Here is a 52,500-nt window from a genome sequence, read left to right as displayed (position 1 = left end):
GCCTGGGTGGTTTCTGTGTGTGCCTGGGTGTGCCTGGGTGGTTTCTGGGTGGTTTCTGTGTGAGGCTGGGTGGTTTCTGTGTGAGCCTGGGTGGTTTCTGTGTGTGCCTGGGTGGTTTCTGTGTGAGGCTGGGTGGTTTCTGCCTGGGTGGTGTCTGTGGGGCTGGGTGGTTTCTGGCTGGGTGGTTTCTGTGTGAGGCTGGGTGGTTTCTGGGTGGTTTCTGTGTGTGCCTGGGTGGTTTCTGTGTGAGGCTGGGTGGTTTCTGGGTGGTTTCTGTGTGAGGCTGGGTGGTTTCTGGCTGGGTGGTGTCTGTGGGGCTGGGTGGTTTCTGGCTGGGTGGTTTCTGTGTGTGCCTGGGTGGTTTCTGTGTGAGGCTGGGTGGTTTCTGTGTGAGGCTGGGTGGTGTCTGTGGGGCTGGGTGGTTTCTGTGTGGGGCTGGGTGGTTTCTGTGTGGGGCTGGGTGGTGTCTGTGTGGGGCTGGGTGGTTTCTGGCTGGGTGATGTGTCTTTGCTCTTCCTTCCTCTATGACTGACGGAGGGGTAATGAAGCAATAAGGCCTGAGGGGGTGTGGTAGATGATAGCAGATTATAGGCTGTGAGGCTTTTAAAGCACCGTTCCCGCTCTGGGGGAGAAGGCATTCACGCTAAACGCTGCATGTCGGCTCAATCAGAAATCACATTTCTATGGTTGAATCTGTAACGCTTCAGCGATAACACATTAAATAGCGCCCTCAATCTAGGCCAAAGGCTTTGTCCTGTTAATGTTTAGCTACAGTAAGGGATACATAGACTACAATAGAAGCCATAAGGGATACATAGAGGCTACATTAGAAGCCATAAGGGATACATAGAGACCACATGACAAGTCATAAGGGATACATAGAGACTACATTAGAAGCCATAAGGGATACATAGAGGCTAAATTACAAGCCATAAGGGGTACATAGACTACATGACAAGTCATAAGGGATACAGTGCATTCAGAAAGTATTCAGACACCTTGACTTTTTCCACATTTTGTTAGTTACAACCTTATTCTAAAATGGATTAAATTGTTTTTTTTCCCCTCATCAATCTACACACAATACCCCATAATGACATCACAAACACCCCATAATGACGTCACAAACACCCCATAATGACAAAGCAAAACAGTTTAGAAATGTTAGAAAATGTAATAAAAAATAAAAACTGACATCACATTTGCATAAGTATTCAGACCCTTTACTCAGTACTTTGTTGATGGACCTTTGGCAGCGATTACAGTCTCAAGTCTTCTTGGGTATGACGCTACAAGCTCGGCACACCTGTATTTGGGGAGTTTCTCCCATTCTTCTCTGCAGATCCTCTCAAGCTCTGTCAGGTTGGATGGGGAGACTGGTAGACTGGATTACTGTAAAAGTACTATGAGACATTTTTAAAGGGGCTATAGAATAATTATCTTTAAACTAATGACTCGGGACGTCGGTTATAAGATTAAAGCGTATTTTAATAATACTTCACGTTACATTTGACCCCTTTAGATTCTATAAAACAAAAGAAAGTTGCTAGCAAAAGCCAGATTTATCACTTGCCACTTGCTCATAAGTGGAGCGTTTTCGTTCTCACTTCCACTTCCTGTCGCAAAGCATTTTGGTAATTGCAGTCTAAGACGCAGTATGCGGAAATAGCTCCATCATTACATGGCTGCTAAATTTCAGATGGTTCGTCTAAACAAGTCATGCATAGTGTAGAGAGAATCTGAACCACTGAAATATATTTTCAAGAACTCATTTTTAATTATATATTTGTTCAGCTGTTTGAAGCTGTTGTACAAAACCGAGAGTAAAAAAATATGCCTACATTTACGGACGGGAAGCAGAGAAATAGCACACATCAGACTTACTTTCAACCAGAAGACATATCTATAACTGACGTGAATTTTTGGTCGGGTCGCCCACAAAGTTACATATTTAGGGTGACCATACGTCCTCTTTTTCCCGGACATGTCCTCTTTTTGGACCTAAAAAAATGCGTCCAGCCGGGATTTCTAAATCGCCCAAAATGTCGGGGATTCGGCTTTTGCTTTCTACTGTCGCCATTCATTGTGTGCGTTTTGGGGTTTTTGCATTGCTTTGACCTTTCTCTTTAGGTCCCGCCTTCTCACACGCCACCATTGGTGGGTCATGTAGGCCTACGCAAACATTGGTCAAACTGCATCTCAATCATTACCTTCACCATGGCAACAGCCAAGAGCCATAGCAGCAGCTTGCTTGTCAACAGTGGCACATGGCTCCAGAACAGCGTAAAAATGCCCAAACGCAAATTTAAATTCACAGACGATTTACAGAGAAAATTCCCGTGTTTTCGTCTTGGTCGGGATCCGTGTGAAGCAGAATGCATGACCTGCAAAGCTGGCACGTACGTGTCAGTGTCAAATAAAGGTGCTAGCGACCTAGAAGCCCACATAAGCTCCGCAAAACACAATTTTCAGCTAAAGGAGAGAGTTCGTCAGGTAAATTTGACTGACTATTTTATGAGAGCAGGTAAAACAGAAGATGCTGTTACTGCTGCGGAGGGAGTTTTTGCCTTCCACAACACTAGGGTGACCATACTCTTTTTCCGGGACATGTCCTCTTTTTTGATAACTAAAATATGGTCACTCTATACATATTACACTTTTAATTAGTTCGTGAGGAAGAGAACTCCAGACCGACATTGAGAAATGAATTTGTCAAATGACCTGGGTGTCATGGATGTTGGAAATGTTAAAGGTACAGTTGGGTATCTAGTGGACTGGATTACTGTAAAGTTCCATGGCTGTGTCTACACAGGAAGCCCAATTCAAATATTTTTCTTTACTCATTGGTCTTTTGACCAATCAGATAAAATCTGATGTGAAAAGATCTGATGTGATTAGTCAAAAATACCAATTAGTGGTAAAAATATCAGAATTGGGCTGCCTGTGTAAACGCAGCCTAGAAAACATTTTGAATCACATTATTCTAGGTGAAATAGGCCCCCAGACACCACAGGAGGTTTTGTGAAGGGAGGAAGGACGATATACATTTCTGGAATGGTGTGAAAGGAATGGAAACCATATGTCTCATGTGTCTTGATACCATTTCATTCATTCTGTCCTCCCCAATTGAAGTGCCACCAGCCACCTGTGCCGCACACACTCAAGTTGTACAGCTGATGTAGGCCTAGAAAAGTGAACTAATTTGAATCACGTTATTCTAGATCAGCCTTTTTCAAACCTCTCCTCCGGGACTCCCAAGAGATCCGTGTTTTAGTTTTTGCCCTAGAATTAACACCTATTGCATCTTGCCTATGCCGCTCGGTCATCGCTCATCCATATCTTTATATGTATATATTCTTATTCCATCCCTTAGATTTGTGTGTGTTATTTATTATTATTCTTGTTGTGGAATTGTGAGATTAGATTAGCCCCCAGGTACCCATCTAATAATTTAATTTATATTACAGCTGTCCACCAATAAAGCATCAGAACCAGAGATTCTGATACCGCCTGTTTTAAATGGAAGAGTCTATCTGGTAAGAACACTTTTTATTTACCGGCGCTGTTGAGTGGAACAAACTACCACAGTAACTCCATGCCGAGCATAACTTCATTTAAATAATGTGTAAAGCTGACTAATGGTGGTTTATATTCCATGTCAGTATGTAAGGCTCTACGCTATGACAATGTCCTCCTGTCCTTTGTATTGTGTTGTGTGGAGCCGAGGCCTACTATGACTAGAAAAATATTAAAGAGGACCACAATGGAAATATGTTTTCAAACATATTTTTGTGTCATTCTCGATGATTGTAAATGCTTTATCAACGTGTGGTTGCATTGACAGGCATAATCACCAGTGCTACAATAACAGATCTCAAACATTGGGGTTTTTATCTTTCAGGCCTTACTAAGCTTTTAAATTGATCCTACATTCTAACACCATTCACCTGATAAGAACATATAAATACACCTCTTCTTCGACGAAACACTAAATATAACTCAAGCATTTTAAATCTAAATATTACTTTAACATCAAGATCAGGGGAGAGCGCGAACGCAGTCCCCCACTACCAGAAATTATGCAATCGAGATTTCCACATTTGGGAAATTCGCAGGGGTCAGCACAGCCGGAGTGCAATGGCTGAGCCTCGCCCTGGGTGAACCGCCTTCTTGATCACGGTGTCTCCCTTGCCAGGTAAGTATGAGTTATACACGTTGGTAGAGGGGCACTCATTCCAGGACAAAGGTGTTTGACTAACGGTTACCACTTGTACTACTGACAATACCACATCATATCGACCAGGGTTTAATAACGTTTACTACTACAGTTGCGGACAAAGCGGTGGAAAAGCGATGCACTTTGTTTTATTATATTATATCGCTGTCTGACTATTTTCCCATCATGCAACACGGTAGACATTCTATATACATTGAACTGTTTTTCTAAATGTCCGTCTGATTACACACAAGTAGGCGATGTACCAAAATGCTGAAATCACATTCGTGCTCACACAGCCAACCGAAAGACACCAACTATTTCTGGTGTTTTGTAGCGTTCCAGACATTGTAGGAATAGTTTCATCACGCTTGTTTTCTGCTCCTCAGTAAAATATGATTCCACCATCGACCACAGGGTGGCATACGACCCCAGATATGGAGGAGAAACAGTCGCCGACTACTTCATCAACAACAAGACATAGCAGCTACTCGGGGTGTGCTCACATGGACATACTCGTATTTGTAATTGTATCTGTAACTTGACAGTTGATAGTCGTTTTAATATGCCTAAATAGATGTTGGCTAAATAACTTCCTGCAAATTCTCACTGCAAAAACAAACCTGGGGATGATGAGCAGCGCGCTGAGGTGTGCGGCGTGTGTGTGTGTGTGTGTGTGTGTGTGCGTGGGGGGACAGCCACGTTTGCTGTCACTCAGTCAGAATACGCATTAGCATCTCAACTTTATTCCCTACCCTTTACCTGCTAGTGAGATATTATGCACCACAATATGCTGCTGAGAGGAGAACTGCTCATAAGATTAAAGGTTATCATGTCAAAGTGGGTTATCATGTCAAAGTGGGTAATCCTCTCTTGGGTAGGGGGCAGTATTTTGACATCCGGATGAAAAGCGTGACCAAAGTAAACTGCCTGTTACTCAGGCCCAGATGCTAGGATATGCATATAATTGGTAGATTTGGATAGACTCTAAAGTTTCTAATAATGTCTGTGAGTATAACAGAACAGATTTGGCAGGTGAAACCCCGAGGACAAACCATCCAGGGGGGAAAATAGTGAGGTCATAGGATTTTCCAATATTTTCTCTGGGATACCCTTATTATTAGGAACCTGGTTGCAGTTCCTATGGCTTCCACTAGACGTCAACAGTCTTTAGAAATTGTTCAATGTTTTTTTTTTGTCTTTATTTAACTAGGCAAGTCTGTTAAGAACAAATTCTTATTTAGGAACAGCGGGTTAACTGCCTTGTTCAGGGGCAGAATAACAGATTTGTACCTTGTCAGCTCAGGGATTTGAACTTGCAACCTTTCGGTTACTGGCCCAACTTTCTAACCACTAGGCTACCCTGCCGTCCCAGGCAGTGATACAGCCCGACATGATGCTTTCGATTGTGCATCTGTAAAAGTTTGAGGGTTTTAGGTGACAAGCCAATTTTCTTTAGCCTCCTGAGTTTGAAGAGGCTCTGTTGCGCCTTCTTCACCACGCTGGTAGCGAAACGAGTAGAGACCATCCCCCAGGCAGTGGCCATGGTAGCCACGGAACCCCGTTTTTCTTTTAAGAAATGAAGAAGTAGTCCTATTCATTGTAAGTGTCACTCCAGGTGGATTCCACTGTTTTGGTGCGTGTGAACAGGAGCGCACTCCACGTTGTTTTTATCCGGTATTAGAAACAGTTTATTCTGTCTTAAATTTTATCGATTATTTACGTTGTAGGGTACCTGAGGTTGGATTAGGAACGTTGTTTGAAATGTTTGACCCAAGTTTACAGGTAACTTATTAGATACTTTGTAGGCATGTTGGGCGAGTTGAAACCGGTGTATTTCTGAATCAAACGCGCCAAATAATTTGACTTTTTGGGACATAAAGAAGGACATTATCGAACGAAAGGACCATTTGTGATGTTTCTATCCAAATCTCCTAATAATTTGCAAATATTTGACTCTGGGCCCGAGTATTTGGCAGTTTACTCTGAGCACGCTTTTCATCCGAAAATGAAAATACTGCCCCCTATACCTTAAAAAGTAAATTATATCGCTATTTCTGACTTTTGTGTCGCACCTGCCTGGTTGAAAAATGATTTTCATGTGTTTGTATGCGTGGCACTGTCCTCAGATAATCGCATGGTGTGCTTTCGCCGTAAAGCCTTTTTGAAATCTGACACAGCGGCTGGATTAACAAGATAAACTTTATTTTGATGTATAACACATGTATTTTCAAGAATGTTAAATATTTGAATTTAGTATTTTTGAGTTTCGCGCTCTGCAATTTCACCGGATGTTGGCCAGGTGGGATGCTACTGCCCATAAGAAGTTAACAAAAGTAAAATATTTTTAAGACATGAAAACATGTTAAAAAGTAAACTGTTAAAAAGCTGTCTTCAGTCCTTTGTACAGGAACAGGGTGAGTCCTTATCAAGCTCGCCGCCTCCTGCTCTTCCGAATCAATAACCGTCCAGTCTTTCGGGGCCCAGAAGAGATCCCTCCCCGAGGCGCATCACCCTAGGTGCAGCAGCGCTGTCAGGCCGTGGCCGCCGGGACCTTGGGTGTTGTGGGGGACTCTTCGTTTGGGGTCGAGGCCCCCTTTCTTCTGTACCACCCCAGGGCTTCCGTGGCTACCTTGGCCACTGCCTGGGGGATGGTCTCTACTCATTTCACTACCAGCGTGGTGAAGAAGGCGCAACAGAGCCTCTTCAAACTCAGGAGGCTAAAGAAATTTGGCTTGTCACCTAAAACCCTCTAACTTTTACAGATGCACAATCGAAAGCATCATATCGGGCTGTTTCACTGCCTGGTATGGCAACTGCAGTGCCCGCAACAGCATGGCTCTTCAGAGGGTGGTGTTGTCTACCCAATGCCAGGGGGCAAACTACCCGCCCTCCAGGACACCTACAGCCCCCGATGTCACAGGAAGGCCAAAAAGATCATCAAGGACAACAACCACCCGAGCCACTGCCTGTTCACCCCGCTATCAGAAGACAAAATGTATCTATAAGGCCTTAGTTCACACTGGTTGATGCTTATTTATAAAACCCTTTTAGGCCTCACACCTCCCTATCTGAGATACCTACTGCAGCCCTCATTCTCCACATACAACATCCGTTCTGCCAGTCACATTCTGTTAAAGGTCCCCAAAGCACACACACAACCGTTCGGATCGCTGCAGCTAGTGACTGCAGAAACACTCTACAGAAACATTTAGACAACGGATATGATTTGACATGTGTTAACTTTTACAAAGAAATCAGGGGAGAGCGCGAACGCAGTCCCCCACTACCAGAAATTATGCAATCGAGATTTCCACATTTGGGAAATTCGCAGGGGTCAGCACAGCCGGAGTGCAATGGCTGAGCCTCGCCCTGGGTGAACCGCCTTCTTGATCACGGTGTCTCCCTTGCCAGGTAAGTATGAGTTGTACACGTTGGTAGAGGGGGACTCATTCCAGGACAAAGGTGTTTGACTAACGGTTACCACTTGTACTACTGACAATACCACATCATATCGACCAGGGTTTAATAACGTATACTAATACAGTTGCGGACAAAGCGGTGGAAAAGCGATGCACTTTGTTTTATTATATTATATCGCTGTCTGACTATTTTCCCATCATGCAACACGGTAGACATTCTATTTACATTGAACTTTTTGTCTAAATGTCCGTCTGATTACACACACGTAGGCGATGTACCAAAATGCTGAAATCACATTCGCGCTCACACAGCCAACCGAAAGACACCAACTATTTCTGGTGTTTTGTAGCGTTCCAGACATTGTAGGAATAGTTTCATCACGCTTGTTTTCTGCTCCTCAGTAAAATATGATTCCACCATCGACCACAGGGTGGCATACGACCCCAGATACGGAGGAGAAACAGTCGCCGACTACTGCAAATCAAATCTTATTGGTCACTTTCACGTGATTATCAGACGTTATTGCGGGTATAGCGAAGTGCTTCTAGCTCTGACAGTGCAGTAATATCTAACAAATTACACAACATTTACCCAATACATACAAATCTCAGTAGGAATGAATTTAGACTATATAAATATGGATGAGCGATGTCAGATCTGAACGGACTAAGATACAGTAGAAAAGTCCCACACAGCAAACTGTCCTTAAAAAGACGACTATGCCCGACGGCTAATATACATTCGGTTTTGGTTGAAAGTTGAAAAGACGTCCGTCTACGGCCCGTTTTGGTTGAAAGTGAAAGTTGAAATCATGTATTTTTCAGGTCGTTGTTTAAACGACTTGCAAATAACATAATTTCAGTGTACTTGTAACCTATACACGTGGAGGCAGTAACCACAAAATGGTCTGTCATTTTTTTAAATGAACAATCACACTACTCATTACATTACTCTAGTATTTGCACAAAACATTCAGTCAAAGAACACGATATAAAACAATGATAATAAACAAAATACAGTTAAGTTCAAATAAATATAATTAATTGAATAATTATCCATCAAAATGATAGATGTATTTCGCTGCGTTAGCAACAGCGCCGTTGTTGTGGAGACTTGGAAACCACCACTTCCGGCTCTACCAGGAGCTTGAGGTGGTCTGCCACAGCTCTCTGAACATCATGGTCAGTGGTCTTGCTGTTCCATTTCTAGACTGCAGCTCTTAACACCAAAATAAACACAGTAAGTTATAGAAAAGACTAATGGATATGGAGGATCTTACAGGTTCCCCACGACAATTAAATCAGCATTCAGGGCTCAAACCACAGGTTTATCACTAATCAATGGTGGATATTTTGTGTGGTCCAGTAATAATTATAATGTATTACATTTATTCAGAATAATTTACAAGTGGATAAATCTGTTTTGCTTTTCCGCGTCTATCAAAAAAGATAAAACAATATATTTACAAGATAAGTTGTTAAAGTTGTCCTTCTCAGGGGTTGACAATTGATTAGGGCCAGGCTCAAACTTGCACGCAGTGTAGAAAAGACGAGGGCCTGTTTGAATGGCGCCAGTTGTCTCCTTCACTCCTCCCTAATAGACTATTATAATCACATTCATTGGTGAACTCTGAACAACTGCAGCCTAATATATGTGCCAATATGCAGAGATCACAAGTAAACAATTCAGCTTAAATGGTGGAATATTTAGCGGACTGGTTGCTCAGGAGACAAAGGCAGATGATGTCAGACGTATAGAAGGCATGTGACTTGAGCTCATAGGAAGGAGCCAGCACTGCGGCGATGTGACAAACAAGTGCTGTAGGCTACTATATATAGATATGGTACCAATATATATATATTGTTCCTGATTGCTTGGTACAGTGTAAACAACACAAAATAAATGATAGGTGTACCAGAGAGTTGATCTGTACTGTTGATCTGTACACCTCTCCCTCCCTCCCCCCACCCCCCCTTCTCCTCCCTCTCTCTTCTTCTCCCTCCTTCCCTCCACCTCTCCCTTTCTCTCTTCCCTCTCTCCACCTATCCCTCTCTCCTCCCTCCACCTCTCTCCTCCCTCCAACCCCCCTTTCTCTCCTCCCTCTCTCCACCTATCCCTCTCTCCCTCCTCCCCTCTACCTCTCCCTCCTCCCCTCTCTCCACCCCCTCTCTCCTCCCTCCACCTCTCTCCTCCCTCCACCCCCCTTTCTCTCCTCCCTCTCTCCACCTATCCCTCTCTCCTTCCCTCCCTCTACCTCTCCCTCCTCCCCTCTACCTCTACCTCCTCCCCTCTATCTCTCCCTCCTCCCATCTATCTCTCCCTCCTCCCCTCTACCTCTCCCTCCTCCCCTCTACCTCTACCTCCTCCCCTCTACCTCTCCCTCCTCCCCTCTCTCCACCCCCTCTCTCCTCCCTCCACCTCTCTCCTCCCTCCACCCCCCTTTCTCTCCTCCCTCTCTCCACCTATCCCTCTCTCCTTCCCTCCCTCTATCTCTCCCTCCTCCCCTCTACCTCTCCCTCCTCCCCTCTACCTCTCCCTCCTCCCCTCTACCTCTCCCTCCTCCCCTCTCTCCACCCCCTCTCTCCTCCCTCCACCCCCCTTTCTCTCCTCCCTCTCTCCACCTATCCCTCTCTCCTTCCCTCCCTCTATCTCTCCCTCCTCCCCTCTACCTCTCCCTCCTCCCCTCTACCTCTCCCTCCTCCCCTCTACCTCTCCCTCCTCCCCTCTCTCCACCCCCTCTCTCCTCCCTCCACCTCTCTCCTCCCTCCACCCCCCTTTCTCTCCTCCCTCTCTCCACCTATCCCTCTCTCCTTCCCTCCCTCTATCTCTCCCTCCTCCCCTCTACCTCTCCCTCTCTCCACCTATCCCTCTCTCCTTCCCTCCCTCTATCTCTCCCTCCACCTCTCTCCTCCCTCCACCCCCCCTTTCGCTCCTCCCTCTCTCCACCTATCCCTCTCTCTATCTCTCCCTCCTCCGCTCTACCTCTACCTCCTCCCCTCTCCACTTCATGTCCCAACACAGAAAGTCCGTGTTTAAGGAACAAGAGGAAGAAATGGACTTTACAGGTAGAAGACAAAAACATCAGAGGTTTGTAACGTTCTTTATAATTTAATGTAGAAAAGTGTTGTGGAGAAGTTAGGCTTTCATAGAGAGACAGATGATTTAAGGGAAAGACATTGAAGAATTGTAAAGTTAATACAATACTGATTTCAACTTTCCAAAATGATAAGTTTAGTCTTATTTACATTGGTGTTGATTGATATTGATTAGCCTAATCAATATGATCCAATGTGATGTTATAGGCTACAGAGATATGAGGTAGAGTATTATTGGTAAAGGCGACTGACAGCACATTATCGTGATTATTATCCGCATGACGAAACTGCGTTAGAAGATGTGCATCGGAATTATGTAAAGCTGTCACTATAGAAACACTCTGTGTCGTCAAGTCAGTCAAGTAAATGTGACGAGCAACAATGGTCATAGAAACTATTTGAATGTAGGGCTAAATCAAAGTTGAAAATGCTTTCCTGCGACACGGATCAGGAAGGTGGTGGTCCGTTTTGCTCATTGCTGTGCGCTCGATATAAGTTGGCCGGCGCACCGTTGCGTAATGTTACCCACTGGTTTAATCGTTGTCAGAACACCTTTCTTCTGAATACAAGCCCCGGTACAACGGGCGAGAGAAACTGATCGCACCTCATGTTAACTCAAGCAGTGCATGGGTGTATTCACTAAGGGCACTATTCCAACTTATGAAATGACGCCTTTCGTATACACGCCTTTCGTATACACGCCTTTCCTACGTACTTGTCATCAGTTTATATTCAGACCTACCTTATTAAGTTGAATAACGGGTCTTTGCAGGCGTGGCTCCCTCGCGTGCGCTGAATAAATGTAATTTAACCGCTGAAAACACCCACTTGCTGGGCAACAGATTTTCTGGTGGAGTTTTCATTCAACAGCGTTTTCGCAGGAAATATATTGATAAATAATAAATACAGCGGTTTGATTCATCCTGAAAGTTGTCATATTCAAGTTGAATCCATGAAACATTGGAAGGTGTTAAAAAGTGTACAATAGAGGTTGAATAGGGAGGTGTCCTATACATCTACCCTAATTCTCACTAATCATGGAACTGTATAACAACGGTCCAGTCGTCGTGAACCGAGCACCGGGCTACAGGTTTAACCTGCTCCGTGGGGTCTGAGATCCATAACGATTCAAACAGGCCCACATTCTAATGCTAACGACACTCAGGAACAACTTACACTGACTTGACAGAGGAAAGAAAGGTGAACAGAATGGAATGATGCAAAATGTAAGATACAATTTGAAGAAAACGAAAACTCAAGTGACAGTTATAAATGTATGTCGGTATTACTGACCGTGGTTCTCGATAGTGGCTGGTATTTAATGACATTATACAAATTGTAAAATAAAACGGAGAAAAGCCCGGACATAGCCTATAATTAAAACATTCTGAAGCATACATCAACTTGGCATGTTAAAGTGCGGGTGTTAAAATTGCATCCACACCTATTATGAGGGCACACCAGTAGCGGTGGGGGGTAAAATCACTGTTAATTCACGTCTTTCAACCGTGAGATAGACTATGGGCCTAAAGGCCGAGACAATAAGAAGACACAGTGGCAGAATAAATTCAACCACCACAAAACCGGAAAGCAACATCTGTCCGGTTAAATCCACACAGCATATTACATGTAACAGACATGACCTACAGACCTACAGACCTACAGACATGACCTACAGCATGGTCAAGCAAGGTCGTGTGTCTGACATTTTCTGACTACTAAACAACTATTGATTTAGAACCACAGAGAGTTACTGCACTTTGCACAGAATGGTTCATGGTACTGATGTCTGTGCGTGTTCATACATGTAGAAAAAACATGTTGACTCACCCTACTTGTAGAGAAACACCAATGACATCCTCCTCTCTGTCATGTTGACAAAACGGTCTATCACTCTGTTATACAGTACACAGTCTATCACTCTGTTATACAGTACACTGTCTATCACTCTGTTATACAGTACACAGTCTATTACTCTGTTATACAGTACACAGTCTATCACTCTGTTATACAGTACACTGTTATACAGTACACGGTCTATCACTCTGTTATACAGTACACTGTCTATCACTGTTATACAGTACACAGTCTATCACTCTGTTATACAGTACACAGTCTATCACTCTGTTATACAGTACACTGTCTATCACTCTGTTATACAGTACACTGTCTATCACTCTGTTATACAGTACACTGTCTATCACTGTTATACAGTACACTGTCTATCACTGTTATACAGTACACAGTCTATCACTCTGTTATACAGTACACTGTTATACAGTACACGGTCTATCACTCTGTTATACAGTACACAGTCTATCACTGTTATACAGTACACTGTCTATCACTCTGTTATACAGTACACTGTCTATCACTGTTATACAGTACACAGTCTATCACTCTGTTATACAGTACACAGTCTATCACTCTGTTATACAGTACACAGTCTATCACTCTGTTATACAGTACACAGTCTATCACTGTTATACAGTACACAGTCTATCACTCTGTTATACAGTACACAGTCTATCACTCTGTTATACAGTACACAGTCTATCACTGTTATACAGTACACAGTCTATCACTCTGTTATACAGTACACAGTCTATCACTCTGTTATACAGTACACAGTCTATCACTGTTATACAGTACACAGTCTATCACTCTGTTATACAGTACACTGTCTATCACTGTTATACAGTACACAGTCTATCACTCTGTTATACAGTACACTGTCTATCACTCTGTTATACAGTACACAGTCTATCACTCTGTTATACAGTACACAGTCTATCACTCTGTTATACAGTACACTGTTATACAGTACACGGTCTATCACTCTGTTATACAGTACACTGTTATACAGTACACAGTCTATCACTCTGTTATACAGTACACTGTCTATCACTCTGTTATACAGTACACAGTCTATCACTCTGTTATACAGTACACAGTCTATCACTCTGTTATACAGTACACTGTCTATCACTCTGTTATACAGTACACAGTCTATCACTCTGTTATACAGTACACTGTCTATCACTCTGTTATACAGTACACAGTCTATCACTCTGTTATACAGTACACAGTCTATCACTCTGTTATACAGTACACAGTCTATCACTCTGTTATACAGTACACGGTCTATCACTCTGTTATACAGTACACTGTTATACAGTACACAGTCTATCACTCTGTTATACAGTACACAGTCTATCACTCTGTTATACAGTACACAGTCTATCACTCTGTTATACAGTACACTGTCTATCACTCTGTTATACAGTACACTGTCTATCACTCTGTTATACAGTACACAGTCTATCACTCTGTTATACAGTACACAGTCTATCACTCTGTTATACAGTACACTGTTATACAGTACACTGTCTATCACTGTCATACAGTACACAGTCTATCACTCTGTTATACAGTACACAGTCTATCACTCTGTTATACAGTACACAGTCTATCACTGTTATACAGTACACAGTCTATCACTCTGTTATACAGTACACAGTCTATCACTCTGTTATACAGTACACAGTCTATCACTCTGTCATACAGTACACTGTCTATCACTGTTATACAGTACACAGTCTATCACTCTGTTATACAGTACACAGTCTATCACTCTGTTATACAGTACACAGTCTATCACTCTGTCATACAGTACACAGTCTATCACTCTGTTATACAGTACACAGTCTATCACTCTGTTATACAGTACACAGTCTATCACTCTGTTATACAGTACACAGTCTATCACTCTGTTATACAGTACACTGTCTATCACTGTTATACAGTACACAGTCTATCACTCTGTTATACAGTACACTGTTATACAGTACACGGTCTATCACTCTGTTATACAGTACACAGTCTATCACTGTTATACAGTACACTGTCTATCACTCTGTTATACAGTACACTGTCTATCACTGTTATACAGTACACAGTCTATCACTCTGTTATACAGTACACAGTCTATCACTCTGTTATACAGTACACAGTCTATCACTCTGTCATACAGTACACAGTCTATCACTCTGTTATACAGTACACAGTCTACCACTGTTATACAGTACACAGTCTATCACTCTGTTATACAGTACACAGTCTATCACTGTTATACAGTACACAGTCTATCACTCTGTTATACAGTACACAGTCTATCACTCTGTTATACAGTACACAGTCTATCACTGTTATACAGTACACAGTCTATCACTCTGTTATACAGTACACAGTCTATCACTCTGTTATACAGTACACAGTCTATCACTGTTATACAGTACACAGTCTATCACTCTGTTATACAGTACACAGTCTATCACTCTGTTATACAGTACACAGTCTATCACTGTTATACAGTACACAGTCTATCACTCTGTTATACAGTACACTGTCTATCACTGTTATACAGTACACAGTCTATCACTCTGTTATACAGTACACTGTCTATCACTCTGTTATACAGTACACAGTCTATCACTCTGTTATACAGTACACAGTCTATCACTCTGTTATACAGTACACTGTTATACAGTACACGGTCTATCACTCTGTTATACAGTACACTGTCTATCACTCTGTTATACAGTACACAGTCTATCACTCTGTTATACAGTACACAGTCTATCACTCTGTTATACAGTACACTGTCTATCACTCTGTTATACAGTACACAGTCTATCACTCTGTTATACAGTACACAGTTTATCACTCTGTCATACAGTACACAGTTTATCACTGTTATACAGTACACTGTCTATCACTGTTATACAGTACACAGTCTATCACTGTTATACAGTACACAGTCTATCACTGTTATACAGTACACAGTCTATCACTCTGTTATACAGTACACAGTCTATCACTCTGTTATACAGTACACAGTCTATCACTGTTATACAGTACACAGTCTATCACTCTGTTATACAGTACACAGTCTATCACTCTGTTATACAGTACACAGTCTATCACTGTTATACAGTACACAGTCTATCACTCTGTTATACAGTACACTGTCTATCACTCTGTTATACAGTACACAGTCTATCACTCTGTTATACAGTACACAGTCTATCACTCTGTTATACAGTACACGGTCTATCACTCTGTTATACAGTACACTGTTATACAGTACACAGTCTATCACTCTGTTATACAGTACACAGTCTATCACTCTGTTATACAGTACACTGTCTATCACTCTGTTATACAGTACACTGTCTATCACTCTGTTATACAGTACACAGTCTATCACTCTGTTATACAGTACACAGTCTATCACTCTGTTATACAGTACACTGTTATACAGTACACTGTCTATCACTGTCATACAGTACACAGTCTATCACTCTGTTATACAGTACACAGTCTATCACTCTGTTATACAGTACACAGTCTATCACTGTTATACAGTACACAGTCTATCACTCTGTTATACAGTACACAGTCTATCACTCTGTTATACAGTACACAGTCTATCACTCTGTCATACAGTACACTGTCTATCACTGTTATACAGTACACAGTCTATCACTCTGTTATACAGTACACAGTCTATCACTCTGTTATACAGTACACAGTCTATCACTCTGTCATACAGTACACAGTCTATCACTCTGTTATACAGTACACAGTCTATCACTCTGTTATACAGTACACAGTCTATCACTCTGTTATACAGTACACAGTCTATCACTCTGTTATACAGTACACTGTCTATCACTGTTATACAGTACACAGTCTATCACTGTTATACAGTACACTGTCTATCACTCTGTTATACAGTACACAGTCTATCACTCTGTTATACAGTACACAGTCTATCACTGTTATACAGTACACAGTCTATCACTCTGTTATACAGTACACAGTCTATCACTCTGTTATACAGTACACAGTCTATCACTCTGTTATACAGTACACAGTCTATCACTCTGTTATACAGTACACAGTCTATCACTCTGTTATACAGTACACTGTCTATCACTCTGTTATACAGTACACGGTCTATCACTGTCATACAGTACATGCTTTTATTTTCTGTTGTCCTAAACTACGTGTCTAAAATGCTCGTTAGCCTAACTTCCATTCATGGGCAACGTTAGCTAGTAAACATTAGCCTTCTACATCTAGCTACATGTTGAACTTCCATCCTCTCAGGCCAGGAGCACAACAATGTATGAATTAATGGTTGGATCAGAATCACCGTTATAATCATTAGCCAGTATGGAGAATTAAATAAAACCACAAGTCCAAATCCCCATCTCCATCCATGTCTAATTTAGGAAAGGACCAGTTTACACTAGCTAGCCACCACAAGACAACGAGATAAAACAATTCAAGTTGTTTCTGTCAATGACGTATGAATAGGATTTGATAGGAGTGACGCCAAAATCCAAACGGGTCTACCTTGACACTTTTTTTGGTGCGCCAGGACCAATCACAGTTTAGCTCGCTCAGTTTAGCTCAACGATGATTGGCTAATTTCTAATACTTTTTTTTTAATCAAGGGACATATTCTCTCTGGCTTCCCTTTGCCTTCAATGCTACAGGCAACATTGTCATACTGGTTTGGACCAGACAGCATCAGATACATGGTCTACACATACTGAGACAGAGAGGAGCTGTTTCACTGTCCAGACAGCATCAGATACATGGTCTACACATACTGAGACAGAGAGGAGCTGTTTCACTGTCCAGACAGCATCAGATACATGGTCTACACATACTGAGACAGAGAGGTGCTGTTTCACTGACCAGACAGCATCAGAGACATGGTCTACACATACTGAGACAGAGAGGAGCTGTTTCACTGTCCAGACAGCATCAGATACATGGTCTACATGTAGAGAGACAGAGAGGTGCTGTTTCACTGACCAGACAGCATCAGATACATGGTCTACATGTAGAGAGACAGAGAGGTGCTGTTTCACTGTCCAGACAGCATCAGATACATGGTCTACACATACTGAGACAGAGAGGTGCTGTTTCACTGACCAGACAGCATCAGATACATGGTCTACACATACTGAGACAGAGAGGTGCTGTTTCACTGACCAGACAGCATCAGAGACATGGTCTACACATACTGAGACAGAGAGGTGCTGTTTCACTGACCAGACAGCATCAGATACATGGTCTACACATACTGAGACAGAGAGGTGCTGTTTCACTGTCCAGACAGCATCAGATACATGGTCTACACATACTGAGACAGAGAGGTGCTGTTTCACTGTCCAGACAGCATCAGATACATGGTCTACACATACTGAGACAGAGAGGTTCTGTTTCACTGACCAGACAGCATCAGATACATGGTCTACACATACTGAGACAGAGAGGTGCTGTTTCACTGACCAGACAGCATCAGATACATGGTCTACACATACTGAGACAGAGAGGTTCTGTTTCACTGACCAGACAGCATCAGATACATGGTCTACATGTAGAGAGACAGAGAGGTGCTGTTTCACTGACCAGACAGCATCAGATACATGGTCTACACATACTGAGACAGAGAGGTGCTGTTTCACTGACCAGACAGCATCAGATACATGGTCTACACATACTGAGACAGAGAGGTTCTGTTTCACTGACCAGACAGCATCAGATACATGGTCTACATGTAGAGAGACAGAGAGGTGCTGTTTCACTGACCAGACAGCATCAGAGACATGGTCTACACATACTGAGACAGAGAGGTGCTGTTTCACTGACCAGACAGCATCAGATACATGTCTACACATACTGAGACAGAGAGGTTCTGTTTCACTGACCAGACAGCATCAGATACATGGTCTACATGTAGAGAGACAGAGAGGTGCTGTTTCACTGTCCAGACAGCATCAGATACATGGTCTACACATACTGAGACAGAGAGGTTCTGTTTCACTGACCAGACAGCATCAGATACATGGTCTACACATACTGAGACAGAGGGGCGCTGTTTCACTGTCCAGACAGCATCAGAGACATGGTCTACACATACTGAGACAGAGAGGTTCTGTTTCACTGACCAGACAGCATCAGATACATGGTCTACATGTAGAGAGACAGAGAGGTTCTGTTTCACTGACCAGACAGCATCAGATACATGGTCTACATGTAGAGAGACAGAGAGGTGCTGTTTCACTGACCAGACAGCATCAGATACATGGTCTACACATACTGAGACAGAGAGGTGCTGTTTCACTGACCAGACAGCATCAGATACATGGTCTACACATACTGAGACAGAGAGGTTCTGTTTCACTGACCAGACAGCATCAGATACATGGTCTACATGTAGAGAGACAGAGAGGTGCTGTTTCACTGTCCAGACAGCATCAGATACATGGTCTACACATACTGAGACAGAGGGGGCGCTGTTTCACTGTCCAGACAGCATCAGATACATGGTCTACACATACTGAGACAGAGAGGTGCTGTTTCACTGACCAGACAGCATCAGATACATGGTCTACACATACTGAGACAGAGAGGTGCTGTTTCACTGACCAGACAGCATCAGATACATGGTCTACACATACTGAGACAGAGAGGTGCTGTTTCACTGACCAGACAGCATCAGATACATGGTCTACACATACTGAGACAGAGAGGAGCTGTTTCACTGACCAGACAGCATCAGATACATGGTCTACACATACTGAGACAGAGAGGTGCTGTTTCACTGACCAGACAGCATCAGATACATGGTCTACACATACTGAGACAGAGAGGTGCTGTTACACTGTCCAGACAGCATCAGATACATGGTCTACACATACTGAGACAGAGAGGTGCTGTTTCACTGTCCAGACAGCATCAGATACATGGTCTACACATACTGAGACAGAGAGGTGCTGTTTCACTGACCAGACAGCATCAGATACATGGTCTACACATACTGAGACAGAGAGGTGCTGTTTCACTGACCAGACAGCATCAGATACATGGTCTACACATACTGAGACAGAGAGGTTCTGTTTCACTGACCAGACAGCATCAGATACATGGTCTACATGTAGAGAGACAGAGGGGCGCTGTTTCGCTCGCTCGAATGCTTTCTCCTGTGAGATACATTCAGCCTCTTGTGAATTGAAGGACAATTATTAAGCACAGAGAGACGAAAGATACATTATTTTATGTTTTTTCCTTGGTCAATTTTTTTACGAAGCCTGGCTTCCCTTGGTATAGAATAAATACCTGTCAGCTATGTTAACTGTCTCTAATGTCTACTTGTTAAATGTTTATGTCTACTACCGTCTGTCAATCTAAACTGTAACATATTTTTAGTTGTGTGTAGACTAGCTGTTGTTATGACGTCAGCTAATGGGGATCCAAGTCAAATCAAATCAAATGAATAACATATTGGACTGTGTATGTTTAAATGCAACATGAAGTCTCTGTTTGAACTCTGACCTCAGACAGTAAATGTGTTGTTAATGGTTCTTCAACAATGTTCAGAAATATTGACTGTTCTGTTATTTATTATTGTAGCTGAGTGAGCTGTGACTTACATCTAAAATGAGTCTTTCTGGGGAGAGAGAGGAGGAGACCACTGCCTCTAAAATGAGCCTCTCTGGGGAGAGAGAGGAGGAGACCACTGCCTCTAAAATGAGCCTCTCTGGGGAGAGAGAGGAGGAGACCACTGTCTCTAAAATGAGTCTCTCTGGGGAAAGAGAGGAGACCTCTGCCTCCAAAATGACTCAAGACACCAGTTCTAAGAGGTAAGAGATGAATTGTAAAATATATAGTTCGCTTAAAAATATCAAACTAATGAAGAGAATAGTGTTCCCAAATTACAATAAATATAGGACTAAATCATTAATTTAAAAGGCCAAAAATGTATTTACGAATTGCAGACAGTAGCTTTAAAATAAACTTCAGGACTTCTATGAGTTCAGCTATACAGTTGTTGAAATGATGTAGATGAGGTATTGATGTGATATTGATGAGGTGATCTGTCTCCCTGTTTTGTTCAGTGTCCAGAAGCCCAGAGCAGAGTCCCCTACAACCAGCCTGCTATCAATGAAGAGTGATCAGCCACCTGCTTTCAGCCAGGAACCATTACCAGATGACAATAAGGAAGTGGAGAGTTTGGACAGTGAGGATGTATTAAAGATCACATACAACCTTCTGGTCAGCAGAAGTAAGACTGTGTTTCATACAATATCACAAAGTAAGGTACACACACACACACACACCCACACACACACACACACACACACACACACACACACACACACACACACACACACACACACACACACACACACACACACACACACACACACACACACACACACACACACACACTAACTGATGAGTCCCAACTCTCATTGTTTTCCTACAGGTCAAACTCTGCTGACAGTCCAACAAGACATTAAGGCTAAACTGAAACACAAGTATCAACACATATCTGAAGGAATTGGACACCATGGAAACCAAAGTCTGTTCAAGGACATCTACACAGAGCTCTACATCACAGAGGGTGGAAGTGGAGGGCTCAGTAATGAACATGAGGTTAGACAGATAGAGATGGCATCCAAGAAACAAACCACACAAGAGACACCAATCAAATGCAAAGACATCTTCAAGCCTTTACCTGGACAAGACAAACCTATCAGAACTGTGCTGACAAAAGGAATCGCTGGCATTGGAAAAACAGTCTCTGTGCAGAAGTTCCTCCTTGACTGGGCAGAGGGAAAAGCAAATCAGGACGTTCATTTCATGTTTCCTCTTCCTTTCCGTGATCTGAACCTGAAAAAGGACCAATACAGTCTGATGCAACTTCTTTCCCACTACTTCTCAGAGCTGAAAGAGATTGACAGCATTGAAGATGGTGAAACCAAAACTGTTTTCATTTTTGATGGTCTGGATGAGTGTCGACTTCCTCTAGACTTCAAAAACAATGAGAAGTGCTGTGATGTCACGAAGCCAACCTCAGTGGACGTTCTACTGACAAACCTCATCGAGGGGAATCTGCTTCCCTCTGCTCTCCTCTGGATAACCACACGACCTGCAGCAGCCAATCAGATCCCTCCTGAGTGTGTTGACCAGGTGACAGAGGTACGAGGGTTCAATGATCCACAGAAGGAGGAGTACTTCAGGAAGAAAATCACAGATCAGAATCTGGCCAATGATATCATCAAAAACATGAAGACATCAAGGAGCCTCCACATCATGTGCCACATACCAGTCTTCTGTTGGATATCAGCCACTGTCCTTGAGATGATACTGAAAGAGGCAGAGAAGGATGAAGTCCCCAAAACTCTGACACAGGTGTACTCACACTTCATTCTCATCCAAATCATTGTGAAGAACAGGAAGTACAACAAAGCCACAGAAACAAACCCAAAGGAACTTTCTCAGTCAGACAAAGAGATGATCCTGAAACTGGCCAAGCTGTCTTTCCAACAGCTGCAGAAGGGCAACCTGATCTTCTATGAGGAGGACCTGAGAGAGTGTGGCCTTGACGTCACAGAGGCATCAGAGTACTCAGCATTGTGTACAGAGATCTTTAAAGAAGAATCTGGGCTGTACCAAGAGAAGGTCTACAGCTTTGTGCATCTGAGCATTCAGGAGTTTCTAGCAGCAGTGCATGCTTTAGAATCATGTCTGGACAAGAAGGAAAATGTTTTCTCCCCCACTAGTGATGAAGAGAAGGAGTCAATCCGGTTGTCTGACTTACACAGGAGAGCAGTGGACCAGGCCTTGAAGAGTGAGAATGGACACCTGGACCTGTTCCTCCGCTTCCTTCTGGGTCTCTCACTGGAGTCCAATCAGAATCTGTTACGAGGCCTTCTGACACAGACAGGAAGTACAACACAGAGCAATAAGAAAACAGTGGAGAGAACAGTCAGGTACCTTTCAGACAAGATCGACAAGGAATCCTCACCAGAAAGGATCATCAACTTGTTCCACTGTCTGAATGAACTTGGTGCCAACTCTCTAGTTGAAGACATGCAGACCTCCCTGCGATCAGGAACTCTTTCAGAAACAAGACTAAAACCTGACCAATGTTCAGCCCTGGTCTACCTGTTACTGATGTCAGAGGAGGTGCTGGAGGAGTTTGACCTGAAGACATACAACACATCAGAGGAAGGTTATCAGAGGTTGCTGCCGGTAGTGAAAACCTGCAAGAGAGCACTGTAAGTTCTGTTATTGAGTTGATGTATACAGTATCATTATAATGAAGGATTTGTATATCTAACATATTATCTCCTCTCTGCAGACTGAATGGCCGTAAAGTCACATATAAATCCTGTGAGACTCTGGCCTCAGCTCTGCAGACACCAAACTCCCCCCTGAGAGAACTGGACCTCAGCTACAATGACCTGGGAGACAGAGGAGTGGAGCTGCTCTGTGTTGGACTAACCAGTCCACTCTGCAACATACAGACACTAGTGTGAGCTTACTATCTTCAGTATTAGTTATTATGTGGATGTTTTAAACATGTGTTAATCATGTGATCTTCTGCCCTCTAGTCTAGGTCAGTGTGGTCTGACAGAGGGTTGCTGTTCACATCTGGCCTCAGTCCTGAGTTCACCCAACTCACAACTGAAACAACTGGAGCTGAGAGACAATGATCTGCAGGACTCAGGAGTTACACTGCTGTCTGCTGGACTGGAGGATCCAGACTGTAAACTACACACACTGGGGTAAGTACAGCTGTTTCAGTCAGGTCTGTACTGAGCTGAGTTACACTGCTGTCTGCTGGACTGGAGGATCCAGACTGTAAACTACACACACTGGGGTAAGTACAGCTGTTTCAGTCAGGTCAGTACTGAGCTGAGTTACACTGCTCTCTGCTGGACTGGAGGATCCAGACTGTAAACTACACACACTGGGGTAAGTACAGCTGTTTCAGTCAGGTCTGTACTGAGCTGAGTTACACTGCTGTCTGCTGGACTGGAGGATCCAGACTGTAAACTACACACACTGGGGTAAGTACAGCTGTTTCAGTCAGGTCGGTACTGAGCTGAGTTACACTGCTGTCTGCTGGCCTGGAGGATCCAGACTGTAAACTACACACACTGGGGTAAGTACAGCTGTTTCAGTCAGGTCGGTACTGAGCTGAGTTACACTGCTGTCTGCTGGACTGGAGGATCCAGACTGTAAACTACACACACTGAGGTAAGTACAGCTGTTTCAGTCAGGTTGGTACTCAAATCCAATTTTATTTGTCATATGCGCCGAATACAACAGGTGTAGACCTTACAGTGAAATGCTTACTTACAAGCCCTTAACCAACAATGCAGTTCAATAAATAGTTAAGACAATATTTACGAAATAAAAAGTAAAACAATAAAATGACATAACAATAATGAGGCTATATACAGGGGATACTGGTACCTAGTCAATGTGTGGGGGTACAGGTTAGTAATGAGGCTATATACAGGGGTACCGGTACCGAGTCAATGTGTGGGGGTACAGGTTAGTAATGAGGCTATATACAGGGGTACCGGTACCTAGTCAATGTGTGGGGGTACAGGTTAGTAATGAGTCTATATACAGGGGGTACTGGTACCGAGTCAATGTGTGGGGGTACAGGTTAGTAATGAGGCTATATACAGGGGGTACTGGTACCTAGTCAATGTGTGGGGGTACAGGTTAGTAATGAGGCTATATACAGGGGGTACCGGTACCGAGTCAATGTGTGGAGGTACAGGTTAGTAATGAGGCTATATACAGGGGGTACTGGTACCGAGTCAATGTGTGGGGGTACAGGTTAGTAATGAGGCTATATACAGGGGTACCGGTACCGAGTCAATGTGTGGGGGTACAGGTTAGTAATGAGGCTATATACAGGGGTACCGGTACCGAGTCAATGTGTGGGGGTACAGGTTAGTAATGAGGCTATATACAGGGGGTACCGGTACCTAGTCAATGTGTGGGGGTACAGGTTAGTAATGAGGCTATATACAGGGGTACCGGTACCGAGTCAATGTGTGGGGGTACAGGTTAGTAATGAGGCTATATACAGGGGATACTGGTACCTAGTCAATGTGTGGGGGTACAGGTTAGTAATGAGGCTATATACAGGGGATACTGGTACCTAGTCAATGTGTGGGGGTACAGGTTAGTAATGAGGCTATATACAGGGGGTACCGGTACCTAGTCAATGTGTGGGGGTACAGGTTAGTCGAGGTAATTTGGGGGTAAAGTGATAAATAATAAACAGCGAGTAGCAGCAGTGTAAAAACAAAAGGGGGGGTGTGAATGTAAATAGTCCAGGTGGCCATTTGGCTAATTGTTCAGCAGTCTGATGGCTTGGGGGTAGAAGCTGTACTGAGCTTAGTAAAACAAATACTCTGAAAATCTGATGTTTCATGACATTGTTTGTGTCATGGACAAATGTATTGGTGTCCTACAAGATGATTGACACCAGTACATCAACCTAGACAGCTGTTGTGTGTCTCTCTGTAGGCTGTCTGGCTGTCTGGTCACAGAGGAGGGCTGTGCAGCTCTGTCTTCAGCTCTGAGGTCAAACCCCTCCCACCTGAAAGAGCTGGACCTGAGCTACAATCACCCAGGAGACTCTGCAGGGGGACTGCTTTCAGCTGCTCTGGTGGATCCCACATATAAACTGATGAAGCTGAAGTAAGTCACAATAGATGTCCTAATAGTGTGAGCAGTGGTTGTGTCATATGTAGTGTAGTAGGGTCAGTAACATGAGGACATGATGGTAGATTTAAGGGGAAGTTTATCCAGCAGGCTTAGCACTCCAACACAGCATACATCATCACCACATGAATACTCTTCTTCTGCATCTCTGATATCCTGGTGGAGCTGTACTCCGTTCTGAATGCAGTAGGTAGGATAGAATACCTGTATGTCTCTAATAATGAATTGTACTCTGTTCTGTATGCAGTAGGTAGGATAGAATACCTGTATGTCTCTAGTAATGAATTGTACTCTGTTCTGTATGCAGTAGGTAGGATAGAATACCTACATGTCTCTAGTAATGAATTGTACTCCGTTCTGTATGCAGTAGGTAGGATAGAATACCTGTATGTCTCTAGTAATGAATTGTACTCTGTTCTGTGTGCACTAGGTAGGATAGAATACCTGTATGTCTCTAGTAATGAATTGTACTCTGTTCTGTATGCAGTAGGTAGGATAGAATACCTGTATGTCTCTAGTCATGAACTTGGATAGTGCACCAGAACACAACAATGTGCTTTAAATGTTGACTGCTTTATTAGGTCTTTGTCAGTCAATAACCTGTTTCTCCTACAGTGTGGATCATGGTGGAGAGTGCAGGCTGAAATCAGGGCTGAAGAAATGTAAGTCTCTTCAATCCTAATTAACTGCATATTCAGAACTATAGTAACTAATCAATACTTGTTCTGTATCTACAAAACAACATTTTATATCAAGATGTGGTTTGATTAAACTCTCCTTTTGTCTACAGATGCCTGTCATCTCACCCTGGACCCAAATACAGCAAACCCAAACCTGATACTGTCTGAGGGGAACAGGAAGGTGACATGTGTGGAAGAGGAGCAGAATTATGAAGACCATCCAGACAGATTTGACTGTCTTTACCAAGTTCTCTGCAGAGAAGGCTTATCTGGATCTCGTTATTACTGGGAGGTGGAGAGGGATGGTAGCATGGCTGACATTGGTGTGGTGTACAAAGGAATGAAGAGGAAGGGATGGGAGGATGACAGTTGGATTGGAGGCAATAGGGAGTCCTGGTGTTTACTCTGCTCTCATAGTGGTTATTGCTTTTACCATCCTGGAGTCAGTAGATCCATCTCTGGTCCTGTTTCTAACAGAGTTGGAGTGTATCTGGACTGGCCAGCTGGTACTTTGTCCTTCTATAGTGTGTCCTCCTCTGGTACACTGACACACCTTTACACAGAACACACCACATTCACTGAACCCCTCTATCCTGGGTTTGGGATTTCCTTCTTCTCAGAGACCTCAGTGACCCTGTGTCAGATAGATGACCAACACATTCAGAGGTGAGTCATATAGCAATGTTTCATCATTTGTTTTCCTCTGGAATCATTTCTACAATTACATTAGTAGTGGTGTGTTTTCATGTGTTCTGTTGGACCTACAGACAGTTACATTAGTAGTAGTGGTGTGTTTTAATGTGTTCTGTTGGACCTACAGACAGTTAGATTAGTAGTAGTGGTGTGTTTTAATGTGTTCTGTTGGACCTACAGACAGTTAGATTAGTAGTAGTGGTGTGTTTTAATGTGTTCTGTTGGACCTACAGACAGTTAGATTAGTAGTAGTGGTGTGTTTTAATGTGTTCTGTTGGACCTACAGACAGTTAGATTAGTAGTGGTGTGTTTTAATGTGTTCTGTTGGACCTACAGACAGTTAGATTAGTAGTAGTGGTGTGTTTTAATGTGTTCTGTTGGACCTACAGACAGTTAGATTAGTAGTGGTGTGTTTTAATGTGTTCTGTTGGACCTACAGACAGTTAGATTAGTAGTAGTGGTGTGTTTTAATGTGTTCTGTTGGACCTACAGTTAGATTAGTAGTGGTGTGTTTTAATGTGTTCTGTTGGACCTACAGACAGTTAGATTAGTAGTAGTGGTGTGTTTTAATGTGTTCTGTTGGACCTACAGACAGTTAGATTAGTAGTAGTGGTGTGTTTTAATGTGTTCTGTTGGACCTACAGACAGTTAGATTAGTAGTAGTGGTGTGTTTTAATGTGTTCTGTTGGACCTACAGACAGTTAGATTAGTAGTAGTGGTGTGTTTTAATGTGTTCTGTTGGACCTACAGACAGTTAGATTAGTAGTAGTGGTGTGTTTTAATGTGTTCTGTTGGACCTACAGACAGTTAGATTAGTAGTAGTGGTGTGTTTTAATGTGTTCTGTTGGACCTACAGACAGTTAGATTAGTAGTAGTGGTGTGTTTTAATGTGTTCTGTTGGACCTACAGACAGTTAGATTAGTAGTGGTGGTGTGTTTTAATGCTTTCATTTAGATGTTTCCTCTAATGTCATTATCTCTCTAACCACTAGAGGGCATCAGAACCTGTTGAATAGGACAGCCTCACTGTCATGTCAGTCTCAATTTTGTGTCACAAGCGCAGTCCAGTGTTTTGAGGGGGGTAGAGTGTGTGTAACTCATGATACCTGGTGACTTCACATCTCTAGGGGGGTATGTAACTCATGATACCTGGTGACTTCACATCTCTAGGGGGGGTATGTAACTGATGATACCTGGTGACTTCACATCTCTAGGGGCTTTCCTCAAGATATGCAATGTCACATGTAATGTCACCATCAGTATTGATTTGATCAAAGTTGACATAGAGGGTTATGTCACATTTACATAATTTAGCATATGCTCTTCCCCGGTGGGAATCGAACCCTCAACCCTAACATTGCAAGCACCATGCTCTTCCCCGGTGGGAATCGAACCCACAACCCTAACATTGCAAGCACCATGCTCTTCCAACTGAGCTACACAGGACCACATTTTGAAGTTGACATAGTATGTTATGTCACATTTCACAATGCACCCTACATAGGGAGCTGTTCTGTCACCCTTTATGCACTTGTTGTATTGTTATGAAGACTGTATGTATGCTATATAAAGCCTTTATAAGTTGTATTTAGTTTACTAACAGTCTATCCTTCTGCTTTACCAACACCAGAGACCATGGTGGAGAGAGTTGGATCAAGCCTGGACCTGAGGACACCAGAGACCATGGTGGAGAGAGTTGGATCAAGCCTGGACCTGAGAAATGTGAGTGTTAACTGATAATTGTTTGTTAAATCAAAATACTTTTAAAGCATTCATTATAGTTGAGTCCCAGACAAAGAACACAATCCACAATCATGATCTATTGTCAAAACAAACTTAAAGGTAGAGCCAGCGATTATAACGTAGATGCACAAAGCAAACAGTTTAGAGGGTCAATTTCTACAACAACTAAGAGCGTTGTACCGCAAGGCTAGACCACTGTTTTGTTTCCGTGGCTACCACGCTGTAAGAGAGTGAAGAGAACCCTTCCACATGGGCAGATACTGTGTGTGAGAGAAGTCAGGCATCTTGCTCATCACAATATCTGTGGTGCTGCTCGTACATCATCATTTATCTGACTCTACCTTTAAGCTCTCATCCTAGGATCTACCAGAAATCAGACCCCCAACATCTACAAAACATGGACCAGAACGATGTTGTTTCCTGCTTCCACAAACATTAATTAATATAACACTAATGTCAGATTATGGTATGCTAATGAGTGTACATTCTGAGACTGTTGCTCACTTATATTCATTTTTATTAAAAGTCTACTTAATAATTATTAATTAATTATTCCATGAGATTGTCAATTTTAAATAACAACTACTTTTGACTTCAGGGATTCCTCAGAGCTGTAAGACTTGTGACCATGTTGAGGTAAGTCATAATGTCAATTCTTACTTTTACATACCTGCAGGAGTCAGGCACAGTCTCAAAGCCTGGTGTGTACTGACCAACCATTCATACTGTGATATAGACAGTCCTGTGTTCTGCTTTAGTAATATAAACACAGTCTCAAAGCCAGGTGTGTACTGACCAACCATTCATACTGGGATATAGACAGTCCTGTGTTCTGCTTTAGTAATATAAACACAGTCTCAAAGCCAGGTGTGTACTGACCAACCATTCATACTGGGATATAGACAGTCCTGTGTTCTGCTTTAGTAATATAAACACAGTCTCAAAGCCAGGTGTGTACTGACCAACCATTCATACTGGGATATAGACAGTCCTGTGTTCTGCTTGTAGGCATGCAGGATTTTAGATGTTGTCATATTTTGTCATTAGACAGTTGAATTGATAATTCACCAGCATTCCATGGAACATTGAATACATACATTAGATTAGTTACTTTTATTAATGGGCCAGTTTCCCGGACACAGATTAAGCCAAGTCCTGGACCTTAAAGAACTTTATATTGAAACTTCCATTGAGCATGCTTTAAATCCAGCACTAGACTCAATCTGTGTCCAGGAAGCTGGCCCCATATGTATTACTGACATGCTTGCTCTTGTTCAGGACTCCACACACTGGCTTCAGATTGAACCCTTGACTTCCACTGTCCAGGGAGTGACAATGTTCAGGTAAAATAACTACTTTTAACATTTCATTCCACCTGCTAGTGTATTTCCCCATTACCTTTGGGAATAGTCTTCTAATCCAACCTCTCCATTTGACCATTGACCCTCTCTACCATATCTTGTTGTTGCCCTCAGACACAGGACACCCAAAGGGAGTTATGAGTGCACAGTGTCTGGGCTCCGCTGGCTGTGTGAGAGAGATGTCATTCTGAAGTATCACTTCAGGAACTGGGATCCCTACAGTCATCTTCTGAAAGACATGCAGTACACACAAGGTGGTCCATTGCTGGACATCACTATGGAGTTAGGTGAACTGGAGGAAGTTCATCTGCCACACTTTGTCTGTTTAGGTAAAACCATATAGAAATAGTATTCAGAAAGACATTTCCATGTAACTGAGTTTCACTTCCTGAATGAATGAATGAGCTATTCTGGGAATTTGAGTTTACTGTGATCTGGTACTGCATATTCTTTGTGTTTTAGTTGGATGAATAATACAATATTTGTCTTTCTGCCTCCTTTTTATTGTGTTGTTCAGGGACCAAACCTTCCCTGAGGAATGAGATGAAGATTCTTCATGTAGAGGAACATGGAGTGTCTTTAGAGGAAGTGCATGAGGTCACCAGATTCCATGCTAAGATTCTCCATCCCAAGTTCTCAGCTATCTCTGTTATACTGAGATATATATTTTCTTGGAAAGTAGATGTCCACTGTGAGCTGATGCTCTATCTGACAGTGAAAAGGGAAACATTAATTTCTCGCCTATACCTGTTCCCCAGTAACCGCGGCCAAATACAGGTGAGGGACCATTATTTTAGAGATTACCTTAACTAACCAGTGGTGCAGTTTATGTTGACACTCATTAAATGAAGAGAATAGTGTGTTGCTAGTTTTCTGAATAATGTTTGAATTAGACTATATATTGACTGGCTGGGTATTCCATGCCTCGTGTCGCAGGCTGTGAAACAACAGGAAATGTCTGAAGGGTCTAAAAGGATTCTCATCACAAATCCAGAGCAGTCCTTCAAACTGAATAGTTCCTTCAGACTGAACATTCCCTGTTCTACCTCCATCAATCCACAGGTACAGTTTCAGTAGAATAAGAACATGAATCTGACATTTAAGTTACATCTCTCTGTCACATCTCTCTGTCTCTCTCTCTGTCACATCTCTCTCTCTCTGTCTCTCTCTCTGTCACATCTCTCTCTCTGTCTCGTTCTCTGTCACATCTCTCTCTATCTCTATGCTACTAGTAATGGGGTACAGGAGGGGGTTCAGGTGGGGCTAGTCTCCCAGGTAGTGGAGGAGATGTCCACTACTAGTAATGGGGTACAGGAGGGGGTTCAGGTGGGGCTAGTCTCCCAGGTAGTGGAGGAGATGTCCACTACTAGTAATGGGGTACAGGATGGGGTTCAGGTGGAGCTAGTCTACCAGTCAGTGGAGGAGATGTCCACTACTAGTAATGGGGTACAGGAGGGGGTTCAGGTGGGGCTAGTCTCCCAGGTAGTGGAGGAGATGTCCACTACTAGTAATGGGGTACAGGATGGGGTTCAGGTGGAGCTAGTCTACCAGTCAGTGGAGGAGATGTCCACTACTAGTAATGGGGTACAGGAGGGGGTTCAGGTGGGGCTAGTCTCCCAGGTAGTGGAGGAGATGTCCACTACTAGTAATGGGGTACAGGAGGGGGTTCAGGTGGGGCTAGTCTCCCAGGTAGTGGAGGAGATGTCCACTACTAGTAATGGGGTACAGGAGGGGGTTCAGGTGGGGCTAGTCTACCAGTCAGTGGAGGAGATGTCCACTACTAGTAATGGGGTTCAGGTGGGGCTAGTCTACCAGTCAGTGGAGGAGATGACCGGTACTAGTGATGTGATACAAGTGGGGAGGTTTTATTTTATTTTTATTTCACCTTTATTTGACCAGGTAGGCTAGTTGAGAACAAGTTCTCATTTACAATTGCGACCTGGTCAAGATAAAGCAAAGCAGTTCGACACATACAACAACACAGAGTTACACATGGAATAAAACAAACATACAGTCAATAATACAGTAGAAAAAGTCTATATACAGTGTGCAAATGAGGTAGGATAAGAGAGGTAAGGCAATAAATAGGCCATAGTGGCAAAATAATTACAATATAGCAATTAAACACTGGAATGGTAGATGTGCATAAGATGAATATGCAAGTGGAGATACTGGGGTGCAAAGGAGAAAGATAAATGAATAAATACAGTATGGGGATGAGGTGTTGGGTAGGCTATTTACAGATGGGCTATGTACAGGTGCAGTGATATGTGAGCTGCTCTGACAGCTGGTGCTTAAAGCTAGTGAGGGGAGATATGAGTCTCCAGCATCAGTGATTCTTGCAGTTCGTTCCAGTCATTGGCAGCAGAGAACTGGAAGGAAAGGCGGCCAAAGGAAGAATTGGCTTTGGGGGTGACCAGTGAGATATACCTGCTGGAGCGCGTGCTACGGGTGGGTGCTGCTATGGTGACCAGTGAGCTGAGATAAGGCAGGGCTTTACCTAGCAGAGACTTATAGATGACCTGGAGCCAGTGGGTTTGGCGACGAGTATGAAGGGAGGTCCAGCCAACGAGAGCGTACAGGTCGCAGTGGTGGGTAGGTGACAAAACGGATGGCACTGTTATAGACTGCATCCAGTTTGCTGAGTAGAGTGTTGGAGGCTATTTTATAAATGACATCACCGAAGTCAAGGATCGGTAGGATGGTCAGTTTTATGAGGGTATGTTTGGCAGCATGAGTGAAGGATGTTTTGTTGCGAAATAGGAAGCCAATTCTAGATTTAACTTTGGATTGGAGATGCTTAATGTGAGTCTGGAAGGAGAGTTTACAGTCTAACCAGACACCTAGGTATTTGTAGTTGCCCACATATTCTAAGTCAGAACCGTCCAGCGTAGTGATGCTGGACGGGCGGGCAGGTGCGGGCAGCGATCGGTTGAAGAGCATGCATTTAGTTTTACTTGTATTTAAGAGCAGTTGGAGGCCACGGAAGGAGAGTTGTATGGCATTGAAGCTCGTCTGGAGGTTAGTTAACACAGTGTCCAAAAGGGCCAGAGGTATCCAGAATGGTGTCGTCTGCATAGAGGTGGATCAGAGAATCACCAGCAGCAAGAGGGACATCATTGATGCGTACAGAGAAGAGAGTTGGCCTGAGAATTTAAGCCTGTGGCACCCCCATAGAGACTGTCAGAGGCCCGGACAACAGGCCCTCCGATTTGACACACTGAACTCTATCAGAGAAGTAGTTGGTGAACCAGGCGAGGCAATCATTTGAGAAACCAAGGCTGTTGAGTCTGCCGATGAGGATGTGGTGATTGACAGAGTCGAAAGCCTTGGCCAGGTCAATGAATATGGCTGCACAGTAATGTCTTATCGATGGCGGTTATGATATCATTTAGGTCCTTGAGCGTGGCTGAGGTGCACCCATGACCAGCTCTAAAACCAGATTGCATAGCGGAGAAGGTACGGTGGGATTCGAAATGGCCGGTAATCTGTTTGTTAACTTGGCTTTCGAAGACTTTAGAAAGGCAGGGCAGGATGGATATAGGTCTATAACATTTTGGGTCTAGAGTGTCACCCCCTTTGAAGAGGGGGATGACCGCGGCAGCTTTCCAATCTTTGGGAATCTCAGACGATACAAAAGAGGTTGAACAGGCTGGTAATAATTTCGGCAGATAATTTTAGAAAGAGAGGGTCCAGATTGTCTAGCCTGGCTGATTTGTACGGGTCCCGATTTTGCAGCTCTTTCAGAACATCAGCTATCTGGATTTGGGTGAAGGAGAAATGGGGAGGCTTGGGCGACTTGCTCTGGGGGGGGGCAGGGCTGATGATCGAGGTAGGGGTAGCCAGGTGGAAAGCATGGCCAGCCGTAGAAAAATGCTTATTGAAATTCTCAATTATAGTGGATTTATTGGTGGTGACAGAGTTTCCTAGCCTCAGTGCAGTAGGCAGCTGGGAGAAGGTGCTCTTATTCTCCATGGACTTTAGTGTCCCTGAACTTTTTGAGTTTATGCTACAGGATGAACATTTCCGCTTGAAAAATCTAGCCTTAGCTTTCCTAACTGCCTGTGAATATTGGTTCCTAACTTCCCTGAAAAGTTGCATATCACGGGGGCTATTCGATGCTAATGCAGAACACCACAGGATATTTTTGTGCTGGTCAAGGGCAGTGTCTGGAGAGAACCAAGGGCTATATCTGTTCCTGGTTCAACATTTTTTTTAAATGGTGTGTTGAGATGGATGTAGCAGAGGGAAGTCAGGGGTCTGTGGCCTCAGTTGAGGAGGATCAGAAGAAGGATATGGATATTTCAGCTGATAGCAGCTGGCGATGACTCAATTCACAATCTAGGTGAGGTAAATGGGTTCCTGGACCAGATTTGGGGAAATCTGTTAAATTGGCCTGGGTATTAGAAGTAATAAAACAGAAAAGGCTTAATATAGTTTTTCAACAGAAGATGCATAGTGATGAAGCTAATGAGGTTGACTGGGGAATATGGTGGGAGGGGCAGCATATACTCAGTCATAGTACTACTTTCAGTGCTGGGACGGCAATTTAGTTTTCCTCAGGCTTAAGGGTGACTGTGGTATCTAGAGATTGTCAAGGGTTGGGTTTTATTGGTCAATGTTTTTTTTGTATTGTTTCTGCTCCTAATGAGGGTAGAGAGCGTATTGCTGTATTTGATCAAATAAAGGAAACCTTAAGACAGTGTGACCAAGAGGGGTGTATGGTTTTAGGGGGAGACTGGAATGGTACAATGGATTTTACTGTTGATCGCACTGCTGAAGAACCTCACCTGCGGTCAGCTACTTGTCTGTCTGGTCTACTAACTGAGTTTGAGCTTTCTGATATGGGGAGAGTAAGAAATGAAAAAGTTAGGCAGTACACATGATTAAAAGTTAATGAAGGTGGTGTCAGTGCAGCAAGGTTAGACAGGTTGTATGTATCTGATCACTACTGTAGTAGTTAATGAAGGTGGTGTCGGTGCAGCAAGGTTAGATAGGTTGTATGTATCTGAGCTCTACTGTAGTAGTTAATGAAGGTGGTGTCAGTGCAGCAAGGTTAGACAGGTTGTATGTATCTGATCACTACTGTAGTAGTTAATGAAGGTGGTGTCAGTGCAGCAAGGATAGACAGGTTGTATGTATCTGAGCTCTACTGTAGTAGTTAATGAAGCTGGTGTCAGTGCAGCAAGGTTAGACAGGTTGTATGTATCTGAGCACTACTGTAGTAGTTAATGAAGGTGGTGTCGGTGCAGCAAGGTTAGACAGGTTGTATGTATCTGAGCACTACTGTAGTAGTTAATGAAGGTGGTGTCAGTGCAGCAAGGTTAGACAGGTTGTATGTATCTGAGCACTACTGTAGTAGTTAATGAAGGTGGTGTCAGTGCAGCAAGGTTAGACAGGTTGTATGTATCTGATCACTACTGTAGTAGTTAATGAAGGTGGTGTCGGTGCAGCAAGGTTAGACAGGTTATATGTATCTGAGCTATACTGTAGTAGGGGTTGTAAGGTGACATTACTCCTGATGGTTTTTCTGATCACCATATTGTTACTGTTGATATTCACTTGTCCTGTTATTAAGGTCATCACCATATTGGTATTTTAATGTGAAGATATTACATGACGTCATGTTTTGGGGAAAGTTTTCGTTGTTCTGGGAAAAATTGAGGGTTATTAATTAGAATTTTGAATCCTTGAGACAATGGTGGGAGGTTGGGAAGGCCCAAATATGTGTGTCTTGTCAACAGTGTACTGCTCTGTCTAGTATTGAAGTTAAAGAGACTATCAGGGTCCTTGAACAGGGCATCAAATCTATTGAATTGAAGTTGCTCACTCAGAGGGACCCCGGAGCCCCTGGCATCGATGGTTTACCATCTGAGTTCTATAAGCACTGGGGTGCTACCCCAGCTGTCTATTGGGGGGGATTTTTATGAAGTGGTGTGAATCTTTTCATGAGGATTCTCTTCCTGTATCCTGTCAACGTGCTGTGCTTTCATTGTTGCCAAAAAGGGGGATTTGGCCCTTTAAAAAAAAACTGGTGACCTGTTGCATTGCTGTGTGCAGAATATAAAATGATATCTAAGTGTCTCTCAAACAGGTTGAAAGAATATCTGGGGCTGTTGGTCCACAAGGACCAGTCTGACTGTGTACCTGACCGCTCTATCGTTGAGAACTTGTTTCTGATAAGAGATGTTTTAGATGTTTGTAAACTGTCTGATGTGAATGTGGGTTTACTTTCTTTGGATCAGGAGAAGGCTTTTGACTGTGTGGACCACCAGTACTTGTTCAAAACAATGAAAGCCTTTGGGTTTGGGGATGTTTTTTTGTCTTGGATGAGTTTACTGTATGCTGGGGCCTCATGTATGATGAAGGTGGGGGGTTGGGTTGAGTTGCCCCATCCCTGTCCATAGGGGTATTAGGCAGGGATGCCCAACTTCAGGACAGTTATATTGTCTGGCAATTGAACCAATGCTTTGTTTTTTAAGAGCGAGGCTTACTGGTTTCTCTGTGCCAGGGGTTATGAAGGGTCCCACGATAGCACTGTCTGCGTATGCAGATGACGTGACAGTTTTTATTACAGGGGGTGAGGATGTTAAGGTTCTCTCAAACGCTCTAAAGGTGTGTGAGGGGGCCTCCTCAGGTAGAGTTAATTGGGGAAGGAGTGATTCACTGTGGGCAGGTCAGCTTCAGATAGGGTCCAATCCACGATTGGGATGAAGACTTTTTCTAGGCTCCGATGTCGTTCAGAAATAGAACTGGGATGATGTAGTGAAGGTGTGTTCCAGATTGTCTAGGTGGAAATGGGTGGTACCCCAGCTGTCTTATAGGGGAAGGGTGCTGGTAGATAATAACCTAGCCACCTCTACCCTGTGGCACAGACTAATGATTTTACAGCCACCTGATACAAGAGCTGTCCATTTCTTCTGGTCGGGACAACATTGGATTAAAGCTGCAGCCCTGTACCTGCCACTGCACGAGGGTGGACAAGGCCTGGTGGACATCTCTTCTAGGATCATGGCTTTCTGGCTTCAAGCAGCCCAGAGACTGTTGTACAGTGATGGTTCTAGCTGGGTGGATACAGTCTACACAGTGATGAGGAGAGCAGGCTGTTTGGGCTTAGACAAGCACCCTTTCCTCTTAAAGCTGGAGGGGGGTGATTTTGTCTGGCCTGACTCCATTCTATGAGTCTGTTATGCAGACTTGGAGAGTTTGTCATGTTGGGGAGGGGTGTCCATTCTGAGTCTGAAACTCTGGTACATCTGTTCTTACAGTGTCCCAGGTTGTGGGGATGATTGACCTGATCACTGGTTGGTTCTCAGCTCTAGGAGAGGTTTTCTCTTCCCAAATGTTTATATTTAGGACAAAGTCCAGGTTTAGTAGAAGGGCTGTAGTTCTCTTAACTTTGTGTCAGGGACAGCTAAATTAACAACATGGAAGACATGAAAGAACAGTATTCGAGGACAGGGGTCTGTGGACGTGGTGGGAATGCTGGAGGGGATGTTGGCAGCCAGACTGAGGGTTGAGTTTGCCTGTTACAAAATGGTTAACATTGATCTGTTTGAGTATATGGGGTATTCAGAGGCTGTTGTGTTGAGTTACTGTGGAGGAAGATTTGGTGTTGTGTTTTTAATTGATGTTTAACCATGTTTTTGTTTGTTGTGGGTTCCCAGACCCAATAATGTTTTTTTAAAACTCTTTCTCTCTCACTCTCTCCAGAAGATTCAGCTCATACATAGAGACAACACACCAAGCTTTTTCAGGGCGGTTATGAAAATTACAGGGATTGAGATGGAGTTAATCGGTGATGATGAGAGGATAGTATGGAAAGAAAATGTACCAAAAGGTAGGAGCACATGTCAATTATCACTTTGTACTTTTGTACCAGATGCTATTTAGAGTGATATAACCTCATGTTGTTTCTTTCAGATGAATACATCACTGAAACCCATTCAACTAGTAAGTAAACATGAGAGATACAAACCAATGACATGAGGGCCAGTCAACATGGTTTATTATAGGACCTGGACTAGTTCTGATTGTTTTCAAGAACAATGACATCTCCTCCAGGACTTGATGTAGATTAGCCTGGTTCTGAATGACCCAATGACATCTCCTCCAGGACTTGATGTAGATTAACCTGGTTCTGAATGACCCAATGACATCTCCTCCAGGAATTGATGTAGATTAGCCTGGTTCTGAATGACCCAATGACATCTCCTCCAGAACTTAACCACTCTAGGGAAGGTGGGACGAAATCGTCCCACCTACGTAACAGCCAGTGGAATCCTGTGGCGCGTTATTCAAATACCTTAGAAATGCTATTACTTCAATTTCTCAAACATATGACTATTTTACACCATTTTAAAGACAAGACTCTCGTTAATCTAACCACACTGTCCGATTTCAAAAAAGGCTTTACAACGAAAGCAAAACATTAGATTATGTCAGCAGAGTACCCAGCCAGAAATAATCAGACACCCATTTTTCAAGCTAGCATATAATGTCACATAAACCCAAACCACAGCTAAATGCAGAACTAACCTTTGATGATCTTCATCAGATGACAACCCTAGGACATTATGTTATACAATACATGCATGTTTTGTTCAATCAAGTTCATATTTATATCAAAAACCAGCTTTTTACATTAGTATGTGACGTTCAGAACTAGCATACCCCCGCAAACTTCCGGTGAATTTACTAAATTACTCACAATAAACGTTCACAAAAAACATAACAATTATTTTAAAATTATAGATACAGAACTCCTCTATGCACTCGCTTATGTCCGATTTTAAAATAGCTTTTCGGTGAAAGCACATTTTGCAATATTCTAAGTACATAGCCCGGCATCACAGGGCTAGCTATTTAGACACCCACCAAGTTTGGCACTCACCAAAGTCAGATTTACTATAAGAAAAATGTTATTACCTTTGCTGTTCTTTGTCAGAATGCACTCCCAGGACTTCTACTTCAATAACAAATGTTAGTTATGTTAAAATATCCTCTGTTTTGTTCGTGCGTTCAAGACACTATCCGAAGTGTAAAGAAGGGTGAAGCGCCCGACGCGTTTCGTGACAAAAACATTCTAAATATTCCATTAACGTACTTCGAAGCATGTCAACCGCTGTTTAAAATCAATTTTTATGCCATTTTTCTCGTAAAAAAGCGATAATATTCTGACCGGGAAACCGTGTTTTAGTACAAAGAGAGAGGAAATAAAAACATGGGGTTGCCTCGTGCACGCGCCTCAGTCTCATTGTCCTCTGATAGACCACTTACCAAAGGCGCTAATGTTTTTCAGCCAGGGGCTGCCTCGACATCATTCAGCTTTTTCCCGGGTTCTGAGAGCCTATGGGAGCCGTAGGAAGTGTCACGTTACAGCAAAGATCCTAAGTTTTCAATAAAAAGAGTCAAGAAGCCCAAGGAATGGTCAGACAGGGCACTTCCTGTACAGAATTTTCTCAGGTTTTTGCCTGCCATATGAGTTCTGTTATACTCACAGATACCATTCAAACAGTTTTAGAAACTTTAGGGTGTTTTCTATCCAAAGCCAATAATTATATGCATATTCTAGTTTCTGGGCAGTAGTAATAACCAGATTAAATCGGGTACGTTTTTTTATCCGGCCGTGTAAATACTGCCCCCTAGCCCTAACAGGTTAATGTAGATTATCCTGGTTCTGAATGACCCAGACTGTTTTTCTATGTCTGTGAAACCGGCCTTAAATGTGAATGTCATATTTTCACTGATGCAGGTCGTTATTGTAAAATATATATTTTTCTCAATACTTGTTATTTTAGGAGGAAAGTGTCTGTTTCTAAATTACTGAAATGTAAATGTACAAATGTAGTTATTTTGTAACCTGACTCTCTCAGGTGCTGTGTCGGGGGCAGGGCGTCCGGCTGAGAGCAGTCTGACTGGTTCTGCAGAGCAGCAGCTGCATTCTGTACGGACAAAGTTTGTGAAACGAGTGTCAAGAGCTGTCCTGAATGAACTGCTGGACGGACTCCTGCAACACACAGTCATCAACCAGGAGGAAATGGAGTCCGTGAAGGTGATAGCTGAGAGGACAGAGAAGGCACGTGACATCATCGACATGGTGTTGAGAAAAGGAACTGAGTCATGTTCCAGGATGATCAACCTTCTTGGGGAGCTGGACCCCTGTCTTTACACAGAGCTTCAGATCAACAGTGTTGGAGTACCAACCTAATGGTAGAATGGATAGTAACAGTGTTGGGGTACCAACCTAATGGTAGAATGGATAGTAACAGTGTTGGGGTACCAACCTAATGCTAGAATGGACAGTAACGGAGTCAACAAACTCTGTCACACACTCTGTTACTGTGACGACCCTCCCACTTTGCAGAATTCTTTCTCTTTGCTCTTGTTTTCCTTAATAGGATGATGGTGGGCGGAGCTGGGAGGGTCGTCAGCAAAATGGGACATCTGGTGTCATGACGTTGCCCTCTTTGGGTACAGCGAGCACAGTTGACCCCCCCTCCCTCTGCACCAGCCTTTTCTATGTACCATCCCCCAACCTCTATACTCCTGACCCAGGCTGCTGTGGTCAGAAGAGGTCGTAAATTCCCATGAGGAGAATCTCTCCTCATGGCCACAGTATAGAGACAGAGTGGGTTTCATAGAGAACAAAGGAGTTCTTCCACCTCACAGAACTGGAGAACCGAACGACATCTATGTTCTGGAGAAGGTATAAAAGATTGGTGAAGAATCCAGCTACGAACTGGTCCGTTTGGTACAATTTTGTGAAACTCATGAGAGACAATATGGCCACATTACCATGGCGCTGTTTATATAATAGCCTCAGTTGTGAGACTTACATCTAATGGTTGTATAAAATGAATGAATAAGGATAAAGCTATTTGTGATATGATGGGATGCTATGTAATGATGTTAATTTGAGAGATATATATTGATTGCAATTGTTCCTGAATGAGTGAGCGTTCATGTGCAAAGGATTAGCATTTCAATTGTTATAATTATCAACTCTGTAGTGCCTTCTCAGCTGACCCCCACTCCCTTTTGTCTAACAAGCCGCCATTCCGGTTTAGCCCACTAGGGCACATTCCTCTAGCATTTCTTTGTAAACATATCTACTGTTTGTTATGCATTTCTGTGAATTACTTAGTTAGTAAATAAATACTTTTAAGACAATTGATGTATGGATGACTCATAGTGAAGACTGGGTTCGTGCAGATAACCAACAATTTACGACGTTTGGAATGAGACTGACGAGGTAAAGAATACGTCATTAATCAGAAGACTAATTGATCAGATATTAAAAATATCTGAAAGTTATATTAGGAAAATTATAACTTTGTAATCTGAATATTTTCCTTGGTGCCCCGACTTCCTAGTTAATTACAGTTACACGATTAATCAGTTAATCGCGTAATAATAATTACAGAGAGTTATAAATATGTCTTCAGTTTTAATGATGCCAAAGACACGACACTGTGCTCCCCCCATACATCGAGGAGACTTAATGCAGACACACTGTTGGTTTTGGCATTTTGGGGCTTCTTTGTGTTCATTTATTTTGGCACCTCTCAACACCCATCATTATCATCATCTATGAACACATCCACTCACGCCTACTGACTACACACACCAAAGAATATAAAAGGGGTGACCAAGATCCAATCAGATTACAGTTGACAACATCACTACCCACACAGGAAATCTGCTTATGGCATTAAACTTGCTTTATATGTGAGGTAACCAATCAGAAAGCTAGTTGATGGCCGGTAAACCAATCAGAAAGCTAGTTGATTCCGTATGAACCTAAGTGATCTTGGTGATACCAACCCTCCTCCCAGAGAGCTACTGGGTCTGCAGGCTTTTGCTTCAGCCCTGCTCTAACACACCTCATTCTGCCAGTCAAGGTTCTGATTAGATTGATTAGTAGAATCAGGTGTGTTAGAGCAGGGTCAGAGCAAAAGCCTGCACTGCCAGTAGTATCTCCTATCATGTTACCACACAGATGTGACTGACTAGCTCAGCGGTTTCCAACCTTTTCCATTCTGGAGACCATCAAATCACCGTCAAAAGCTCTTGACGACAACCATTCACAGAGTCGCTGATTTTTTTTCACATCAAATATATTGATGGTCAAATCCTATCAATACATGTGAATGTAACAAGGCCTGTACAGGCCTATTATTATTATTATTGTTATTATTATTATAATAAACTATTTGCATTGTGAAAAAGAACGTAAAATAGCTTATAATACCATTAATACTCCATACTGCTATTATTTTTTAATAATAAAATACTACAATCTAAAAATAATTGTGGACCAGCTGCACCACCCCCAGGGACCACTGGTCTGGAGTCCTTCTGCCAAACCTGGTTGTTGTGTCACACTGCCCCCTCCTGGTTACACTGCTAAACATCACCTAATTAAATCTAATCGTTAAATAAAAAATGTAACTGCACTTTTACTAGATAGAATCTTAATTTATAGGCTGAATGAAGTGTATGAAGACTTTGCATGACATAAATATCAACAAATAAACCTATAGGTGTTGAATCCGCCCACTGTTTAAACAGGAAGTCCATTTATAAGGAAGCAGAGGAAAGGGTCTCTCTTATTATAGATCAATGGTGCCGCTACTTTGCTTCACCTCCGTTCTGCCAGTAAGAAGACCTAGCAAGAAATAAGGCTCGTGACCGCGGAGATATTCCTTCAAAATAAAAGTCCCAAAATGATGAGTGTGATTTTTTTCAAACTCAAATTCGTAACATTTTATGAGGAAATATTAGCAGACTTAGAATGTATGAAAAAAAGCAAAAGAATCCATCGTATTTATATCACAAATAATATTATAGCTTTGACATTTGTTAACAGCATTAAAAGTCATGGCCCATGGCAGCTCCTTCCAGTCAGCCCTGGGGGCGCTACGGTGTGTGATGGAGAGGGTGGCTGCCGCAGGCCTGAAGCTCCACCCCGAGAAGTGACACTTCATGAGGAGAGAGGTGTCCTTCTTGGGCCACCAAGTGGGGGAGGAGGGTGTCAGCACAATGGAGGACAAGGTGGGAGCTGTCCGAGACTGGCCCACCCCCAACGATCAGCAACAGCTGAAGAGCATCCTGGGCCTGGCCTCGTACTACAGGAGGTTTGTACGGGGCTTCCTGGGCCTGGCCTCGTACTACAGGAGGTTTGTACGGGGCTTCTCAAGCATCGCTGCTCCCCTGAACCACCTGCTGCCAAAGGACAAGGCCTTCACCTGAACAGTGGAGTGGGAGGAGGCCTTCACCTGGACAGTGGAGTGGGAGGAGGTCTTCACCTGGACAGTGGAGTGGGAGGAGGTCTTCACCTGGACAGTGGAGTGGGAGGAGGCCTTCACCTGGACAGTGGAGTGCGAGGAGGCCTTCACCTGGACAGTGGAGTGGGAGGAGGCCTTCACCTGGACAGTGGAGTGCGAGGAGACCTTCACCTGGACAGTGGAGTGGGAGGAGGTCTTCACCTGGACAGTGGAGTGCGAGGAGGCCTTCACCTGGACAGTGGAGTGCGAGGAGACCTTCACCTGGACAGTGGAGTGCGAGGAGGCCTTCACCTGGACAGTGGAGTGTGAGGAGGTCTTCACCTGGACAGTGGAGTGGGAGGAGGCCTTCACCTGAACAGTGGAGTGGGAGGAGGTCTTCACCTGAACAGTGGAGTGCGAGGAGGTCTTCACCTGGACAGTGGAGTGTGAGGAGGTCTTCACCTGGACAGTGGAGTGGGAGGAGGTCTTCACCTGGACAGTGGAGTGCGAGGAGGCCTTCACCTGGACAGTGGAGTGCGAGGAGGTCTTCACCTGGACAGTGGAGTGCGAGGAGACCTTCAACACCCTCAAACGTGCACTGATCTCGTCTGTGTCCAGGATAAAGGGCAAGCTCGCCCCCTCCCCTTGACCTCACCTTGCCCTTTATCCTGGACACAGACGTGAGCAATGTGGTTATGGGTGGGGTGCTGGCCCAGCTGGGGCCAGAGGGGGAGGGGAGCAATGTGGTTATGGGTGGGGTGCTGGCCCAGCTGGGGCCAGAGGGGGAGAGAGAGGAGCAATGTGGTTATGGGTGGGGTGCTGGCCCAGCTGGGGCCAGAGGGGGAGAGGAGCAATGTGGTTATGGGTGGGGTGCTGGCCCAGCTGGGGCCAGAGGGGAGAGAGGGGAGCAATGTGGTTATGGGTGGGGTGCTGGCCCAGGTGGGGCCAGAGGGGGAGAGGAGCAATGTGGTTATGGGTGGGGTGCTGGCCCAGGTGGGGCCAGAGGGGGAGAGGAGCAATGTGGTTATGGGTGGGGTGCTGGCCCAACTGGGGCCAGAGGGGAGAGAGGGGAGCAATATGGGCATGGGTGGGGTGCTGGCCCAACTGGGGCCAGAGGGGGAGAGAGAGGAGCAATGTGGTTATGGGTGGGGTGCTGGCCCAGCTGGGGCCAGAGGGGGAGAGAGAGGAGCAATGTGGTTATGGGTGGGGTGCTGGCCCAGCTGGGGCCAGAGGGGAGAGGAGCAATGTGGTTATGGGTGGGGTGCTGGCCCAGCTGGGGCCAGAGGGGGAGAGAGGGAGCAATGTGGTTATGGGTGGGGTGCTGGCCCAGGTGGGGCCAGAGGGGGAGAGGAGCAATGTGGTTATGGGTGGGGTGCTGGCCCAGGTGGGGCCAGAGGGGGAGAGGAGCAATGTGGTTATGGGTGGGGTGCTGGCCCAACTGGGGCCAGAGGGGGAGAGAGGGGAGCAATATGGGCATGGGTGGGGTGCTGGCCCAACTGGGGCCAGAGGGGAGAGAGAGGAGCAATGTGGTTATGGGTGGGGTGCTGGCCCAGGTGGGGCCAGAGGGGGAGAGGAGCAATGTGGTTATGGGTGGGGTGCTGGCCCAGGTGGGGCCAGAGGGGGAGAGAGAGGAGCAATGTGGTTATGGGTGGGGTGCTGGCCCAGGTGGGGCCAGGGGGGAGAGAGGGGAGCAATGTGGTTATGGGTGGGGTGCTGGCCGAGGTGGGGCCAGAGGGGGAGAGGAGCAATGTGGTTATGGGTGGGGTGCTGGCCCAGGTGGGGCCAGAGGGGGAGAGAGGTGGCGTACTTCAGAAAAACATTCAACAAACATGAGCGCCACTACTGTGTCACCCAGCGGGAGCACCTCGTTGTTGTGGCTTCCATCAAACACTTCAAGTACTACCTGGGTGGCCTGCCCTTTGCTGTAAGGACTGACCACTCTGCTCTCCAGTGGCTCATGTCTTTCAGAGAGCCAGAGGGGCAGGTGGCTCGCTGGTTGGAGGAGCTTCAGCTATACAACTTCAACGTGGTGCACAGGGCAAGGGGCACGCCACTCCAACGCCATGTCCCGTCGGCCCTGTACTGTAGACGGCTGCCGCCACTGTGAGCGGGAGAGCGGGCCGGTCTGCTGTGAGCTGCAGACTGTCGACATGGCTGAATGGGGGCAGCAGCAGGGACGGGACACAGACCTACAGCCAGTGCTAAAGTGGGTAGAGGCACAGGTGAGGCCACCAAGGGAAGAGGTGACAGCGCTCTCTCTCTCACAACCGAAGGGTTGCGGTCAAAGTTTGAGAGACTGAGGATGGCTGATGGCGTGCTACAGCGGGCATGGAAGGAGCCAATTACGGGAGAGGAGAGGTGGCAGGTGGTGGTCCCAAAAGCACTGTGGGAGGCTGTGCTCCAGAGTACTCATTGGGGGTTGGGGACTGGACGCTTTGGGGTCACAAAAACCCTCTGCTGCCTCCTTCAGGGCTTTTATTGTGGGCAGCACAAGAGGGATGTGGAGGACTTTTGCCGCCGCTGTGACAACTGCACATGCTCAGCTCCGACAGTTCCCAGTTCTGGCTCCCATGAGGAGGGTGGGAGAGGATGTAGTTGGGCCGTTCCCCACCACAGACAGTGAAAACTCCTCTCCATCCTCAAAGTGATGGCCTTGTGGAGCGCTTCAACAAAACGCTTGGACAGCAGCTGGCCATCATCTCTGCCAAACACCAGCGTGACTGGGACAAGCACCTGCCCATAGTCCTCATGGCATGCCTCTAGCACTCCGGCATGCCTCCAGAGAGATCCGCACCCCTGCAGAGATGGCGTTTGGTCGGCCCCTGCATAGCCCTCCTGTTCCCCCGGGGCCGGAGTATGCCCGGAGACTCCAGGACCGCCTGGAGATAGCCCACACCTTCGCCAGAGAGCAGCTGGTGAATGCAGGTGTGAGGCAGAAGAGGAACTATGACGTGCACACCCAGGGAAGGCACTTTGTGGCTGGGGAGCTGGTCTGGGAAAGATAGGCAGATGCCCCAAGTTGGACAGCCACTGGGTGGGGCCCTGCAGCGTCCTGGAGAGGGTAGGGGAGGTTGTGTACTGGGTGCAGCTTCCTCCCAGGGTGGCGCCTCTTCAAACTCAGGAGGCTGAAGAAATATGGCTTGTCACCTAAATCCCTCACAAACTTTTACAGATGCACAATTGAGAGCATCCTGTCGGGCTGTATCACCACCTGGTACAGCAACTGCACCGCCCGCAACCGCAGGGCTCTCCAGAGGGTAGTGAGGTCTGCACAACGCATCACCAGGGGCAAACTACCTGCCTTCCAGGACACCTACAGCACCTGATGTTACAGGAAGGCCGAAAAGATCATCAAGGACAACAACCACCCGAGCCACTGCGTGTTCACCCCGCTACCATCCAGAAGGCGAGGTCAGTACAGGTGTATCAAAGCAGGGACCGAGAGACTGAAAAACAGCTTCTTTCTCAAGGCCATCAGACTGTTAAACAGCCATCACTAACACAGAGAGGCTGCTGCCTACATACAGACTTAAAATCATTGGCCACTTTAATAAATGGATAACTAGTCACTTTAATAATGTTTACATATATCCTACATTACTCATCTCATATGTATATACTGTATTTTATACCTTATATATATATATATATCTATTGCATCTTGCCTATGCCGCTCGGTCATTGCTCATCCATATCTTTATATGTATATATTCTTATTCCATCCCTTTACTTAGATTTGTGTGTATTATTTATTATTATTCTTGTTGTGGAATTGTGAGATTAGATTAGCCCCCAGGTACCCATCTAATAATTTAATTTATATTACAGCTGTCCACCAATAAGGCATCAGAACCAGAGACTCTGATACCGCCTGTTTTAAATGGAAGTCTATCTGGGAAGAACACTTTTTATTTACCGGCGCTGTTGAGTGGAACAAACTACCACAGTAACTCCATGCCGAGCATAACTTCATTTAAATAATGTGTAAAGCTGACTAATGATGGTTTATTTCCCATGTCAGTATGTAAGGCTCTACGCTATGACAATGTCCTCCTGTCCTTTGTATTGTGTTGTGTGGAGCCGAGGCCTACTATGACTAGAAAAATATTAAAGAGGACCACAATGGAAATATGATTTCAAACATATTTTTGTGTCATTCTCGATGACTGTAAATGCTTTATCAACGTGTGGTTGCATTGACAGGCATAATCACCAGTGCTACAATAACAGATCTCAAACATTGGGGTTTTTATCTTTCAGGCCTTACTAAGCTTTTAAATTGATCCTACATTCTAACACTGTTCACCTGATAAGAACATATAAATAAACCTCTTCTTCGACGAAACACTAAATATAACTCAAGCATGGTAACTCTAAATATTACTTTAACATCAAGATCAGGGGAGAGCGCGAACGCAGTCCCCCACTACCAGAAATTATGCAATCGAGATTTCCACATTTGGGAAATTCGCAGGGGTCAGCACAGCCGGAGTGCAATGGCTGAGCCTCGCCCTGGGTGAACCGCCTTCTTGATCACGGTGTCTCCCTTGCCAGGTAAGTATGAGTTGTACACGTTGGTAGAGGGGGACTCATTCCAGGACAAAGGTGTTTGACTAACGGTTACCACTTGTACTACTGACAATACCACATCATATCGACCAGGGTCTAATAACGTTTACTAATGCAGTTGCGGACAAAGCGGTGGAAAAGCGATGCACTTTGTTTTATTATATTATATTGCTGTCCGACTATTTTCCCATCATGCAACACGGTAGACATTCTATATACATTGAACTGTTTGTCTAAATGTCCGTCTGATTACACACAAGTAGGCGATGTACCAAAATGTTGAAATCACATTCGTGCTCACACAGCCAACCGAAAGACACCAACTATTTCTGGTGTTTTGTAGCGTTCCAGACATTGTAGGAATAGTTTCATCACGCTTGTTTTCTGCTCCTCAGTAAAATATGATTCCACCATCGACCACAGGGTGGCATACGACCCCAGATACGGAGGAGAAACAGTCGCCTACTACTTCATCAACAACAAGACATAGTAGTAGCTATTAGGGGTGTGCTCACATGGACATACTCGTATTTGTAATTGTATCTGTAACTTGACAGTTGATAGTCGTTTTAATATGCCTAAATAGATGTTGGCAAAATAACTTCCTGCAAATTCTCACTGCAAAAACAAACCTGGTGATTATGAGCAGCGCGCTGAGGTGTGTGTGTGTGTGTGTGTGTGCGCGCGCGCTGGGGGGTGGCGGGGACAGCCACGTTTGCTGTCACTCAGTCAGAATAGGCATTAGCATCTCAACTTTATTCCCTACCCTTTACCTGCTAGTGAGATATTATGCACCACAATATGCTGCTGAGAGGAGAACTGCTCATAAGAGTAAAGGTTGCAAGGATATCATGTCAAAGTGGGTTATCATGTCAAAGTGGGTTATCCTCTCTTGGGTAGGGGGCAGTATTTTGACATCCGGATGAAAAGCGTGACCAAAGTAAACTGCCTGTTACTCAGGCCCAGATGCTAGGATATGCATATAATTGGTAGATTTGGATAGAAAACACTCTAAAGTTTCTAATAAATGTCTGTGAGTATAACAGAACAGATTTGGCAGGTGAAACCCCGAGGACAAACCATCCAGGGGGGAAAATATTGAGGTCATAGGATTTTCCAATATTTTCTCTGGGATACCCTTATTATTAGGAACCTGGTTGCAGTTCCTATGGCTTCCACTAGACGTCAACAGTCTTTAGAAATTGTTCAATGTTTTTTTTGTTGTCTTTATTTAACTAGGCAAGTCTGTTAAGAACAAATTCTTAATTTCAATGACGGCCTAGGAACAGTGGGTTAACTGCCTTGTTCAGGGGCAGAACAACTGTGTTGTACCTTGTCAGCTCAGGGATTCAAACTTGCAACCTTTCGGTTACGGGCCCAACTCTCTAACCACTAGGCTACCCTGCCATCCCAGGCGGTGATACAGCCCGACATGATGCTTTCGATTGTGCATCTGTAAAAGTTTGAGGGTTTTAGGTGACAAGCCAAATTTCTTTAGCCTCCTGAGTTTGAAGAGGCTCTGTTGCGCCTTCTTCATCACGCTGGTAGCGAAACGAGTAGAGACCACCCCCCAGGCAGTGGCCATGGTAGCCACGGAACCCCATTTTTCTTTTGAGAAATGAAGAAGTAGTGCTATTCATTGTAAGTGTCACTCCAGGTGGACTCTACTGTTTTGGTGCGCGTGAACAGGAACGCGGTTCCACGTTGTTTTTATCCGGTATTAGAAACAGTTTATTCTGTCTTAAATTTGATAGATTATTTACATTTTAGGGTACCTGAGGTTGGATTTGGAACGTTGTTTGAAATGTTTGGACCAAGTTTACAGGTAACTTATTAGATACTTTGTAGGCATGTTGGGCGAGTTGAAACCGGTGTATTTCTGAATCAAATGCGCCAAATAATTTGACTTTTTTGGGACATAAAGAAGGACATTATCAAACGAAAGGACCATTTGTGATGTTTCTGGGACATTTTGGAGTGCCAACAGAAGAAGATCTTCAAAGGTAAGGCATTAACTTCTATGGGCTACGTGGGACACTAGCGTCCCACCTGCGGGACACAGCCAGTGAAATATCAGGGCGGCAAATTCAAAACAAAATCTCATAATTCAAATTTCTCAAACATACAACTATTTTACACCATTTAAAAAAATACACTTGTCCTTAATCCAACCACATTGTCCGATTTCAAAAAGGCTTTACAGCGAAAGCATAAAGTTAGATTATGTTAGGACAGAGCGTCAACAAGAAAAACCACACAGCCATTTTCCAAGCAGGAGAGGCGTCACAGATTTCAAAAAAGCTTCACGGGGAAAGCACACTTTGCAATAATCTGAGTACAGCGCTCAGAAAACCAAACCAACAATACAGATACCCGCCATTTTGGAGTCATCTAAAATCATAAATAGCATTATAAATATTCACGTACCTGTGATGATCTTCATCAAAATGCACTCTCAGGAATCCCAGGTCCACAATAAATGTATGTTTTGTTCGTTAAAGTCCATAATTTATGTCCAAATACCTCCTTGTTGTTTGCACGTTCAGTAAGCTACTCCAAATGTAGGAAGCGTGCCGAAAATTTCACGACGAAAAGTCAAAAAAAGTTATATTTACGTTCGTAAAAACATGTCAAACGTTGTATAGCATCAATCTTTAGGGCTTTTTTAACATAAAACTTAAATAATATTCCAATGTCTTGAAAAATGTTATGGAACACAGCTACCTCATCACGTGATCGTGCGCCACTGAAGTCATGTCATTTTCTGAGTCACCAACTTCCTGGCCTTCTTGTTCGCTCTCTGTTCCTTGGCCTCTGCCTGGGGGGTGGTCTCTACTCATTTCGCTACCAACGTGGTGAAGAAGGCGCAACAGAGCCTCTTCAAACTCAGGAGGCTAAAGAAATTACAGATGCACAATCGAAAGCATCATGTCGGGCTGTATCACCACCTGGTATGGCAACTGCAGTGCCCGCAACAGCATGGCTCTTCAGAGGGTGGTGTTGTCTACCCAATGCCGGGGCAAACTACCCGCCCTCCAGGACACCTACAGCCCCCGATGTCACAGGAAGGCCAAAAAGATCATCAAGGACAACAACCACCCGAGCCACTGCCTGTTCACCCCGCTTTCAGAAGACAAAATGTATCTATAAGGCCTTAGTTCACACTGGTTGATGCTTATTTATAAAACCCTTTTAGGTCTCACACCTCCCTATCTGAGATACCTACTGCAGCCCTCATTCTCCACATACAACACCCGTTCTGCCAGTCACATTCTGTTAACCTCTCTGGGAAATGTGGGACGCTAGCGTCCCACCCGCGGGACACACTATTCAACAGCCAGTGAAATAGCAGGGGCGGCAAATTCAAAACCACAAAAATTTCATAATTCAAATTTCTCAAACATACAACTATTATATCCCATTTTAAAGATACATTTCTCGTTAATCCAACCACATTGTCCGATTTCAAAAAGGCTTTACGGTGAAAGCATAACATTAGATTATGTTAGGACAGCGCTGAGACAAGAAAAACCACACAGCCATTTTCCAAGCAAGGAGTGTCACAAAAACCAGAAATACAGCTAAAATGAATCACTAACCTTTGATGATCTTCATCAGATGGCACTCATAGGACTTCATGTTACACAATACGTGTATGTTTTGCTCAAGAAAGTTCATATTTATATCCAAAAACCCCATTTTACATTGGCGTGTAATGTTCAGAAATGTTTTGCCTCCCAAAACTTCCGGTGAATAAGCACATCAATTTACAGAAATACTCATCATAAACGTTGATAAAATATTAAACTGTTATTCAATGAATTATAGATACACTTCTCCTTAATGCAACAGCTGTGTCAGATTTAAAAAAAACTTTACAGCGAAAGCACACTTTGAAATAATCTCAGTACAGTGCTCAGGCAACAACAGCAAGCAATACAGACACCTGCCATTTTGGAGTCAACTAAAATCAGAAATAGCATTATAAATATTCACTTACCTTTGATGATCTTCATCAGAATGCACTCCCAGGAATCCCAGTTCCACAATAAATGTTTGTTTTGTTCGATAAAGTCCATCATTTATGTCCAAATACCTCCTTTTTGTTCGCACGTTTAGTCCACTACTCCAAATGCAGGAAGCGCGCAAAAATGTCACGGACGAAAAGTCTAAAAAAGTTATATTTACGTTCAGTAGAAACATGTCAAACGATGTATAGCATCAATCTTTAGGATGTTTTTATCATAAATCTTCAGTAATATTCCAACCGGACGATTCCTTTGTCTTCAAAAAAGAAAAGGAACACAGCTAACTCTCACGGGAGCGCGCACCACTGAACTCATGTCATTCTCTCAGTCATCTGACTCTAGGACCTCTTATTCTCTCCCCAGTCACAGTAAAAGCATGAAACAACGTTCTAAAGACTGTTGACATCTAGTGGAAGCTTTAGGAAGTGCAAAATGACCCCACAGACACTGTATACTGGATAGGGAATCACTTGAAAAACTACATACCACTTCCTGGTTGGATTTTTTTCTCAGGTTTTTGCCTGCCATATGCGTTCTGTTACACTCACAGACATCATTCAAACAGTTTTAGAAACTTCAGAGTGTTTTCTATCAAAAGTAGCAGGCAGTTTAATTTGGGCACGTTATTCATCTGAATTTCCAAATACTGTCACCATGAGGTTTTAAAGGTCCCCAAAGAACCCAGATCTGTTGGTCGCTGCTCTTTTCGGATCGCTGCAGCTAGTGACTGCAGAAACACTCCAACTTGACCAACAGACAACGAAAATAATACTTTCTGTGTTTACTTTTCACAAAGAAAT

General features: G+C 43.9%; 2 protein-coding genes and 3 non-coding genes across 5 annotated transcripts; 2 read left to right on the top strand and 3 right to left on the bottom strand.

The window, feature by feature from the left end:
- Window positions 1-4,039: 4,039 nt before the first annotated feature.
- On the bottom strand, window positions 4,040-4,203 carry LOC123732780 (U1 spliceosomal RNA). The gene has a single exon (XR_006763410.1). It is a non-coding gene; the product is annotated as a U1 spliceosomal RNA (small nuclear RNA).
- Window positions 4,204-7,474: 3,271 nt separating this feature from the next.
- Window positions 7,475-7,638, bottom strand: LOC123732778 (U1 spliceosomal RNA). The gene has a single exon (XR_006763409.1). It is a non-coding gene; the product is annotated as a U1 spliceosomal RNA (small nuclear RNA).
- Window positions 7,639-10,639: 3,001 nt separating this feature from the next.
- On the top strand, window positions 10,640-30,279 carry LOC106597781 (NACHT, LRR and PYD domains-containing protein 3-like). The gene is made up of 13 exons (XM_045712046.1): window positions 10,640-10,726; window positions 20,230-20,459; window positions 20,715-20,881; window positions 21,086-22,883; window positions 22,967-23,140; window positions 23,220-23,393; window positions 25,162-25,335; window positions 25,975-26,021; window positions 26,150-26,705; window positions 28,362-28,453; window positions 29,073-29,110; window positions 29,753-29,817; window positions 29,950-30,279. Exons 2-13 carry the CDS (start codon window positions 20,257-20,259, stop codon window positions 30,176-30,178), a joined length of 3,717 nt encoding a protein of 1,238 aa, XP_045568002.1. The 5' UTR covers window positions 10,640-10,726; window positions 20,230-20,256; the 3' UTR covers window positions 30,179-30,279.
- Window positions 30,280-30,361: 82 nt separating this feature from the next.
- Window positions 30,362-40,483, top strand: LOC123732776 (NACHT, LRR and PYD domains-containing protein 1 homolog). The gene is made up of 5 exons (XM_045712048.1): window positions 30,362-30,612; window positions 30,772-30,897; window positions 37,549-37,675; window positions 37,759-37,788; window positions 39,711-40,483. The coding sequence occupies exons 1-5, from the start codon at window positions 30,379-30,381 to the stop codon at window positions 40,043-40,045; spliced, it is 852 nt and encodes a 283-aa protein (XP_045568004.1). The 5' UTR covers window positions 30,362-30,378; the 3' UTR covers window positions 40,046-40,483.
- A 7,018-nt stretch (window positions 40,484-47,501) lies between these two features.
- LOC123732777 (U1 spliceosomal RNA) lies at window positions 47,502-47,665 on the bottom strand. Its single transcript, XR_006763408.1, has one exon. It is a non-coding gene; the product is annotated as a U1 spliceosomal RNA (small nuclear RNA).
- Between the last annotated feature and the right edge of the window lie 4,835 nt (window positions 47,666-52,500).

This window comes from Salmo salar, unplaced genomic scaffold (genome assembly GCF_905237065.1).
Source record: "Salmo salar unplaced genomic scaffold, Ssal_v3.1, whole genome shotgun sequence".
NCBI lineage: Eukaryota > Metazoa > Chordata > Actinopteri > Salmoniformes > Salmonidae > Salmo > Salmo salar.
Note: the sequence above shows the minus strand (reverse complement) of the source record. Positions and strands in the feature narration are given on the sequence as shown.

What these genes read in the sequence shown, in the direction of transcription:
- LOC106597781 (XM_045712046.1), top strand. Translation starts at nt 20,257, where the DNA reads ATGAGTCTTTCTGGGGAGAGAGAGGAGGAGACCACTGCCTCTAAAATG. An exon ending in TGCAACATACAGACACTAGT is followed by an intron (nt 23,141 to 23,219) that starts GTGAGCTTACTA and finishes TCTGCCCTCTAG; the next exon opens with TCTAGGTCAGTGTGGTCTGA. An exon ending in TATAAACTGATGAAGCTGAA is followed by an intron (nt 25,336 to 25,974) that starts GTAAGTCACAAT and finishes TTTCTCCTACAG; the next exon opens with TGTGGATCATGGTGGAGAGT.
- LOC123732776 (XM_045712048.1), top strand. Translation starts at nt 30,379, where the DNA reads ATGAAGATTCTTCATGTAGAGGAACATGGAGTGTCTTTAGAGGAAGTG. An exon ending in CTACCTCCATCAATCCACAG is followed by an intron (nt 30,898 to 37,548) that starts GTACAGTTTCAG and finishes CACTCTCTCCAG; the next exon opens with AAGATTCAGCTCATACATAG. An exon ending in CACTGAAACCCATTCAACTA is followed by an intron (nt 37,789 to 39,710) that starts GTAAGTAAACAT and finishes TGACTCTCTCAG; the next exon opens with GTGCTGTGTCGGGGGCAGGG.